This window comes from Micropterus salmoides, unplaced genomic scaffold (genome assembly GCF_014851395.1).
Source record: "Micropterus salmoides isolate LMB-PRFRI ecotype aquatic unplaced genomic scaffold, ASM1485139v1 Ms_hic_scaffold_4, whole genome shotgun sequence".
NCBI classification, from domain to species: Eukaryota; Metazoa; Chordata; class Actinopteri; order Centrarchiformes; family Centrarchidae; genus Micropterus; species Micropterus salmoides.
The window spans coordinates 5689069-5756880 of NW_024043372.1; the positions used below are offsets into that span (position 1 = coordinate 5689069).

Genomic DNA, 67812 nt, shown 5'->3' on the forward strand with positions numbered 1-67812 from the left:
TCTGCTCAGCAGCAAACGGGAGACAGACACAGTTAGAGACTAACTGGTGAACACAGTCGAGCATTTAGCAGCTAAAGAGTCAAATCTTCTCTCAGGAGAGGTTCTAGCCCCAAAACAAAGCTAACAGAGAGAATACTGGACAGATGAATGACCACTCTGCTTTGCGAACAAGTTCATCTTGAAGGTGATAATATGTTAATGATGTTCATAGGTTGCTTCCACTGCCCTCCAACAGGGTCACACACAGGTCCAAAATACAAACGCACAAACAGGACCTCTACATGTCAGAGTGAGGGGGCTGCCACGCAGTCAGGCTCCCTGAGCAGTTAGGGGTTCAGGCTTTGCTCAGGTGAACCTTCAGCAGTGACCAGGAGGTGAAGTGGCACCTCTCCAGCTGCCAGTCTGAACTCCTTTTGACTGATCCGTGCTGGACGTGAACCGGAACCACCATCCGGTTCCCAAGATAAGACCCCACAGACTGAGCTACTGCTGCCCAAAGGTTTAACATCCACAGGTTTTAGGAGAAAAAAATTCTAATAAAATGTCTTTTGTTTGTTCCCTCAGTCACCTGTGCAGATACACAATTTATGATTACAATTATGATAAAACCAGATCATGAATAATGATGAGGATGTACGCATTCACAGTTTGTAGTTTGCATAAGTTATAACTGTTGCACTGTGTCAGGGGACAGTACAAGTTTTCTCTCTCTCTCATTACAGTCATTTCCTATTTACTGTGTAATGAAGTGATGTATAAGGTGGGAGGAGATGTGGCTAAAACTTAAAGAAGAAAGATGAAAGGGGCAGGATAGAAAATTGAGGAGTAGTTTTTAGGTATCATTAGATGTAAGTTCAGGAAATAGAGCTGTGCAGATACAGGAGACCAACCAACAAGGAGGATCTCAGCATCCAACAAAATGAAGATCTTTCTTCTTCTCTTCCTCTCACTGATGACAGGTAAAACATTTGCTGCTATTGGACTACTGATCTTAGAGATTACACTTGTCACAGCCCTGCTTCTGAAATAATTAACAGGTTGGTCTGGTTTGGGTTATTCTCATTTTGTATTAGTTTAATATAATACAGCCCTCAATACAGTGCTCTGAAATCGGTCTCAGCCTCAAAATCCAGTTCTGGTCGAGCTATAAGAGAATTATTTATCGTTTTGTGAACAAATGTTACAGCAGGATTGTAAACAACAGTACAGTTATGGTAAGAGAATAAACAATAACAAGGTGTCTTTGAGGCGGTGTGGCTAAAAGACAAATTCATGTCTGCAAAATGTTCACTGACAACATTTCATGTGGGGTTTTTTAAATAGCCAGCTCCCTTGTGATGTTATCTCGTAGCATCTAAAACACAAGATCAGTATATAAACAATTTCACTAGAAAGGACCATGCCACAACAATGTGTCATTTAAAGGTTTAATGAATCTGAATGAACAGAGGAAATTGTTCTTTAGCTCAAATTAGTTAGTCTTCAGAGAAAAAAACTAAATGAAATACATAAACAAAATCAGCTTTTCAGACAGGATATTTTAGGCTGTTCACGTGTTGCTTTAGATTTAGGTTTAGACTCCACTTTCAGCAATGCACTTACGTGTTTGTATAGCCCCTCCTGTGGGCGCTCAAAAGTGGATTGTAAACAGATGATGAATGACAGAATATTAACAATTGCAATTATATAAAATCTTTCTTTAAATAAGAAAAAATGTAATTGCTGACAGATACTATTAAAATGTCCTCATAGCAGCTTACGACTACATTAAGTGTGTTATAAACCATGTATTCAATATTTGTATACTGCTTATAATTGGTAGAAGGAGCTCAAATTAAAGTGCTTAATTAATTATTAATTAAAATGTGCTTCACAATTATCTAACAGGTGGGTAACTTTAATAACTTGTAATAATATAACATTATGTGTGTAAAAGTAAAGGTCAAAATCATTTAATTAAATGAAACGTGCAACTGAGCATTGAATGTCTGTGATCCACTGATTCAAAGAGCTGTCTGCTGACAGATCCTGCAAATGTATACAAGAAACAGTGTTTGTTGCATTAACAGAAAGCTAATTCAGATGAATAATCTGTCACATCGTTTCAGTGTCTAACATGATGTGAACTTTTGTCTTTGATCTACAGGTTGTGAGGCCTTGTCTGAAGTGAAGGGATGTGCATCAGGATGGGTTGAATTCACCTGCAAATATCCAAAACCAAATGTAAAATATCAAAGTATTGATGTAGTTTCTCCCAAAGAAATCATACGAAGCTCTGAGAAGGATGTGTGGGAAAACAAAGGCAAAGTTTCCCTGTACCATGATCCAAAAAATACAAATCTCAGAGTGGCCATTAAAGAACTTGAACGTGAGGACTTCGGGGACTATCAGTGTAAATTTCACCAACAGTCGGACTCATCCCAGGACACAGAGGAAGTGAAATTGGATGTTGGTAAGAGACACTTTTCATTCAAATACATTCTTTGGAGCTAGCATAGTATTTTAACTCAAATTTCACATTCAGTAGAGTCACTTTTTTAAGTCATCATCTACTTACATAACCAAAATCAAAATCAATTTGCCATAAAGATCATATTCCAATACATACTGTATGAGTGTAGTGATGTGCATTTCCATCATGTGTTAGCACAGTATCTCAGTTTCACATTTGATATTTCTTGTTTATTTGCAGAGACAGACGGCTGCCAGGGACAATTTAATCAAACTGCGCACAGAACAGCTAAAACCACCATCACATGTGATTACACAGGAAACAAATACAAGTTCTTCTGCAAACAGAACGGTTCAATCTGTGAGGATATTTTATCAACAAAATCCTCTCTGAAGTCAAACGGGACATTCACTCTCACAGAAACCAACAGTGGCTTCAGCGTGTCCATCAGTAACGTGTCCTCACATGATGCTGGTGTCTACCGGTGTGGAGTGGAAACACATGAAGGAAGTTACAGAGCTGCTCTCAGAAAGATAAAGCTGAAGGTTGAAGGTGAGCAGCACACATCTGACACTTTGAGCTTTGATCTACTCATACAGAAAATTAAGTGTCTGTCTGTCTCTCAACAGCTAAAATTACTAACTTCACCAAGTTTCTAAATATTGGACAGAATCTCACATTCGGGTGTCGATATCCAAATGATGCCCGGTTAACAAATTCATCTGTAAGGGAGAAGATCCATCTATATGTCAACCTGTAGTCAGCAATTGCATGCATAGTGAATAAATAAAGCCATCATCATTGGATCAGCAATACTATGATTCACCATGGCAAAAGAAGCAGTGACAGAATCTGAGTTGGCGTGAATAAAGAGTCCCTAAGTTACAGTTTAAGTTTTATAATGAACCACAGTTGGTTCGTTTGTTAGTTTCTCTGTGGTAAAGAGCAAAACATTTGGCAGCATCAAACCTTTTTCACAGAAGACATTTTTACATCACAGTAGGAAAAATACAGGTGTAAATAATAAAATGAATGAGGGCTGAATTCCATTTCGCTGCTGCAGTTTCAGGGTCCTGATATTGTTCATGCTGACTCACTGTCATGACTTATTGTTAGACTTGAATACAACAGATCCATTGTTAATGTTATTATTAACACTTTTGCTTTTCCTGCCATCAAACAGATAAGACATATTTCAGTCACTGTCAGCTGAAACAATAATAATGACTTTAGGGTTGCAGTTGAAAAGGCCCCTCAAAAACTGAGATAGTTTTATCTGTTTCATGTATTGATCTTGATTAAACAGACACATTGCATGTGATATACGATTTCAGTCACTGTCAGCTGAAACAGTGAAAAAAACTTTTTGGTTTCAGTTAAAAAGACACAACTGAGTTAATATTTTTTCTTTCTAATCTATTTTCTATTTTTACTTAGCAATCCTGGCAAGAGCATCCTATTACTCAATTATGGCAAAAAATCATACTCACTTATTGACTAATAATATTGAGATTGCGATTAATTAACACGATTAGTCAATGATTTGGGGAGTTTGCATGTTCTCCCCGTGTCCGCGTGGGTTCTGTCCGGGTGCTCCGGCTTCCTCCCACCATCCAAAGAAATGCAGGCTGGGTTAATTGGTGTCTCTGAAATTGTCCTTAGGTGTGGATGTGATTGGTTGTCTGTCTATGTGTGGCCCTGAGATGGACTGGTGACCTGTCCAGGGTGTACCCCGCGTTTCGCCCGATGTAAGCTGGGATTGGCTCCAGCTCCCCGCGACCCTGTTTGCAGGAGAAGCGGTTGGATGGATGGATGACCTTTTTGAAAAGAAAGGATTTTCTCTAACTCATTCAGTATAAAACGTGCTTTGTGACCAGATCTGTCTGATCTGGGCATGTTACCACACAGTTGTTCACTGTCATATGCTTAAGGCTCTTTTCTAACTTATTTGCACCAGTCTTTGGGACTGCCGTAGTGTGTAACAATCGTCAAACAGCTGAATTGGTTTTTCCTTACTTGCTCTTGATCAAAAGCGCTCCACCCTTCATCTTGGCCCGAGCTGAACATATAGGTCACATAACACACTGGATTATAAACACAAGTCAAAGCGAGAGCATCATTGCGAAAAAGAATGTCTCACAAAAATTATTTTACCTAGATTATTTTGTTTTGATAACTTGTGGAAGCCAAAATCATAATTGAAAATTGCAGAAGAAATCAGAACCTTTATAGTGTATGTGAAGAAGCAATTAAGCCGATACTCCTTAAAGCCTTATAATTTGCTTTGTTAAAAAAACATTTGACTTTTTTTTCAAATGGCTGTGAAATCCTGATGCTGCTTAATGCTTGTTTTAAGTTCCTGCACTTCTTCAGAGCTGCGTTCTGCAGTGATGTGACAGCAGAACTTCATCAGCAACAACTAAAACCCAAGTGATCAATTCATAAACATATTCTCTCTTTGCTTTTTATGTATCGAGGCGTAACTGATTTAATTCAGCTTTCATACTGTACATGTAAAGTGTGGTGCCACTACTCTAAATTATTTTGCTTCCACATCCAGTAGAGAAATCAATTTGCCATGAAGATCAGATTCCAAAAAAAGCAGATGTAACACTCTCCCCACTCATCACCAATGTAAGCAACTCCTCATTGTCCATTGGACTCGACCCCGACACCCTGAACAACTGCAGGCCCATCTCCATCATTCTTTCTCTGTCCACAATCCATGAGCGAGTTGTCGATACTCACTCAAACTGCCCTACTTAAAATCACCCAATGACATACTTCACTCTGACTCTGGGTTCCTCACCATCCCCTATCTCCATGCTATCTTTCAAACAGACCCTCAAAACCCACCTTTTCAAGACTGCATTCTCCAGTTCTGTCCTTCCCCTCTCTCCCTCCTTTTCTTTTTTAACCAGTTACTTTTATTTTTCGCCCTGTAAAGCGTATTTGAGTGTTTAGAATATTATCAATATCATTCACACCTTATGAGTGTGGTGACCACGTGTTAGCACAGCATTACTGTATTTTAATTCCGGTTTTACCTTTCTGAGACAGACGGCTGCCAGAATCAATTTATACAAACTGCGTACAGAACAGCTAAAACCAAGTTATTCTGCAAACAGAACGGTTTAATCTGTGAGCTGAAGGTTAACTGTGAGCAGCACACATCTGACTCTTTTAGCTTTGATTTACTCACACAGATAATTAAAGTGTCTCTGAAATATGTTGTTAAATACAGTCACTGATACACAACGATGTCTTTCTGTCTGTGTCTCTACAGCTTCTTATACTAACTTCACCACGTTTCCAGCTGTTGGACAGAATCTCACATACTGGTGTCGATATCCAAATGATTCTTTTATAAACAAATTCATCTGTAAGGGAGAAGATCCATCTATATGTGAGCCTTTATTAAGCACACAGCGCAACAAGACCATTGGGAGGTTTTCTATGAAGGACGACAAAAACAAGAGAAAGATCACCATAACAGTGAGAAATGTAACAACAGACGACACTGGGACATACTGGTGTGGAGCAGAAACCACTGACAAAACACGCAGCAAAAAATTCTTCCAAAAGCTGGTGATGACTGTAGGTGAGTGATGTTATTTAATTGTGTGGATGTAATCTGATCCTGGTTCAGATTGTAGGAGGGTAATAGTTGGATGACAAGCATGAAAATGAAGCTATAGTAATTATTGATTACTGCTGGACTCTTATTTCATCTTATAAAGTTATTTTTTAATAAATATTGGTCTGTAGAGTTTCAGGGTCCTGTTCCAGAAAGCTGGTTTAACCCTAACTGACCATCAGTTGTATCAGCTCTGAGTATGTTAACCTCATATTACATGCATGATGAATAACTAAAGCCATCATCAATTGATCTGCAATCCAATGATTCACCATGGCGACGGGTAAAGCTAAAGAAGTAGTGAGAGAATCAGTTAGTTTCTCTGTGGTAAAGTGCAAAACACTTGGCAACAATTGACCTTTTCACAAAAGACATTTTTACATCACAGAAGGAGAAACACAGGTGTAAACAATAAAATACATGAGGGCTGAATTCCATTTAGCTGCTGCAGTTTCAGGGTCCTGATATTGTTCATGCTGACTCACTGTCATGACTTACTGTTAGACTTGAATATAACAGAGCCATTGTTAATGTTATTATGAACACTTGTGCTTTTCCTGCCATCAAACAGATAAGACATATTTCAGTCACTGTAAGCTGAAACAATAATAATGACTTTAGGGTTGCAGTTGAAAAGGCCCCTCAAAAACTGAGATAGTTTTATCTGTTTCATGTATTGATCTTAATTAAACAGCATCCTATTTCATCCATATTTAAGCATGTAGTAGATTTTGAAATGCTGTTACAAAGGCAGTCAACTGGGATATCCTGTCACTGGCTGACTCAGTCTGCAGAAAGATATCTTGTTGCTATTTGTGCTCTTGTTTTCATTTCCTGCACTTCCATTTTCAGAGCAGCGTACTGCAGTGATGTGACAACAGAACTCTATCAGCAACAACCAAAACCCTTAAAAAGTGATCAACTATTTATACAGATGTAGATACTTAATTTTTTAAGGATAGATGCACAATTTATCAAGTCTTACAAAATAATACTCACATTTCTGTATGTGCATTGAAAGTCTTACTGTTCACTGTTATTGTGACTAATACTAGCTGCAAAGAGATCATTTCCTAAAGGATGTGAGAATACATTTAGAAATTCAGCTGAAGCTATATGAGGTTCTGGGCTGGACTTTTTTACTCTGAGTCAGACAACCAACGACCACCAATGGCCACAGTTGCAATTATATAAAATATATCTTTAAATAGGATATTATAATTGCTGACAGATACTGTCCTCATAGCAGCCTATAACTACATTATAGTGTGTTAAAAGAATGTATTAAATGTTTGTATACTGCTTCCAAGTGGTAAATATTGAGCTCAAAGTAAAGTTGCAATGTTGCATTGATAGAGAGCTAATTCAGATGACAGTCTGTCAAGTGTCATGTTGTGAACTTTTGTCTTTGATCTACAGGTCATGAGGTCTTGTCTAAAGTGAAGGGATGCCCAGTAGGATGGATTCAATTCACCTGCAAATATCCAAAACCAAATGTAACATATGAAAGTATTGATTTAGTTAATCCCAAAGAAACCATACGAAGTGCTCTAAAGAATGTGTGGGAAAACAACGGCAGAGTTTTCCTGTACCATGATCCAAAAAAAAACCATCTCAGGGTGGCCATTAATAAAACTGAACGTGAGAACTTTGGGAAGTACACCTGTAAATTTAACCAACTACCTGACTCATGTGACACAGTGGAACTGGACTTGGACGTTGGTAAGAGGCACTCACTTTTTATTAAAATGAATGTTACAGATGTTGGTTATAAATTTCCAGACTATTTTGACTCTAATTTCACATTCACTAGAGTCAATTTCTATTTCAAGTCATCATCTACTCAGATAAACAAAATGGAGATCAATTTGCAATAAAAGCAGATTTAACATGATTCACACTTTACTGTATGAGTGTGGTGATTTGCATTTCCATCATGTGTTAGCACATTATCACAGTTTCACATTTTACCTTTCTTGTTTATTTGCAGAGACAGACGGCTGCCAGGGAAAATTTATTCAAACTGCGTACAGAACAGCTAAAACCACCATCGCATGTGATTACACAGGAAACAAACACAAGTTCTTCTGCAAACAGAAAGGTTCAATCTGTGAGGATATTTTATCAACAAAATCCTCTCTGAAGTCAAACGGGACATTCACTCTCACAGAAACCAACAGTAGCTTCAGCGTGTCCATCAGTAATGTGTCCTCACGTGATGCTGGTGTCTACTGGTGTGGAGTGGAAACACATGAAGGAAGTTACAGAGCTGCTCTCAGAAAGATAAAGCTGGAGGTTAAAGGTGAGCAGCACACATCTGACACTTTGAGCTTTGATTTACTCACACAGATAATTTTGGTGTCACTGAAAAATGTTGTTAAATACAGTCACTGATACACAACGATGTCTGTCTGTGTCTCTACAGCTTCTATTACTAACTTCACCACGTTTCCAGCTGTTGGACAGAATCTTACATACTGGTGTCGATATCCAAATTATACTCTGATAAACAAATTCATCTGTAAGGGAGAAGATCCATCTATATGTGAGCCTTTATTAAGCACACAGCACAACAAGACCATTGGGAGGTTTTCTATGAAGGAGGACAAAAACAAGAGAAAGATCACCATAACAGTGAGAAATGTAACAACAGACGACACTGGGACATACTGGTGTGGAGCAGAAACCACTGACAAAACACGCAGCAACAAATTCTTCCACAAACTGGTGATGACTGTCGGTGAGTGATATTGTTTTATTGTGTGGATGTAGTTGACTATCAATTTTATCAGCTCTGACTATATTAACCTCCAAGTGCATGCAAGACATAAATAAAGCCATCATCAATGGATCGCCAATACTACGATTCACCCTGGCGACGGGTAAAGCAGAAGAAGCAGTGACAGAATCTGAGTTGGCGTGAATAAAGATAAATAAGTTACAGTTTTATAATGAACCACAGTTAGTTTCTCTGTGGTAAAGTGCAAAACATTTGGCAGCATCAGACCTTTGTCACAGAAGACATTTTTACATCACATTAGGAAAAATACAGGTGTAAATAATAAAATGAATGAGGGCTGAATTCCATTTCGCTGCTGCAGTTTCAAGGTCCTGATATTGTTCATGCTGACTCACTGTCATGACTTACTGTTAGACTTGAATACAACAGATCCATTGCTAATGTTATTATTAACACTTGTGCTTTTCCTGCCATCAAACAGATAAGACATATTTCAGTCACTGTAAGCTGAAACAATAATAATGACTTTAGGGTTGCAGTTGAAAAGGCACCTCAAAAACTGAGATAGTTTTATCTGTTTCATGTATTGATCTTGATTAAACAGACACATTGCATGTGATATACAATTTCAGTCACTGTCAACTGAAACAGTAAAAAAATCTTTTTGGTTTCAGTTAAAAAGACACAACTGAGTTAATATTTTTTCTTTCTAATCTATTTTCTATTTTTACTTAGCAATCCTGGCAAGAGCATCCTATTACTCAATTATGGCAAAAAATCATACTCACTTATTGACTAATAATATTGAGATTGTGATTAATTAACACGATTAGTCAATGATTTGGGGAGTTTGCATGCTCTCCCCGTGTCCGCGTGGGTTCTGTCCGGGTGCTCCGGCTTCCTCCCACCATCCAAAGAAATGCAGGCTGGGTTAATTGGTGTCTCCGAAATTGTCCTTAGGTGTGGATGTGATTGGTTGTCTGTCTATGTGTGGCCCTGAGATGGACTGGTGACCTGTCCAGGGTGTACCCCGCCTTTCGCCCGATGTAAGCTGGGATTGGCTCCAGCTCCCCGCGACCCTGTTTGCAGGAGAAGCGGTTGGATGGATGGATGACCTTTTTGAAAAAAAAGGATCTTCTTGAACTTTGAATTTTCTCTAACTCATTCAGTATAAAACGTGCTTTGTGACCAGATCTGTCTGATCTGGTCATGTTACCACACAGTTGTTTACTGTCATATGCTTAAGGCTCTTTTCTAACTTATTTGCACCAGTCTTTGGGACTGTCACAGTGTGTAACAACCGTCAAACAGCTGAATTGGTTTTTCCTTACTTGTTCTTGATCAAAAGCGCTCCACCCTTCATCTTGGCCCGAGCTGAACATATAGGTCACATAACACACTGGATTATAAACACAAGTCAAAGCGAGAGCATCATTGCGAAAAAGAATGTCTCACAAAAATTATTTTACATAGATTATTTTGTTCTGATAACTTGTGGAAGCCAAAATTATAATTGAAAATTGTAGAAGAAATCAGAACCTTTATAGTGTATGTGAAGAAGCAATTAAGCTGAAACTCATTAAAGCCTTATAATTTGCTTTGTTAAAAAAACATTTTACTTTTTTTTCAAATGGCTGTGAAATCCTGATGCTGCTTAATTCTTGTTTTAAGTTCCTGCACTTCTTCAGAGCAGCGTTCTGCAGTGATGTGACAGCAGAACTTCATCAGCAACAACTAAAACCCAAGTGATCAATTCATAAACAGATTTAGTGTTGAGTGTTTCACTATGCATGTTTTATACTTTTTAAGGATAATTAACATTCTGATCTCTAAGGGTTATTCTGTCTGTTCTCTTGCCAAATTTAAATGGGTTTCTTTTTCAGTATCACCAGCAGTGTCACTAGCAGTATCACCAGCAGTATCACCAGCAGTATCACCAGCAGTATCACCAGCAGTATCACCAGCAGTATCACCAGCAGTATCACCAGCAGTATCACCAGCAGTATCCACATCTCTGTTTTTTTCAACCCAGTCAACTACTGCATCTGCAGAGAGTCCTGGTAAGAGAGCACGTTTGACTTCTTAAATCTTCTGCTGGAGAAGAGCGGGGGGGGTTAAAATGAAATTTCTATAAACGTCCACTTACATTTTCTCAACACAGACAGCTGTGGATGAAAATGACCCATGTTGAAAAAAATAATTGTGGTTTATTTTGCAGGTGGCCCTGACGTCGTCATCACTGTGATCGTCTGTGTAGCTATGCTGCTGCTGCTGTTTGTGCTGATTTTGATCCTAATCTACGCATGTAAGAGTTATTACCAGTTTGCAGAAGAAACACTCACATATTGTAAACAGAAAACCACATTAACAACAGCTCCACCCTGTGTGGAGGTGAGGACTAACAAGGCCAAAGAAGACACTCTATATCGTTTGTAGTGACTAAACATGAATTCTTTTTCATGTCTTGAAGTTAATGGACACAATGTTTTTATACAAAGAAAGGAAAAACTTCACTTATTTGCCAGACTTACAAGAGGAAACAAATAATTATAAATTTGTTGTAAAACAGAATTTCACAAAGTATAAACTTTACATTTTCCCCAACTCACCAGCATGAGTCTGGTGCGAATTAGCCTCCACCTGAAATTACTCATGCGCAGTTTAGGAGAGATCCAATCTCAATGAGGATAACAAGAAAACAAGAAAAAAATACCAGGTGTAAACACAAAGGCAAGATCCGATGGTTAAAGTAACATTATATAAAATTTGTTTTTTGCGAGATTTGGTGTCAGTACTGTTGTGGAAATTTACATCACAGTAGGAATAACATAAGGAATATAGGAGAGGAAAGGTTAAGGATAAACACATATATATCTATAAGACATAGCAATAATATTAATAATAATAATAAAAAAACCAGTCGCATGGACCCGAGGACTATGAATCTGAGATAAATGGATAGCGGTCCTCAGGAATATGTTTTAAGTTGCTACCAGCCATGTTTCAGTGCGTTATGGGAATAATAATGTCGCTTTAAGGCTTAAAGAGGTAGTGTCTCAATTTGATAAAAATTGGTGAAATTAATCCATTTATGTCCTTCTACTTTTTTACTCAGCTATTGTTATCTTACTTTTGCTTCTTCCAGGATTTTCACATTTAAAGAACACAAGAAATGGAGCAGCAGCACAGCACAAAAAGGTTAGTGTATAAATACAACTGTCCTCTACAGAAAAAAAAATAACCGTGTTTAAGCCACACAAAATTACGACTCATGTTTACGTTTATTGATGTAAGCGACCTCTAGTGGCAGTACAATGCAAACGCATTAAGGATCGACTGGTGTATTTTTTTTTTGGGCCGACCGATGACTGATATGTGGAACCGTTATACATTTGCTGTAAAATCTTTAATCTTGGTGTCAAAATTTTGAATAACACAAACTCCAACACAAAACTTTGTTGAAAATAACAAGATTAAAGTTAATTGTCATGTTTAATCTTTAAAATAGTAAATTAAATGAATTAGAGATCCATCCCAGAGATGGACTACTATAATTGAAAAATTATCATGAACTTTTCCTTTACCACCTGCTATTTATATTATAATATGTGTGTGATGTGCTGCAAGTAGGCAAGTTAATTTTACTAAATGTAAAAATGTCACCACAAAGTGTAGGATAGGCTCTGCATGAAGACATTTACATTTATTAATTTAGCTGACGCTTTTATCCAAAGCAGCTTGCAATTGCTCTATATGTCAGAGGTCGCACGCCTCTGGAGCAACTAGGGGTTAAGAGTCTTGCTCAGGGACACAACGGTGTTTCACAGTGGATCTGAACCCAGGTCTCGCACACAAAATGAATGCATCTTATCCACTTCCCCATCACCACCCCAAGGTTAAAGAGCTGAGGTGGCTCGGTATGGTGTTTGTCCCAACCCCCCCAGCACTGTGATAGAAAGGCTGGGTAAGAAGTGACATTGACCAGCGCTGCGTTGCGCTCCAAGCTGAACATTTTTTCACTATTGGTGACCGGAAAGCCCAGCGCTTGCCTCTCAACAAGCAGCTGAGGTTGCAAGGAGCTAGTAAATTTTAAGATACATATCATCTCAGCTAAACAGTGTGGTGGCTCGCTTGTTCTATTGGCTACTTCCGCACAATAGTCAGTGTTGATAGGCTATTACTCGTGACTTGTAACCAATCAGCTAGTACTGTGGGCGGGACATTGCTCCACCACACAGAGTGGTGAGTACAGACTGAAAGAAGCGGCTGCATCAGAGCCAAATGAGCGCATTTTTTAATTAATTGATTATATCGACAATCTGTTTTTGAAATGACCGATGCAGATTATTGGAAAACTGCTGAATATTGCCGCCGATAATCGGCCAGACCAGACGGTCCCTTATTATATATAGCCATAAAGTTGCACTCCTGTGGTGGTGGGTTTGTTGGAGGAAAGCAATTTAGCCGCCTTTCACCTGAGTTCCAATGTGAAACAAGATGATTTTTTTTTTTTAATAAAGTTAATTAGCATTAACTAACTTCGTAGTTTCAGGCTTAGCTAGTTAGCTAACCATATTAGGCTGCGTTCGAAAAGTCAAGAATAATCTTCTTTCCTAACCACCTTTCTTTGACCTCGATGGAAAACGTCATGAGGTCAAAGAAAGATGTGTCCACCATCTAAAGGCGGACATCACGGTGGATGGTACATAGCAAAAAGGCAGATAGGGTAACAGTTACCAAATAATGGACAGGATTGTCAGATTGAAAATGCTTGCTCATACTCACCCTCCTGCCCACCCACATTCATCAAAATAAATCCCAATTGTTGTATGTAAACACAGTGTTTCCCACAGAATGACAGCCTAACTGAGGTGAGAGAGAGAGAGAGAGAGAGAGAGAGAGAGAGAGAGAGAGAGCGACCGTGCAGAAGGGGTGCTGAGCGAATAGCCTAGTATATGCACTGCCCGCAGCTCTGTGATCTAAATCGATTTTACCCATAGCCTAATAAAAAACAACAATAGTCGAAATACTTCCAGGTCACTTGACTCAGTTAGGAACCTTCCTAAGCAAAAAAGACGCAGTTTGGACGCAGCCCTAGTCTTAAAGGCGTTGACAGAACCCCGTAGATCCCAAACCTCATCCTAACCTTCACAGTCAGTGATTGTATGTATGTTGAATGGTAAACCCAACAGCTGTGTAGGTAGGGTTTGCCTCCTTTGTGTCACTCCACGTGTTTATGTCATGTGACTTAGATCACGTGATTTCCAAAACGCTCATTTGAGTCGTATTTGGATATTGGTAAAAACAACCTATGTTGTCGTTTAGGTTTGAGGACTTGTTGGTATATATGAATGTTTGTGTGCGTTGTGGTACTGTATAGGTTGAATAGATATTGCTGGAATAATTGTGCAAAAGCTGGATTACTCAAGTATGAGTGTTAAAAGAATAAGAAAGAACTTCTGGGACTCTCATTTCATAGAAAAAACAATATAAATTAATATTGACCAACAAGGAGGAAGCGTTTTCACTGTTTCAGTGACAGAATCTCCCTTTTTGCTACGTGTGGAGATCCTGTTGTGTTGTCAGTTCTTATTATATGGATTTTATATGATTTTTTCAGACTGTATTTTTCATTCTGGTAGGATCATGTCTATGAGGAGATACAGCAGACGCCAAACTCAGGAAATAAGATGAACTCGATTTATGCCACTGCCAACTTTCCCACAAACCCGTCTGCCTCGCAGCATTACTCCAGCATCAACTTCCAAACAGCTCTGACAGAGTTGGTGGTGAGGCAGTGATCCTCAAACCCAACTCTGCTGCCTACGAATATTCTACTGTGAAGTAAAATCCAGCCTACTGTACAGTCAGCCAGCCGTCCAGCTCTTCAGAGGATCCTCTCTACACAACAGTCAACAAGCCACAGCAGCACTGAGCAAAGATCAGCCCTGTCAATTTATGACATTTACTACATGTATGGTCAAAATTTCAGGTCATTCATTGCTGATGTGGTTGTTTACAATGAATCCAGCTCAGACTTCAGGAACTTCACCAAGATATTCAGATGTTGGACGCTGTCAACTTAAATCCTATCAATCCAGAGACACACGATTCACTTCATCATCCACATTGTTTGAGTCACCAAGGTTTGAACAGGACTTTTGCACCGATCTGTAATTACTAGAGGAGTCTTTCTTGTCTTGCTTCTGAAGCTCAGCTTTATATTACAGCTGATTATTATCTCATTACCTGATTTAACTTATCACAGATACTGTATATTGTTGACCTGGTCTGAATCAGAGTCCCAGAAATAAAAGAAAATCCTTTCCCTACAATACTATGATATTTACATATGAAATTTACATATGAGAGACCTGGGTTCAATCCCCCTCTGTGACCCATCTGCCATTGTGTCCCTGAGCAAGACACCTAGTTGCTCGAGAGGCGTGCAACCTCTGACATAAAAAAGCTTTGGATAAAAGCGACTTAATTTAAAGAAACTGTTTTAAAACTGGTAGTTTGAGTTATTATATTATATATTTCATAGTTTTATGTACAAGAAAACAATCATTAAAATGTTGCTTATTATTTACAACACCAGTGTAACAGCCTCCTCATTTAATCTTATTAATTTCACTGTATGCAGGATTTTATTTTATTTTTTTACTTTAGTGTCATCTAGTGGTAAAATTAAGACTGACATTGTGTCCCAGTTTGCTCCTCAGTCTCTGATTCGCCCTCTGTATTGGTGTTGCTCTTTGTCCCTTTCTCTAACTCCCTAGCGCTGCCATCCTCAAGCTCACTGTGTGAAAGTGCAGTTAATATTGTCAGTTATAATGTAATAATGTCAATATGTTTAGAAATACGGTGGTGAAATTACAGTGTTCTGAAGTTGAGCATGTCAGTCATGTTGATTGTTTATTGTTGTGAACTTTCTCACTTTAAATGTTGCAGCTGCTAGAAATTGTGAGATGGAATGATCTCCTTGAGTTTTGTGAAGCACTGGTTCTCAAACTTTTTCATGTCAAGGACCCCCAAAACTGACTCACATTAGACGACGGACCCCATTTGAGATCCCACCGTGACACACTGTGGGAGACAACACTACATGCCTTTTACCAAGACTACAGATATCATCAAAATAACTTGAAAGATGCAACAATCACATAGAATTTTACAAATAGCAAATTAACTTTAATGTGCTGAATATCTAGATACATTCATTTTGAATTTAAATCACCAAAAAGCACAGTTTCCTGTGGTTACTGATGTCTGCAATGATGTGTTGTAGAAAAATATGAGGGGTGGAGCTTTTTGTAAGTGACCTAAAATAGAATGACACTAAAGCCTGAGATCATAACCTGACTGAGGATGTTCAGTCTGACCGTGATGCTTTTCTAATTCAGTTTTGTTGAATGACTAATTATTATTGAACAAGGAGTGACTATAACAGTGTTAAAACAATGCAGGGGGGCTGTGATGGTGGGGGTGTGCTGTTTAAAATGACGGTGAGAAATCAACGATCCAGCCCAGTTTGACAGTCCATCAGGTTAAAGGATCACAGGATCTGACAAAAGATCTGGAAATGATCACAGCATCAATAGTTTAATATTTGGTTGCACTAATTGTGAGATAAACAGCAGAAATACAGCGATCCAGTTACAAAGGAACGTCTGCTTGCTTGTGTTTCATTTGCCAACTCAGCTTCTTACCCGAAGACTTCCTTTTGCAGTCTGGCAAAAGTTGTTCCAGGTTTATCTTTTTGCCAGAGTACTCTGAAGGTGTTTTTTTTTTTCTGCCAACAAAACACTCAATAAAACAAGGCAAGGCAGATACTGCCACACGTTTTAATCTAATTCAGCCAATTAAACCTGATTAAACATGATAACCTGTTTATAAATTTAATAATATAATTTTATCAGCCATCAGCAGCAGTTTCATGTGGTTTTGTTCTATGGGTGGAGACTTAAGTGAGCCTGTGGTTTGCAACCTGTTGGTTTTAAATAGCTTTTCTGGTTAAGGGTGAGAATGTCTCATAGCCAGAGGGAGATAAAAAATAATAATAGTAAGAGACGTGTCAACATAGACCTCATCCACAGCCATCACTACTGTTGTTCCAACATTTCCATGTGAAGCTTTACAGCTTATTATTACAGCTTCTGTTTAAAAAGAGCTGTATCTCCTACCATTTAAATGCTGAACACTATCTGACAATGAAAAACTAAAAGGCCATTGTTCACTATCTGCTCAGCAGCAAACAGGAGACAGACACAGTTAGAGACTAACTGGTGAACACAGTCGAGCATTTAGCAGCTAAAGAGTCAAATCTTCTCTCAGGAGAGGTTCTAGCCCCAAAACAAAGCTAACAGAGAGAATACTGGACAGATGAATGACCACTCTGCTTTGCGAACAAGTTCATCTTGAAGGTGATAATATGTTAATGATGTTCATAGGTTGCTTCCACTGCCCTCCAACAGGGTCACACACAGGTCCAAAATACAAACGCACAAACAGGACCTCTACATGTCAGAGTGAGGGGGCTGCCACGCAGTCAGGCTCCCTGAGCAGTTAGGGGTTCAGGCTTTGCTCAGGTGAACCTTCAGCAGTGACCAGGAGGTGAAGTGGCACCTCTCCAGCTGCCAGTCTGAACTCCTTTTGACTGATCCGTGCTGGACGTGAACCGGAACCACCATCCGGTTCCCAAGATAAGACCCCACAGACTGAGCTACTGCTGCCCAAAGGTTTAACATCCACAGGTTTTAGGAGAAAAAAATTCTAATAAAATGTCTTTAGTTTGTTCCCTCAGTCACCTGTGCAGATACACAATTTATGATCTATGAAGTACGTAATTTACTTGATTAAAACCAGATCATGAATAATGATGAGGATGTACGCATTCACAGTTGTAGTTTGCATAAGTTATAACTGTTGCACTGTGTCAGGGGACAGTACAAGTTTTCTCTCTCTCTCATTACAGTCATTTCCTATTTACTGTGTAATGAAGTGATGTATAAGGTGGGAGGAGATGTGGCTAAAACTTAAAGAAGAAAGATGAAAGGGGCAGGATAGAAAATTGAGGAGTAGTTTTTAGGTATCATAAGATGTAAGTTCAGGAAATAGAGCTGTGTAGATACAGGAGACCAACCAACAAGGAGGATCTCAGCATCCAACAAGATGAAGATCTTTCTTCTTCTCTTCCTCTCACAGACGACAGGTAAAAACATTTGCTGCTATTGGACTACTGATCTTAGAGATTACACTTGTTACAGCCCTGCTCGTAGAGCACTGACTTCACAGTTAAGATGTCTCACTCAGTAAAGCTTGGTCACAAAAAAACAAATAATTTTTTTTAAAATATTTTACATGATGAAAAATAATCGACATCCAGTTTTTGTAAACACTGAAATTGGTCTCAGCCTCAAAATCCAGTCTGTTCAGGCTATAAGAGAAATATTTTAAGTCTGAAAGGATATTTATAGTTTTATGTACAAATGTTAGAGCAGGATTGTGAGGAACAGTACAGTAATGGTGGAAGAAAAAGCTTTTCAGACATGATATTTTAGGGGGTTCAGGAGTTGATGACTGTAGACGCCACTTTCAGCAATAATGTTATCAATGTGTTTGTATAGCCCCTCCTGTGGGTGTCCATCAGTGGAGGCTGGTAAATAAACAAATGAATGACAGTTTATTAAAACACAGTTGTAAACTATTAAATGTCTTCAAAAAAGTAATAATTGCTGACATAGACCCAAAAAATAAACAGAACATGAGGACTTTGGGAAGTACACCTGTAAATTTGACAATCGACCTTTACAACCCAATGCACATCTAATGAATTAAATGAAATTTCAGAAACATATTCTCTCTTTGCTTTTTATGTATCGAGGCGTAACTGATTTAATTTAGCTTTCATACTGTACATGTAAAGTGTGGTGCCACTACTCTAAATTATTTTGCTTCCACATCCAGTAGAGAAATCAATTTGCCATGAAGATCAGATTCCAAAAAAAGCAGATGTAACACTCTCCCCACTCATCACCAATGTAAGCAACTCCTCATTGTCCATTGGACTCGACCCCGACACCCTGAACAACTGCAGGCCCATCTCCATCATTCTTTCTCTGTCCACAATCCATGAGCGAGTTGTCGATACTCACTCAAACTGCCCTACTTAAAATCACCCAATGACATACTTCACTCTGACTCTGGGTTCCTCACCATCCCCTATCTCCATGCTATCTTTCAAACAGACCCTCAAAACCCACCTATTCAAGACTGCATTCTCCAGTTCTGTCCTTCCCCTCTCTCCCTCCTTTTCTTTTTTGACCAGTTACTTTTATCTTTCGCCCTGTAAAGCGTATTTGAGTGTTTAGAATATTATCAATATCATTCACACCTTATGAGTGTGGTGACCACGTGTTAGCACAGCATTACTGTATTTTAATTCCGGTTTTACCTTTCTGAGACAGACGGCTGTCAGAATCAATTTAAACAAACTGCGTACAGAACAGCTAAAACCACCATCTCATGAGATCACACAGGAAACAAACACAAGTTATTCTGCAAACAGAACGGTTAAATCTGTGAGCTGAAGGTTAACTGTGAGCAGCACACATCTGACTCTTTTAGCTTTGATTTTCTCACGCAGATAATTAAAGTGTCTCTGAAATATGTTGTTAAATACAGTCACTGATACACACCAATGTCTTTCTGTCTGTGTCTCTACAGCTTCTATTACTAACTTCACCACGTTTCCAACTGTTGGATGGAATCTCACATACTGGTGTCGATATCCAAATGATTCTTTTATAAACAAATTCATCTGTAAGGGAGAAGATCCATCTATATGTAAAACTCTATTAAGCACACAGCGCAACAAGCCCATTGGGAGGTTTTCTATGAAGGAGGACAAAAACAAGAGAAAGATCACCATAACAGTGAGAAACGTAACAACAGACGACACTGGGACATACTGGTGTGGAGCAGAAACCACTGACAAAACACACAGCAACAAATTCTTCCAAAAGCTGGTGATGACTGTAGGTGAGTGATGTTGTTTTATTGTGTAGATGTAATCTGATCCTGGTTCAGATTGTAGGAGGGTAATGTTGGATGACAAGCATGAAAAGCAAGCTATAGTAATTATTGATTACTGCTGGACTCTTATTTCATCTTATAAAGTTATTTTAATAAATATTGGTCTGTAGAGTTTCAGGGTCCTGTTCCAGAAAGCTGGTTTAACCCTAACTGACCATCAGTTGTATCAGCTCTGAGTATGTTAACCTCATATTACATGCATGATGAATAACTAAAGCCATCATCAATTGATCTGCAATCCAATGATTCACCATGGCGACGGGTAAAGCAAAAGAAGTAGTGAGAGAATCAGTTATTTTCTCTGTGGTAAAGTGCAAAACACTTGACAATTGACCTTTTCACAAAAGACATTTTTACATCACAGAAGGAGAAACACAGGTGTAAACAATAAAATACATGAGGGCTGAATTCCATTTAGCTGCTGCAGTTTCAGGGTCCTGATATTGTTCATGCTGACTCACTGTCATGACTTACTGTTAGACTTGAATATAACAGAGCCATTGTTAATGTTATTATGAACACTTGTGCTTTTCCTGCCATCAAACAGATAAGACATATTTCAGTCACTGTAAGCTGAAACAATAATAATGACTTTAGGGTTGCAGTTGAAAAGGCCCCTCAAAAACTGAGATAGTTTTATCTGTTTCATGTATTGATCTTGATTAAACAGCATCCTATTTCATCCATGTTTAAGCATGTAGTAGATTTTGAAATGCTGTTACAAAGGCAGTCAACTGGGATATCCTGTCACTGGCTGACTCAGTCTGCAGAAAGATATCTTGTTGCTATTTGTGCTCTTGTTTTCATTTCCTGCACTTCCATTTTCAGAGCAGCGTACTGCAGTGATGTGACAACAGAACTCTATCAGCAACGACTAAAACCCTTAACAAGTGATCAATTTTATTTACACAGATGTAGATACTTCACTTTTTAAGGATAGATGCACATTTTATCAATTCTTACAAATCAATACTCAGATTCCTGTATGTGCATTGAAAGTCTTACTGTTCACTGTTATTGTGACTAATACTAGCTGCAAAGAGATCATTTCCTAAAGGATGTGAGAATACATTTAGAAATTCAGCTGAAGCTATATGAGGTTCTGGGCTGGACAATTGTTTTTTACTCCGAGCCAGACAACCAACAACCACTCCTGGGTTTAGCTGTTCTTTAGCTCAAATTGATTCATTAGAATCTACTTTTCAAACATGATATTTTAGGCTGTTCAAGTGTTCTTTTAGATTTAAATTTAAAAACCACTTCCAGCTAAAAACTTTTAATTAATGTGTTTGTATAGCCCCTCCTGTGGGCACTCAAAAGTAGAGGCTGCTAAACCGATGATGAGTGACTGTATGTTAAAACACAGTTGCAATTATATAAAATATCTCTAAATAAGATATTATAATTGCTGACAGATACTGTCCTCATAGCAGCCTATAACTACATTATAGTGTGTTAAAAGAATGTATTAAATGTTTGTATACTGCTTCCAAGTGGTAAATATTGAGCTCAAAATAAAGTTGCAATGTTGCATTGATAGAGAGCTAATTCAGATGACAGTCTGTCAAGTGTCATGTTGTGAACTTTTGTCTTTCAGGTCATGAGGTCTTGTCTAAAGTGAAGGGATGCCCAGTAGGATGGATTAAATTCACCTGCAAATATCCAAAACCAAATGTAACATATGAAAGTATTGATTTAGTTAATCCCAAAGAAACCATACGAACTGCTCTAAAGAATGTGTGGGAAAACAACGGCAGAGTTTTCCTGTACCATGATCCAAAAAAAAAAATCTCAGGGTGGCCATTAATAAAACTGAACGTGAGAACTTTGGGAAGTACACCTGTAAATTTAACCAACTACCTGACTCATGTGACACAGTGGAATTGGAATTGGACGTTGGTAAGAGGCACTCACTTTTTATTAAAATTAATTTATTGGATACATTGTTAACATCATTTATACACACACACACACACACACACACACACACACACACACACACAGCTGGTTACAGATGTTGGTTATGAATTTCCAGACAATTTTGACTCTAATTCCACATTCAGTAGAGTCACTTTCTACAGTGAGGAAAATAAGTATTTGAACACCCTGCTATTTTGCAAGTTCTCCCACTTAGAAATCATCATCATTTTTTTTAGATTATGTCTCTCAGTGGACATGCACCTACGATGAAAATTTCCGACCCCTCCATGATTTCCAAGTGGGAGAACTTGCAAAATAGCAGGGTGTTCAAATACTTATTTTCCTCACTGTATTTCAAGTTATCATCTACTCAGATAAACAAAATGGAGATCAATTTGCAATAAAAGCAGATTTAACATGATTCACACTTTACTGTATGAGTGTGGTGATTTGCATTTCCATCATGTGTTAGCACATTATCACAGTTTCACATTTTACCTTTCTTGTTTATTTGCAGAGACAGACGGCTGCCAGGGACAATTTATTCAAACTGTGTACAGAACAGCTAAAACCACCATCACATGTGATTACACAGGAAACAAATACAAGTTCTTCTGCAAACAGAACGGTTCAATCTGTGAGGATATTTTATCAACAAAATCCTCTCTGAAGTCAAACGGGACATTCACTCTCACAGAAACCAAGAGTAGCTTCAGCGTGTCCATCAGTAACGTGTCCTCACGTGATGCTGGTGTCTACTGGTGTGGAGTGGAAACACATGAAGGAAGTTACAGAGCTGCTCTCAGAAAGATACAGCTGGAAGTTAAAGGTGAGCAGCACACATCTTTTAGCTTTGATTTTCTCACACAGATAATTAAAGTGTCTCTGAAATATGTTGTTAAATACAGTCACTGATACACAACGATGTCTGTCTGTGTCTCTACAGCTTCTATTACTAACTTCACCACGTTTCCAACTGTTGGACAGAATCTTACATACTGGTGTCAATATCCAAATTATACTCTGATAAACAAATTCATCTGTAAGGGAGAAGATCCATCTATATGTCAACCTCTAGTAAGCACCGCACAGCACAACAAGAACACTGGGAAGTTTTCTATGAAGGAGGAACAAGATAAGAGAAATATCACCATAACAGTGAGAGACGTAACAACAGACGACACTGGGACATACTGGTGTGGAGCAGAAAGCACTGACAAAACACACAGCAACAAATTCTTCCACAAACTGGTGATGACTGTAGGTGAGTCATTTTTATTGTGTGAATGAAATCTGATCCTGGTTCAGATTGTAGGACGGTAACCGATTGTTGGCCAACTTAACATTCTTCCACAGATTGTTGATGACTGTATGTGAGTTGTCAAATGCTGCTTCCTTACACCGATTCCTAACATACAGCGAGGGATCACAGGTTTCTCAATCAGCACCTTTTACCTCTAATTAAATTAACTACATTACAGTTAACAGTAACGTAAAATAGGCACACAAGCTGAAAGCTGACACAACATTGTACTTTAAACCCATGTAAATTATACAAATCCCTCCATCTTTAGATAAATGACATCAGACATAAATTTCCCCTGTTGGTTTTTCTTAAATACCAAATGTATTCTCTCCTTCTTAGTTATGAATTAAACCTGTTAAATATATTGTTGTTTGCGTGCTTAAAAGCTTAACTTAAATGTAATTGACTGTTTGTTTACAGTGTCACCGGCCGTGTCAACAAATCCCCCTGCAACCTCTTCACCATCTGTAACAAAGCCAGCTTCTGTTTCTTATGGTGGTTTTGGTGAGAAAGCATGTTTGTTCATTTAAACCCTAAGGAATAATGCTTGTATACTAGGCTGAGTGTCTTTAATCGGTCATGGTAAAATACTTCTGACTACAAATATTTAATAGTTTTTTGTTGCTAATACTATAAGTATTGATGCTCTTCTTCATTTTGTTAATGTTGGATGTAATTTTGATTTCTTGTTTTCTCGTGTAGATCGGACATCTGTGTTGACGATTGCTGTGGCCCTCTCTTTGGATGTGCTGCTGTTGCTGCTTATGCTCACTACATATTTTGTCTACACACGTAAGAGGTTTTCACTGGTTTTAATATCATCAAACATCTCCAAAAACACATTTGGTGGCTACTTTTTGATCAAAACATTTAGATCACTTTAATGGCAGACATGTAAGTATATTTGTCTGTGGATCAACTAACATCTCAACTGACAAATTTTGGTCGAGACTTTTTATGTAGTTGATCCTTCACAGAATCTGATGGGTCACAAATTTGGCATAGCAATATAGGACAGAGAAAACAGTAGAACACCAGCGGTGAAAACATATGCCTCCTCGCTACTAGAAATGAATGGGGAACATAATTTGGTACAGCTTAAGATTGAATTTAATTAAGTTTTAATTGTTTGTACAAATTTGTTCAAACCTTATTTTTGGCAAACTCACAGCCCTATCATGTGTAGTCGATTTCATGATTCCATCATAGTTTCAGGCAGACAGAGACCAACTGTGCCTGCTTTTAGTCTACTCCAATACAGTTACATTTCTTACACAAACCATACTCCACAACATGATATTTTACTATGCTCCAACTTTTGTTTCTTAAACTAGCACTTCAGGTAATGTGCTATGGAGGATGATTTAACCAAGAAATAAAAGGGGAAAATTGCGACAATTTTTTTTATATTATAGCATTAAAGATAATCAGGCCATACATGTTATTAAAAACTGAAAAATGAACTGGAATATTGAAATGACAAATTGATGTTGTTATTTAAATTGAAAAGTCCTGAAATAGAAAACTGAAATGCTTAAATCTTAATGCTTAAATTAAAACCTTAAAGGCAAACACTTCAATTGAAATGTTAATTGGAAATAAAACAATTTTAAAGTAAATTTCAGGTTTCACCTGTGCTTTTTAGGATACTCAAAGACACTTTACAATAAAACCAGTACATTAAGCACATAAAAAAATAGTTACATAATATACATCAATGCAGGGAAGAGCATAAAACTAACAGCAGGTGAAATTTAACATTGTTAAGAGGCTGAAGGCTAATCTAAAGAGGTAGGTTTTGATAAGTGATCTGAATGTGTCCAGGTCAGTACAGTGGATCTGTATGGGTAGGAAGTTCCAAAGGGAGGGGAGCTGTGGGGTGTGAAAAGCTCCCAGTCACCCCAGGTACGGTGCTTGGTCCTGAGTGGTGAGGAGAGGAGGTTTATGTTAGAGGAGCAGAGGTTTCGGGAGGGATTGTGGTGGTGGAGCAGGTCTGTGAGGTAGGAAGAGGCCTGGTTATGGAGGGTTTTATGGGTGAGGAGGAGGATTTTAAACTGAATGCGCTGGGAAACAGGGAGCCGGTGGGGATTCTGGAGGATGCAGGTGTGAATGAGAAGGCGGGCAGCAGAGTTTTGGATGTATTGAAGTTTATTTAGGGCTTTGGCAGATGAACCATAAAGGATGCTATTGGAGAAGTCCATTCTGGATGTAATGAATGTAGGGATCAGAGTGTCAGCAGCAGAGAAGTTGAGTGATGGGCGGAGACTTTAATAAGTTTAACATTTCCCGTTTTCATTTAAGTACTTGGGGGAAAAAATCCTCTATAATGTGACAACGTTTTAGGAATACTTAAATGAAGACAATTCTGCACATGTATTACTGCTTATTCACTTTACTACTATAACATTTTGTTCTTTCCCTTTCTCTCTTTGTCTGACAGGATTTGCAGGTTTTAAGAATACAAGGACAGAAGCATGAAGAAAATCAAAGAGAAGGAAAAGAAGTGCACTAGTTTACTTATGCTAGATTTCAAAAGAAGCCCTTTGTAATATTCCTGTAATATCCCACATATATTCTGTAATTTAGACCAACTACTAATGTCACCATAACAGTTTAAAATATTAAATTGATATTTCTCTGTCATTAATATTGTTTAACTTATAACTAAATCATTTTATCCACATTTATCATTTAATAGTCTAACGTGAGCGGTGAAACAAGACTGATTTGTTTCTTTTAATACAGTGAATTAACACTACTTTAGGATATGCCTATATGAGTCGTATTTGGAGGTTGGTAAAAACAAACTATGTTGTCCTTTAGGTTGGAGGACTTGACAAAACATTCCCTATAAAGTATTATACTGTTACCACATGAGCTAATGATCAGAAACCCACTGTAGACCACAACGGGAAATGTGTTACTGTATGATATAATGTATATGGGAATGTTTTAAAACTTTAACTATTTATACAATATTGATAATAGCTATTGTTCTTTTAAATTTTTTTTTACATAAAATCCGTTACTCAGACCTGTTTGTATTTTAACTTACAGTGTTGAGCACATTTTGAATGGAGAGTTCTCCAGACTCCCAATTTATGCCACTGCCAACTTTCCCACAAACCCCTCTGCCTCGCTGCATTACTCCAGCATCAACTTCCAAACAGCTCTGACAGAGTTGGTGGTGAGGCAGTGATCCTCAAACCCAGCTCTGCTGCCTGAAAATATTCTACTGTGAAGTAAAATCCAGCCTACTGTAGAGTCAGCCAGCCGTCCAGCTCTTCAGAGGATCCTCTCTACACAACAGTCAACAGCTCAGCAGCACCGAGCAACGATCATCTTATCTCATTACCTGATCTAACTTATCACAGATACTGTATATTGTTGACCTGGTCTGAATGAGAGTCCCAGAAATAAAAGAAAATCCTTTCCCTGCAATTCAGTGATATTTTTATGTGAAAACTTGCACACTGAGAACATATTTTGAGAAAATATTTTTGACGACTACATTGACCATTTGAATTCACATTTAATTTCCAGATAAAGTGGCTATTCCTCTTTTTGTTTTGGTCAGTTATTTACTCATTTAGTGACGTTAAACACACCAACTAGACAACTGCACTGGGATCAAATCATTATTTTACATTGCCTTGATGGCTGAAATGGTGCAGTGGATAAGATACATGCCTTTGGTGTGAGAGACCTGGGTTCAATCCCCCTCTGTGACCCCTCCACTGATGTGTCCCTAAGCAAGACACTTAACTCCTAGTTGTTCCAGAGGCGTGCAACCTCTGACATAAAAAGCTTTGGATAAAAGCGACTTAATTTAAAGAAACTGTCTTAAAACTGGTAGTTTGAGTTATTATATTTCATAGTTTTATGTACAAGAAAACAATCATTAAAATGTTGCTTATTATTTACAACACCAGTGTAACAGCCTCCTCATTTAATCTTATTAATTTCACTGTATGCAGGATTTATTTTTTTTACTTTAGTGTCATCTAGTGGTAAAATTAAGACTGACATTGTGTCCCAGTTTGCTCCTCAGTCTCTGATTCGCCCTCTGTATTGGTGTTGCTCTTTGTCCCTTTCTCTAATTCCCTAGTGCTGCCATCCTCAAGCTCACTGTGTGAAAGTGAATTTAATAATGTCAGTTATAATGTAATAATGTCAATATATTTAGAAATACAGTGGTGAAATTACAGTGTTCTGAAGTTGAGCATTTCAGTCATGTTGATTGTTTATTGTTGTTGTTGGAGCTATATTCTTATTTTTGTTTATTTTGGGCTTAAGTTAATTTATAGCCTAATTTATTTCTTTTCTTGTTAAAGTTAATTTGGTTTATTTTGTATTTATGCTTTACTTGTATTGTCGTTTGTTGGTCACATGGTGTTATGTTCATTTGCATAAGTAGGTCAAGGTGGGAGGTACTTCAGGCACGAGGGCATATGGTTTTTTATCAGCGTGAGAGAGGAAATGTCTGTGAGCTTGCTTATGTGTGTGAATAAACCTCCTCAAACTCAATCTTGTTATGGACATCACTTTGCTTTGGTACCTCTGAACCTGCGTAAAGCCTAACCATGACGTAGCCTCAAGTGGCCATTTGAGAAGTTTGTTATTATTTGTTTAAGTTTATGGACAAATAGCCACTACATTAAGTAAAAAACATATCGTTGGTTTGCGTGGATACTGGACTTGTCGTTTGCTGGATTACCGTTTCGAAAGTGGATTATTCACCTGGATGTGGGAGACAAACAAAGGAAAAAGGGCCTAGGAGTGACAGAGCCAGGGGGCTGGATGCAGTGCAAACATCGAATAATACGACCCACCCGACGATGTAAAATTTCCCTGGACACCGTATTGGATAACGGTGAAGCTACTGGAGCGCTGGAGCTGCACTACGGAGTGGAGGATATTATTTGCTGCAATTTGAATTCGCAAAGGCCCAAAGCCTTCACAGGTGATGCGCACAGCCGCGCGCAACAACAGCTACTGCCTGCATTCAATTCCGTGCACGAAGGCAACCACCCAAACAAAGTTCCACAAGGTATGTGCTTTATTCAATCTTTGCAAGCAACTGTGTGTGTACATGACCGACATCAACAAAGGGTAAAATGTCTGACGTTGCATCTAAAGCCACAAGCGACACGGCGCTTCCTACAAGAAGACGCACAAGTTTTACTGCTAAAGGAATGATGTTTTTTATGCAAACGTGTCAGGAAAAGAGATCGGTGCAATGCAGACGAGCCAAATCGTACATGAATCAGATGGATAAGTTGATGCATTCTGCAGACAATATTGATGCAGTCAAGTCTCTTTTGGATCAATAATAATATGTGTTGATGAGGCAAAACAACATCATTTGTCATTTGTGTCACTGGACATACCTCAGGAGGAGAAGGAGAAACAAGATAAATATTTTGAACAAAAGGAAAAGTGTTTTTCAAGCTTTATTGATGGCGTCAAATTGGTTATCAAACACAGGCCATTCATATGAACTTCCAATTAAACCACCTGATAATCCAACTGATATTGGGCCTGAGGACAGTGTATCCAATAAAGGTTCTGAAACGCGTTCAAAGGCTGGTTCTAAACTGTCAAAGACTTCATCCAGTGCATCTGCAAAAATATTAGTGCAAGCGGGAAGAGCAGCGTTACAGGAACAAATACGGCTTGAACAAGAGGACTTACGGAAGAAACGGGAACATTTAAGGAGAGAAAAGGAACAACTTGCTCTGGAGGCAGAATTAAAGGTGACAAATGCAAAATTGGAGGTTGTGGAAGTAAGCTCAAAGTGTGGCTCTAAAGTGTCAAGATGTGCATCTCAAACATCAGATGGCATGAATTCTTACTTGAAAAGGTCAGAAACTCAAGGACATATGAACTAAATCCGAATGCTGAACGCTATGTGCCCACCAATAAAAGCTCTGAACCTACCTCCAGTCGCTTGTTAAATTCTGTCCCTGTTGGTGTTCAACCCAAACATGTTGTAAAACAACTACCCATACCTAATGTCATTCCTGTGTTTCAAAGGCAAGGTACACAATCACTGGGTTTGCAAGATGTTTGTGACGATAATCCATCCATCAATTCTCCGGACATTTTGAACATCATGCAGCGTCAAAATGAAATAACTGCGCTGTTGGTCCAACAAAACACAGCCTCTGCTCTGCCTATGAGAAATATACCTGTATTTGATGGAGATCCCCTGTATTTCAAATCTTTTCTCAGAGCCTTTGAGGATAAAACTCAAAATTTCAGTGATTGTCTGTACTTCCTAGAACAGTACACTAGAGGGAAACCAAGAGACATTGTGAGAAGTTGTCAGCATATGCCCTCTGAACCAGGTTATCAAAGAGCAAAAACGCTTTTGATTGAACATTTTGGCAGTGAACATAAAATATCTTCGGCTTACATGGACAAAATCAACAATGGCCCTCAATAAAACCTGAGGATGTTAATGCTTTGCAGTCATTTGCTTTGTTCCTTCGAGGTTGCTCCAATATAGTACATCATATAAAGTATATGAAGGAGTTGGACATGCCAGCTAACCTCAGGACGATCCTAATGAAACTCCCATATAAGCTGAGGGAAAAGTGGAGAAATGTGGCATGTGACATATTGGAACAAACTGGAAGCAGAGCAGTGTTTGTTGATTTTGTGAATTTCATTGAAAAACAAGTCAAAATTGTTTCAGATCCTCTGTTTGGAAATATTAATAATGTTTCTCCAGCCAGCTATACAAAGCTATCCATGCAAGTTAAGCAGAAAAGGAAAAGTGGTACATTTGCCACCAGCATTAATGCACCAAAGGATGGACATAAAGAAATGGAAAACTTGACAGCTCACAGTAACCAGCTCAAATGTATATTCTGCTATCTTACCAATCACACTCTGGAAAAATGCTTTCAGTTTAGAAGAAAGACACAACAGGACAAGATTCAGTTTCTAAAGGAGAAGGGCGTTTGTTTTGGGTGCTTGAAACATGGACACACAAGCAAAGACTGCAGGAGTCGTTTGGATTGTGAAGTGTGTCACAGGAAGCACCCATCTGTCCTGCATGTGGAGAAGGAGGATACTACAAGGATAACCTCCAAAGAAACTGTGAGCACTGTATCCGGGAAGCAGCAGACGTGTGGTCATATTGGGGCTGGTGAAGAGGATACTGCTGTTTTTTCCATTGTGGCTGTGCAGGTGAAAAGTCAGAAAAGTAATAAAGTTGTGCACACTTATGCTTTCCTGGATCCTGGGAGCTCTGGTACCTTCTGTACTACAAGTATGGCTGAAAGGCTGGGAGTATCAGGAAAAAACTGTAATGTAGTGTTAAGGACAATGGGGCAGACTAAAACCATCAACACTACTATAGTAACCGGTCTGGAGGTGTCTGGATTTGACACCGATGACTTTATTGAGCTACCGTCTGTTCTGACACAAACAAAAATGCCTGTATCTAAAGTCAATGTGCCATGTCAGGATGATGTTGCCAAATGGGCGTATTTGAGCAGCATCAGGCTACATGAAGTAGATGCAGATGTAGACTTTCTCATTGGAACCGACTCTCCTAAAGTTTTGGAGCCACGGGAACTGATAAACAGTCAATGTGGTGGACCGTATGCAGTAAGGACCAGAGTTGGCTGGGTCATAAATGGGCCTCTTCGTGCTGGAGACTCTGAAGGTACTGGTGTCAAATCAGGATGCATTGTTGTAACTGCTAATCGCATATCTGTGGAACACTTGGAAAGTATGTTGATACAACAGTATAATCATGATTTTTACAAGTGATGAACAACTTGAGATGTCAAGAGAAGACATTAAATTCATGAAAATTGTGGAGAGTACGACAGTGCTTAACAATGAACATTATCACATTGACTTACCTTTCAGAGTTGATGATCCTGTTTTGCCAAATTATCGCTGCATTGCACTACAAAGACTCCAAGGCCTGAAGAGGAGATTTAATAGAGATATTTCATTCAAGGCTCAATACGTTGATTTCCTTAACAAAATGTTTGAGCAAGGATATGCAGAAAAGGTTCCCACAAATGAGCCCACTCTGGAACAAGGAAAGGTGTGGTACATTCCCCACCATGGTGTACGTCATCCAACCAAAGGAAAGTTGCGTGTTGTGTTTGATTGCGGCTGTACTTACAAAGGTATATCATTGAACAGTCAGCTCCTGCAGGGCCCAGACTTCACTAACACTAATTGGTGTCCTCCTTCGGTTTAGAGAAGAGCCCATCGCTGTTATGGCTGATATCAACGCCATGTTCCATCAGGTCCGGGTTCCATATAAGCACGTTAACTTCTTGCGCTTTCTATGGTGGCCCAATGGAGACGCTACAGCGGAGCCAGAGGAATACAGGATGTGCGTGCATTTGTTTGGAGCTGTATCCTCTCCAAGCTGCTCAAACTATGCACTGAGGAGAACTGCTGAGGATAATGCACTGCAATATTCACCCGATGTCCTTCGTACAGTTAAGACAAATTTCTACGTGGATGATTGTCTTAAGTCCACTGTGACAGAGGAAGATGCAGTGAAGCTCATACATGGATTAACATCTCTCTGTAAAAAGGGCGGCTTTCATCTCCAAAAGTGGGTCACAAATAACTCAAATGTGTTTGCACTTATTCCTAGCGAAATCAGAGCAGTGGGTTTGGAGAACATGGATTTGGACAGGGACCAACTCCCTGTGGAAAGAGTGTGTTCAAGGTGATACGTTCAGCTTCAGGACTGCAGTGCAGGAACGTCCACACACTAGGAGGGGCATCCTTTCTGTGGTGAGCTCTCTTTACGACCCGCTGGGTTTTCTGTCTCCTTTCATAATACCTGCCAAGTTACTGTTACAGGAGTTGTGCAGAATGAACTTCAAATGGGATGAGCCAGTTCCCCGTGATGTCTCCGAACATTGGTCTGAGTGGCTCTCTGAACTTCAGCATATGAGTGGATTTAAAGTGGAACGGTGCATTAAACCCAAAAACTTTGAAACACAAGTGAAAGCAGAACTGCATCATTTTTCAGATGCTAGTCAAACAGGATATGGCACTGTTTCATATTTGAGATTGGAGAGCACTGACAACGTGCATGTTTCATTTATCACAGGCAAGGCTCGTGTCGCTCCTCTAAAGCAACTAACCATTCCACGTCTTGAGCTTGCTGCAGCTGTGAAAATGGCTAAAAGGACCGGACTTTTTGCACTTGCCCCCCACCAGGTGGCCGAAACTCGACTTGGACTCCTCTTCCATTCCATCTGATGATGCAGAGGTGAAAAGGGAACTTAAGGTGAATGTTGTTACAATACACAGTGACAATCCTCTCAGTCAGCTCATTCACTATTTTTCATCCTGGAGAAAGCTTAAAACATCAGTGGCCTGGCTGTTGGAGCTGAAAGAAAGACTTTTACTTTTAAGCCGAAAGAGAAAAGAATATGTGGTCAACCAGAATGAGAATGTGGAAAAGGAGATTAAAAAATTCAAAGCCGCACTTGGAAAATCCAGCTTGACACCAGAGCGCTTGGAGGAAGCCGAAAAGGCAATAATTCAGTTTGCACAAAACCAAAGATTCAGTACTGAAATTTCCTCACTAGAACATGACCCAAAGACTGTTTTTAAAGACAGTCCCCTGTATCGCCTCGACCCCTTCATCGAAGATGGCATCCTCAGAGTTGGTGGACGTGTGTTTAAATCTGCACTGCCGTGGGGAGGTAAAGCATCCTGTGATTCTGTCAAAGGATTTGCATGTTTCCCAGCTCATATTGCGTTACATCCATTGCCAACTTGGACATGCTGGACGCAATCACATGCTGCACAGATTGAGACAGAAGTATTGGATCATAAATGCCAACTCTGCGGCCAGGAAGATTCTCTCACAATGTACAGTGTGCAGAAGGTACAGAGGAAAGGTTGGAGAACAGAAGATGTCTGACTTACCAGAGGAACGAGTTGTGCCTGATAACGCACCCTTTACAAATGCGGGAGTGGACTATTTTGGACCATTGGAGGTGCGGAGAGGTAGAACTGTGCTGAAGCGGTATGGAGTGATATTTACCTGTATGAGTAGCCGCGCAGTACACCTTGAGGTGGCGCATTCCCTCGACACGGACTCCTGCATCAATGCTGTGCGAAGATTTATCTGCAGAAGAGGACCTGTGACAAGTGTAAGGTCAGATAACGGCACAGATTTTGTTGGTGCGAAGAAGGAACTGAGGCAAGCATTGGCCGCTTTAAATCACTCTAAAATTGAAAGGACTTTTGTGCAGGAAGGAATGACGTGGAGTTTTAACACCCCAGCTGCATCTCACATCTTGGGAGCGTCTGATTCGCTCTGTGCGCAGTGTACTTACCTCTGTTGTTGGACATCAACTGCTGGACGAGGAAGGTCTGCAAACGCTGTTTTGTGAGGTGGAAGCGATACTCAATGACCGGCCAATAACTAAGGCTTCAGAAGATCCCAATGATTTAGAAGCGCTTACTCCAAATCACATTCTTCTGTTAAAAGGCAAGCCCATTCTGCCATTAGGTCTGTTCGAGAAATCTGATCTGTACATTAAGAGGAGATGGAGGCAAGTGCAGTACGTTGCGGAGCTTTTCTGGAAAAGGTGGACAGCAGAGTATTTGCTTGTAATGCAAAAATGGACGAAGCAAAAGAGAAACTTTATTCCAGGAGATATTGTCGTAATCGCTGATGCCACAGCTCCAAGAGGCTCATGGATGATGGGCAGAGTTCTAAGCACCACAGCTGACTCTAGAGGACTGGTTCGCTCTGTGAAGGTCCAAACGAAGATCAGCATCCTGGACAGACCGATAACCAAGCTCTGTCTTCTCTTGGAGGCTAATAATTGACTATACGACTCATTCTTTCTCCTATCTCTGTCTTCCATCTGTTTGTTTCTTTCAGATATGGAGAATCCGAAGATGTGAAGATTCCAGTTTAATGTTTAAGCTACAATTAGAAAATAGCTCCTTTGTGTTAAAGCTAAGGTTAATTGTGGGTAAAGTACCGTTACAATTAGGGGCTGGGTGGTTGGAGCTATATTCTTATTTTTGTTTAGGTTAATTTATAGCCTAATTTATTTCTTTTCTTGTTAAAGTTAATTTGGATTTTTTTGTATTTATGCTTTACTTGTATTGTCGTTTGTTGGTCACATGGTGTTATGTTCATTTGCATAAGTAGGTCAAGGTGGGAGGTGCTGCAGGCACGAGGGCATATGGTTTTTTATCAGCGTGAGAGAGGCAGCAGAAATGTCTGTGAGCTTGCTTATGTGTGTGAATAAACCTCCTCAAACTCAATCTTGTTATGGACATCACTTTGCTTTGGTACCTCTGAACCTGCGTAAAGCCTAACCATGACGTAGCCTCAAGTGGCCATTTGAGAAGTTTGTTATTATTTGTTTTTGTTTAAGTTTATGGACAAATAGCCACTACAGTTGTGAACTTTCTCACTTTAAATGTTGCAGCTGCTAGAAATTGTGAGATGGAATGATCTCCTTGAGTTTTGTGAAGCACTGGTTCTCAAACTTTTTCATGTCAAGGACCCCCAAAACTGACTCACATTAGACGACGACCCCCATTTGAGATCCCACCGTGACACACTGTGGGAGACAACACTACATGCCTTTTACCAAGACTACAGTTATCATCAACATACTTGAAAGATGCAACAATCACGTAGAATTTTACAAATAGCAAATTAACTTTAATGTGCTGAATATCTAGATACATTCATTTTCAATTTAAATCACCAAATAAGCACAGTTTCCTGTGGTTTACTGATGTCTGCAATGATGTGTGGTAGAAAAATATGACGGGTGGAGCTTTTTGTAAGTGACCTAAAATAGAATGACACTAAAGCCTGAGATCATAACCTGACTGAGGATGTTCAGTCTGACCGTGATGCTTTTCTAATTCAGTTTTGTTGAATGACTAATTATTATTGAACAAGGAGTGACTATAACAGTGTTAAAACAATGCAGGGGGCTGTGATGGTGGGGGTGTGCTGTTTAAAATGACGGTGAGACATCAACGATCCAGCCCAGTTTGACAGTCCATCAGGTTAAAGGATCACAGGATCTGACAAAAGATCTGGAAAATGTTCACAGCATCAATAGTTTAATCTTTGATGGCACTGATTTTGAGATAAAAGCAGAAATACAGCGATCCAGTTACAAAGGAACGTCTGCTTGCTTGTGTTTCATTTGCCACTCAGCTTCTTACCCGAAGACTTCCTTTTGCAGTCTGGCAAAAGCTGTGCCAGGTTATCTTTTTGCCAGAGTACTCTGAAGGTGTTTTTTTTTTTTTCTGCCAACAAAAATCTCAATAAACAAGGCAAGGCAGATACTGCCACACGTTTTAATCTAATTCAGCCATTAAACCTGATTAAACATGATAACCTGTTTATAAATTTTTTATCAGCCATCAGCAGCAGTTTCATGTGGTTTTGTTCTATGGGTGGAGACTTAAGTGAGCCTGTGGTTTGCAACCTGTTGGTTTTAAATAGCTTTTCTGGTTAAGGGTGAGAATGTCTCATAGCCAGAGGGAGATAAAAAATAATAATAGTAAGAGACGTGTCAACATAGACCTCATCCACAGCCATCACTACTGTTTTCCACATTTCCATGTGAAGCTTTACAGCTTATTATTACAGCTTCTGTTTAAAAAGAGCTGTATCTCCTACCATTTAAATGCTGAACACTATCTGACAATGAAAAACTAAAAGGCCATTGTTCACTATCTGCTCAGCAGCAAACAGGAGACAGACACAGTTAGAGACTAACTGGTGAACACAGTCGAGCATTTAGCAGCTAAAGAGTCAAATCTTCTCTCAGGAGAGGTTCTAGCCCCAAAACAAAGCTAACAGAGAGAATACTGGACAGATGAATGACCACTCTGCTTTGCGAACAAGTTCATCTTGAAGGTGATAATATGTAATGATGTTCATAGGTTGCTTCCACTGCCCTCCAACAGGGTCACACACAGGTCCAAAATACAAACGCACAAACAGGACCTCTACATGTCAGAGTGAGGGGGCTGCCACGCAGTCAGGCTCCCTGAGCAGTTAGGGGTTCAGGCTTTGCTCAGGTGAACCTTCAGCAGTGACCAGGAGGTGAAGTGGCACCTCTCCAGCTGCCAGTCTGAACTCCTTTTGACTGATCCGTGCTGGACGTGAACCGGAACCACCATCCGGTTCCCAAGATAAGACCCCACAGACTGAGCTACTGCTGCCCAAAGGTTTAACATCCACAGGTTTTAGGAGAAAAAAATTCTAATAAAATGTCTTTAGTTTGTTCCCTCAGTCACCTGTGCAGATACACAATTTATGATCTATGAAGTACGTAATTTACTTGATTAAAACCAGATCATGAATAATGATGAGGATGTACGCATTCACAGTTTGTAGTTTGCATAAGTTATAACTGTTGCACTGTGTCAGGGGACAGTACAAGTTTTCTCTCTCTCTCATTACAGTCATTTCCTATTTACTGTGTAATGAAGTGATGTATAAGGTGGGAGGAGATGTGGCTAAAACTTAAAGAAGAAAGATGAAAGGGGCAGGATAGAAAATTGAGGAGTAGTTTTTAGGTATCATAAGATGTAAGTTCAGGAAATAGAGCTGTGTAGATACAGGAGACCAACCAACAAGGAGGATCTCAGCATCCAACAAGATGAAGATCTTTCTTCTTCTCTTCCTCTCACAGACGACAGGTAAAAACATTTGCTGCTATTGGACTACTGATCTTAGAGATTACACTTGTTACAGCCCTGCTCGTAGAGCACTGACTTCACAGTTAAGATGTCTCACTCAGTAAAGCTTGGTCACAAAAAACAAATAATTTTTTTAAAATATTTTACATGATGAAAATAATCAACATCCAGTTTTTGTAAACACTGAAATTGGTCTCAGCCTCAAAATCCAGTTCTGTTCAGGCTATAAGAGAAATATTTTAAGTCTGAAAGGATATTTATAGTTTTATGTACAAATGTTAGAGCAGGATTGTGAGGAACAGTACAGTAATGGTGGAAGAAAAAGCTTTTCAGACATGATATTTTAGGGGGTTCAGGAGTTGATGACTGTAGACGCCACTTTCAGCAATAATGTTATCAATGTGTTTGTATAGCCCCTCCTGTGGGTGTCCATCAGTGGAGGCTGGTAAATAAACAAATGAATGACAGTTTATTAAAACACAGTTGTAAACTATTAAATGTCTTCAAAAAAGTAATAATTGCTGACATAGACCCAAAAAATAAACAGAACATGAGGACTTTGGGAAGTACACCTGTAAATTTGACAATCGACCTTTACAACCCAATGCACATCTAATGAATTAAATGAAATTTCAGAAACATATTCTCTCTTTGCTTTTTATGTATCGAGGCGTAACTGATTTAATTTAGCTTTCATACTGTACATGTAAAGTGTGGTGCCACTACTCTAAATTATTTTGCTTCCACATCCAGTAGAGAAATCAATTTGCCATGAAGATCAGATTCCAAAAAAAGCAGATGTAACACTCTCCCCACTCATCACCAATGTAAGCAACTCCTCATTGTCCATTGGACTCGACCCCGACACCCTGAACAACTGCAGGCCCATCTCCATCATTCTTTCTCTGTCCACAATCCATGAGCGAGTTGTCGATACTCACTCAAACTGCCCTACTTAAAATCACCCAATGACATACTTCACTCTGACTCTGGGTTCCTCACCATCCCCTATCTCCATGCTATCTTTCAAACAGACCCTCAAAACCCACCATTCAAGACTGCATTCTCCAGTTCTGTCCTTCCCCTCTCTCCCTCCTTTTCTTTTTTAACCAGTTACTTTTATCTTTCGCCCTGTAAAGCGTATTTGAGTGTTTAGAATATTATCAATATCATTCACACCTTATGAGTGTGGTGACCACGTGTTAGCACAGCATTACTGTATTTTAATTCCGGTTTTACCTTTCTGAGACAGACGGCTGTCAGAATCAATTTAAACAAACTGCGTACAGAACAGCTAAAACCACCATCACATGTGATCACACAGGAAACAAACACAAGTTATTCTGCAAACAGAACGGTTAAATCTGTGAGCTGAAGGTTAACTGTGAGCAGCACACATCTGACTCTTTTAGCTTTGATTTTCTCACGCAGATAATTAAAGTGTCTCTGAAATATGTTGTTAAATACAGTCACTGATACACACCAATGTCTTTCTGTCTGTGTCTCTACAGCTTCTATTACTAACTTCACCACGTTTCCAACTGTTGGATGGAATCTCACATACTGGTGTCAATATCCAAATGATTCTTTTATAAACAAATTCATCTGTAAGGGAGAAGATCCATCTATATGTAAAACTCTATTAAGCACACAGCGCAACAAGCCCATTGGGAGGTTTTCTATGAAGGAGGACAAAAACAAGAGAAAGATCACCATAACAGTGAGAAACGTAACAACAGACGACACTGGGACATACTGGTGTGGAGCAGAAACCACTGACAAAACACACAGCAACAAATTCTTCCAAAAGCTGGTGATGACTGTAGGTGAGTGATGTTGTTTTATTGTGTAGATGTAATCTGATCCTGGTTCAGATTGTAGGAGGGTAATTGTTGGATGACAAGCATGAAAAGCAAGCTATAGTAATTATTGATTACTGCTGGACTCTTATTTCATCTTATAAAGTTATTTTAATAAATATTGGTCTGTAGAGTTTCAGGGTCCTGTTCCAGAAAGCTGGTTTAACCCTAACTGACCATCAGTTGTATCAGCTCTGAGTATGTTAACCTCATATTACATGCATGATGAATAACTAAAGCCATCATCAATTGATCTGCAATCCAATGATTCACCATGGCGACGGGTAAAGCAAAAGAAGTAGTGAGAGAATCAGTTATTTCTCTGTGGTAAAGTGCAAAACACTTGACAATTGACCTTTTCACAAAAGACATTTTTACATCACAGAAGGAGAAACACAGGTGTAAACAATAAAATACATGAGGGCTGAATTCCATTTAGCTGCTGCAGTTTCAGGGTCCTGATATTGTTCATGCTGACTCACTGTCATGACTTACTGTTAGACTTGAATATAACAGAGCCATTGTTAATGTTATTATGAACACTTGTGCTTTTCCTGCCATCAAACAGATAAGACATATTTCAGTCACTGTAAGCTGAAACAATAATAATGACTTTAGGGTTGCAGTTGAAAAGGCACCTCAAAAACTGAGATAGTTTTATCTGTTTCATGTATTGATCTTGATTAAACAGCATCCTATTTCATCCATATTTAAGCATGTAGTAGATTTTGAAATGCTGTTACAAAGGCAGTCAACTGGGATATCCTGTCACTGGCTGACTCAGTCTGCAGAAAGATATCTTGTTGCTATTTGTGCTCTTGTTTTCATTTCCTGCACTTCCATTTTCAGAGCAGCGAACTGCAGTGATGTGACAACAGAACTCTATCAGCAACAACCAAAACCCTTAAAAAGTGATCAGTTTTATTTACACAGATGTAGATACTTAATTTTTTAAGGATAGATGCACAATTTATTAAGTCTTACAAAATAATACTCACATTTCTGTATGTGCATTGAAAGTGTTACTGTTCACTGTTATTGTGACTAATACTAGCTGCAAAGAGATCATTTCCTAAAGGATGTGAGAATACATTTAGAAATTCAGCTGAAGCTATATGAGGTTCTGGGCTGGACAATTGTTTTTTACTCCGAGCCAGAAACCAACGACCACTCCTGGGTTTAGCTGTTCTTTAGCTCAAATTAATTCATTAGAATCTACTTTTCAAACATGATATTTTAGGCTGTTCAAGTGTTCTTTTAGATTTAAATTTAAAAACCACTTCCAGCTAAAAACTTTTAATTAATGTGTTTGTATAGCCCCTCCTGTGGGCACTCAAAAGTAGAGGCTGCTAAACCGATGATGAGTGACTGTATGTTAAAACACAGTTGCAATTATATAAAATATATCTTTAAATAAGATATTATAATTGCTGACAGATACTGTCCTCATAGCAGCCTATAACTACATTATAGTGTGTTAAAAGAATGTATTAAATTTTGTATACTGCTTCCAAGTGGTAAATATTGAGCTCAAAGTAAAGTTGCAATGTTGCATTGATAGAGAGCTAATTCAGATGACAGTCTGTCAAGTGTCATGTTGTGAACTTTTGTCTTTGATCTACAGGTCATGAGGTCTTGTCTAAAGTGAAGGGATGCCCATTAGGATGGATTAAATTCACCTGCAAATATCCAAAACCAAATGTAACATATGAAAGTATTGATTTAGTTAATCCCAAAGAAACCATACGAAGTGCTCTAAAGAATGTGTGGGAAAACAACGGCAGAGTTTTCCTGTACCATGATCCAAAAAAAAAATCTCAGGGTGGCCATTAATAAAACTGAACGTGAGAACTTTGGGAAGTACACCTGTAAATTTAACCAACTACCTGACTCATGTGACACAGTGGAACTGGACTTGGACGTTGGTAAGAGGCACTCACTTTTTATTAAAATGAATGTTACAGATGTTGGTTATAAATTTCCAGACTATTTTGACTCTAATTTCACATTCACTAGAGTCAATTTCTATTTCAAGTCATCATCTACTCAGATAAACAAAATGGAGATCAATTGCAATAAAAGTAGATTTAACATGATTCACACTTTACTGTATGAGTGCGGTGATTTGCATTTACATCATGTGTTAGCACATTATCACAGTTTCACATTTTACCTTTCTTGTTTATTTGCAGAGACAGACGGCTGCCAGAGACAATTTAATCAAACTGCGTACAGAACAGCTAAAACCACCATCGCATGTGATTACACAGGAAACAAATACAAGTTCTTCTGCAAACAGAAAGGTTCAATCTGTGAGGATATTTTATCAACAAAATCCTCTCTGAAGTCAAACGGGACATTCACTCTCACAGAAACCAACAGTAACTTCAGCGTGTCCATCAGTAACGTGTCCTCACATGATGCTGGTGTCTACTGGTGTGGAGTGGAAACACATGAAGGAAGTTACAGAGCTGCTCTCAGAAAGATACAGCTGAAGGTTAACTGTGAGCAGCAAACATCTGACACTTTGAGCTTTGATTTTCTCACACAGATAATTAAAGTGTCTCTGAAAAATGTTGTTAAATACAGTCACTGATACACAACGATGTCTGTCTGTGTCTCTACAGCTTCTATTACTAACTTCACCACGTTTCCAGCTGTTGGACAGAATCTTACATACTGGTGTCGATATCCAAATTATACTCTGATAAACAAATTCATCTGTAAGGGAGAAGATCCATCTATATGTGAGCCTTTATTAAGCACACAGCACAACAAGACCATTGGGAGGTTTTCTATGAAGGAGGACAAAAACAAGAGAAAGATCACCATAACAGTGAGAAATGTAACAACAGACGACACTGGGACATACTGGTGTGGAGCAGAAACCACTGACAAAACACGCAGCAACAAATTCTTCCACAAACTGGTGATGACTGTCGGTGAGTGATATTTTTTATTGTGTGGATGTAGTTGACTATCAATTTTATCAGCTCTGACTATATTAACCTCCAAGTGCATGCAAGACATAAATAAAGCCATCATCAATGGATCGCCAATACTACGATTCACCCTGGCGACGGGTAAAGCAGAAGAAGCAGTGACAGAATCTGAGTTGGCGTGAATAAAGATAAATAAGTTACAGTTTTATAATGAACCACAGTTAGTTTCTCTGTGGTAAAGTGCAAAACACTTGGCAACAATTGACCTTTTCACAAAAGACATTTTTACATCACAGAAGGAGAAACACAGGTGTGAACAATAAATTTAATGATGGCTGAATTCCATTTAGCTGCTGCAGTTTCAAGGTCCTGATATTGTTCATGCTGACTCACTGTCATGACTTACTGTTAGACTTGAATATAACAGAGCCATTGTTAATGTTATTATTAACACCTGTGCTGTTCCTGCCATTAAACAGATAAGACATATTTTGAGTTGATTGCCTTTAATGTTATTGCATGTCATATACTACTTCAGTCACTGTCAGCTGAAACATTAAAAATAACTTTTTGGTTCAGTTAAAAAGACACAACTGAGATAATATTTTTATTTTTGTTTTACTTAGCAATCCTGGTAAGAGCATCCTATTAGACCTGCTCGATTATCGCAAAAATCGTAATCACTTATTGACCAATAGTTTTGAGATCATGATTAATTAAAACAATTATTTATTGACTTTGGAAATATTGACCTTTTGGAGAAAAGAAAATCATCCCATGGATTTTCTCTAACCCATTCAGTATTAAACCTGCTTGGTGACCAGATCTGTCTGATCTGGTCATGTTACCACACAGTTGTTTACTATCATATGCTGATGGCTCTTTTCTAACTGTCTGTACCAGTTTTTGGGACTGTCACAGTGTGTAACAACCGTAAAACAGCTGAACTGGTTTTTCCTTTCTTGTTCTTGATCATTTAACTTTTTTTTCAAATGGCAGTCAGCTGTGATATCCTGACGCTGACTAAGATCACCTGATGTTGTTGCTGTTTGTGCTCATTTTCATTTCCTGCATGTCTCAGAGCAGCATCCTGCAGTGATTTGACAGCAGAACTTTATCAGCAACAACCAAAAACCCTTATCAAGTGTTCAGTTTCATCAACACAGATTTAGTGTTTTATGCATATTTTACCTTTAAGGATAGGCTGAAATTTTGTCTTGAATGTACAATGAAAGTGTTACTGTTCACTGTAAGTATGATCCATACTGGCTGTGAAGAGAACTCTCTTTCAGAAAGCAAATGAGAGCATTTCTCACACTGAGACTATTCCTTTAAAAGGCTCTTACACAATAGACCTTTTGTTCACAGCAGATATATTGACCTGTCACAACAGCAGCTGAATGGATTCAGTCTCATTCATTATCATTTATTCATTATTTAGTTTCCTATTTTTGTGTTTCAGAAACACGGGAGACCAATCAAAAAAATGCATTTGTGCTCTCGGTGAATGTATTAACAAACCCAAGAGAAAAGAGAGTTCTGTGGAATCGGACCTCTAAGGGTTATTCTCTTGCCAAATTAAATTGTCTTTTTTTTCAGTATCACCAGCAGTATCAACAGCAATGTCACCGACATTATCCACATCTCTGGTTTCTTCAACCCAGTCAACTACTGAGTCTGCAGAGAATCGTGGTAAGAGAGCAATTTGGATATATTACACCATCTGCTGGAGAAGAGCAAGAGGAGGGGAAATATTTCAAATTAATCGCCCACTTAAATGTACTCAACACAGACAGCTGTGGATGATAATGAATCTGGTTTATATTGCAGGTGACCGTCAGGTCGTCATTATTGTGATCGTCTGTGTAGCTGTGCTGCTGCTGTTTGTGCTGATTTTGATCTACAAACGTAAGAGTTATTACCATTTTCCAGAAGAAACACACACTCCTTCACAACAGCTCCACCCTGTGTGTAAATGAGGATTAAAAAGGCCAAAGAAGACACTGGATACCGTTTGTAGAGACTGTGCATCACTTCTTTTTCATGTCTTGAAGTTGATGAACACAATGTTTTTATACAAAGAAAGTAATAACTTCACTTATTTATTGTTTCGTTGCAATTTGGTTAGGTTTAGGCACAAAACTACTAAAGATCATGGTTTGGGTTAAAATAACTATGTACGTCACTTAATGCGCAGGTTCACTTACGTCACGAAACTTACATCACGTAACTTACGCAATTTATGTAACTTGCGTAACTTAAATAAAAATATTTAATGTTGACTTTTTGTTTCACACTGGACACGGACCCCAGTCTCCTGGTACAAAGTCCGGGTGCTGGTCCTCCATCCACCCCAACCACCTCCTTACTCAGTCTTTTCTATTAAATATCATATACCTGCCTTTACCATCCAAAACTGACGCAACAGTGCTTCCACCGAAGCGTTGAACTATGATGCTATAGGGATCCCCATTGCGTTACAAACTGATGCTGATGGGTGTTAAGTCAGAACTTATTCAGCAAAAGTGTTTCCATCTCCCATTTGGCACATTAACTATTTCTTGACAAAGACTAAAAAGCACCTCAAGCGAGTGTTAAACCTTTCTGCGAAATTAAGGAAGTTTTTTCAAATTTTGCATATTTTGTATTTCCATCAAACTAATGCGATACTTCTTAATGGATATTTAAAAAATGTAGCTGGAAACAAAGCTAATAACACAGTCTCTGGGCCACAGTAATGACTGAGATCCCATTCTTCCTATTACAAGTCAGTGTACCATGATATGGATTTTGAAACTTTTGAAACTTTTAAGATAAAAGTACTACATAACGTTGCTTTACGGCTTAAAGTTTAAGGCTTAAAGAGACTGTGTCTCAATTTGATGAAAAGCGTGAAATTAATCCATATGTGTCCTTCTGCTTGTTTGCTTAGTTATTGTTCTCTTACATTTTCTTCTGCCAGGATTTTCACATTTAAAGAACACAAGAAATGGAGCAGCAGCACAGCACAAACAGGTCAGTGTATAAATGAGACTGTCCTCCATAGAAAAACGACCATATAGGTTGTTTAATCCACACAAAAGTACAACTGTTTACGTTCATTGTGGCAGCGACCTCTAGTGGCCGTACAACACAAACACATGACAAGGACGGTCACTTGGGGCGGCAGTAGCTCAGTCCATAAGCATTAGGCTGGGAACCGGAGGTTGAATTGATATTGCTGAAAAAATTGCGCAATAGCTGGATTACTCATCTCTGAATGATGCCAGATATTAAATATTTGTGTTAAAAGTATAAGAAAGAACTTCTGGGACTCTCGTTTCATAGAAAAAAAATATATAAATTAACACTGGTATAATATAATAATAATAACACTGCTCTTCAGTCTTTCAGTGACAGAATCTCTTTTTTCTATATGTGGCGAACCTGTTGTGTTTGTTATGAATATTTTACCTACAGTGGTCAGATACAGGAAATATGTTACTGTATGATATAATGTATATGGGAATGTTTTAAAACTTAAATTATTAATACAATATTGTTAATAGCTATTGTTCTTTTAAAGGTTCAGTGTGTAATATTTCTGAGGATCTATTGACAGAAATGCAATATAATAACTGTAACTATGTTTTCAGTGGTGTGTAAAGAACTTACATAATGAACCATTATGTTTTTATTACCTTAGAATGAGCCATTTCTATCTACATAACCACGGGCCCCCCCCACACCGGCCCGTCTGGCACCAATAACCATGCCACGCTCAAAATTGCTTAAATCACCTTTCTTTCCCATTCTGACATTCAGTTTGGAGTTCAGGAGATTGTCTTGACCAGGACCACACCCCTAAGTGCATTGAAGCAACTGCCATGTGATTGGTTGATTACATAATTGCATTAATGAGAAACTGAACAGGTGTTGCTAATAATCCTTTAGGTGAGTGTATAATTTCTTAATATCAAGGCAAGTTTATGTGTATGGCATATTTCAACAACAAGGTAATTCAAAGTGCTTTACATAAAACATAAAAGGAACAGGGAAATATAAAAAGTTTTAAAAGTTAAAACAGGCAGGTCTCCCACCTTTGCTTATTTTACTCCTTTGATTCCCCATCTCCCACTCTATCCCCCCTTTATCCTTATCCAAAGGACTTCTTCAGTTCTGGAGAACTGAAGAACTGAAGAAGTCCTTTGGATAAGGGACGAAACGTCTTCCAGTAGCTTCAACCAAGTCCAGTTGCCCTTCATTTTAACCTTCGTTGGATAACTATGACCTGGATGACTGAGAATCTTCATAGATATCCCCCCTTTAGTTACTTAGGGACTCTAACCTTAAGGGGACTCTAACCCTTCTTTAGATACAGTTGTCACTGTAAATCCGGATTGTCCAGGCCACAAACTCTGGCAAAAGCGGTTGACAGCGGGACCCTGTCAACAAGTTACTTAGGGACTCAGACCCTAACGGGACTCTAACCCTTCTTTAGATACAGTTGTCACTGTAATTCCGGATTGTCCAGGCCACAAACTCTGGTAAAAGCGGTTGACAGCGGGACCCTGTCAACAAGTTACTTAGGGACTCTAACCATTTAACACTTAGGGATTCGCAACCCTAAGGGACCGTGTCGACCAAAGCGTTTTTTTCTGATGCCAGCATCTTTTTCAATTCATTGCAATGGAAGCACCGCATTTTTCCAAGCTGGTACAAACGGCAGGAGCGTGACGAGGTGCTGAGCGTCTTTTCCGGTCGCCAAGTGATGAAAAATGTTCAACTTTGGGAAAAACGCTGCGCTCTCCACTGTCACTTTTTACCCAGCCGTCCAATCACAGTGCAGGAGGGGCGGGACAAACACCGCACCGAGCACATCATATCTTGAACGAAGTGATTTGCCTACTCGCCGAGGTGTTTCCTCGCCCGCAAAATCTCATGATCCCACGTACAGACAGTCTGTGCTCTCATGTTTCAGCCTTCTCTTCATGCAGAGCAAGGGCCAGAGCAAGTAGGCCTATGTACTTTGTGGTGAAATTTTTACATTCACTAAAATTAAGTAGGCTACCCTACTTGCAAAACATTCCACGGAAACTATGTATCATGGCAACCACAATGTCTTGAAAAAAAACAATGCGCCTCCAAAACGCACCCTAGCGCTCCCAGCTAGGCGTTTTCAGAACAGCAAGTGGCGTTTTCAGCTGGCAAAAGACAGTTTGGGTGGACTCAGACCCTAACGGGACTCTAACCCTTCTTTAGATACAGTCATCACTGTAAACCCAGATTTCCACGCTACAAACTATGGTAAAAGCAATTGACAGCGGGCCCAGTCAACAAGTTAACAGCGGAGAAACCAGGGACTCTAACCCTTGTAATTCCACTTGGCCCTGTTAACTGAGAATCAGCTGTGTGAGATGGTAGAATCAAAAGAGCAATCTAATTTGCAACTCTCACCACTAGATGCCACTAAAGCTTAAACACTGAACCTTTAAATTTTATTTTATTTAAAATCCGTTACTCAGACCCTCAGATGGAGAGTTCACAATGGAGAGTTCTTATTTTATGGATTTAATATGATTTTGTCAGACTGTATTTTTTTTATTTTTTCTATCCTGGTAGGATCATTTCTATGAGGAGATACAGCAGCACATCCAGACACCAGACCCAGGAAATAAGATAGACACGATTTATGCCACTGCCACCTTTCCCACAAACCCGTCTGCCTCGCTGCATTACTCTACCATCAACTTCCAAAGCAGCTCTGACAGAGTTGGTGGTGAGGCAGTGATCCTCAAACCCAGCTCTGTTGCCTGCAAATATTCTCTTTTGAAGCAAAATCCAGCCTACTGTACTGTCGACCTGCCGTCCAGCTCTTCAGAGGAACCTCTCTACACAACAGTCAACAAGCCACAGCAGCACTGAGCAAAGATCAGCCCTGTTAGGAATTTATGACATTTACTACATGGCCAAAATTTCAGGTCATTCATTTCTGATGTAGTTGTTTACAATGAACACCAGCTCAGACTTCAGGAACTTCACCAAGATATTCAGATGTTGGACCTTGTTGACTTAAGAAACATCTCATCTCTTTCATTTCTCTGCTGATGATACCTTGCTTTAACTTTAACAGGATACTATCTGTGTATCTGACCACATTCAAACTTGAAAACCAATGTTTCTTTCTTAGTTTTTGCCTTCATTCTGATTTCTCTTGTTGTATTTGCTAGTGTCATGTAACTGTGTTCATTACTGCACCTATTTATTTGTGTTGGGAAATGTTGCCTGGGTTTCAAAGACTGAAGAAGAGATACCGGGATGTACTATATGTCAACCTGGGAAGTTGCTGTATACAGACTGAGGAGTGACGTCTGGCATCAAACAGTAGGTAGGGTTTGCCTCCTTTGTGTCACTCCACGTGTTTATGTCATGTGACTTAGATCACGTGATTTCCAAAACGCTCATTTGAGTCATATTTGGATATTGGTAAAAACAACCTATGTTGTCGTTTAGGTTTGAGGACTTGTTGGTATATATGAATGTTTGTGTGTGTGTGGTACTGTATAGTTGAATAGATATTGCTGGAATAATTGTGCAATAGCTGGATTACTCAAGTATGAGTGTTAAAAGAATAAGAAAGAACTTCTGGGACTCTCACTTCATAGAAAAAACAATATAAATTAATATTGACCAACAAGGATGCAGCGTTTTCACTGTTTCAGTGACAGAATCTCCCTTTTTGCTACGTGTGGAGATCCTGTTGCGTTTGTTATGAATATTTTACCTACAGTGGTCAAATTTAGATGCAGGAGCACTTCCTGTTTCTTCCCTGTTGCCTCTGAACAGAAACCAAGGAGGATAACTTGTAAACTAAACTCTCCCTATAAAGTATTATACTGTTACAACGAGATAATTATCAAAAAACCACTGCAGACTACAATGGGAAATATGTTACTGTATGATATAATGTATATGGGAATGTTTTAAAACTTTAATTATTTAAACAATATTATTAAAAGCTATTGTTCTTTAAAATTGTATTTATTTAATATCAGTTACTCAGACTCAGTTCTTATTATATGGATTTTATATGATTTTTTCAGACTGTATTTTTCATTCTGTTAGGATCATGTCTATGAGGAGATACAGCAGACGCCAAACTCAGGAAATAAGATGAACACAATTTATGCCACTGCCAACTTTCCCACAAACCCCTCTGCCTCGCAGCATTACTCCAGCGTCAACTTCCAAACAGCTCTGACAGAGTTGGTGGTGAGGCAGTGATCCTCAAACCCAGCTCTGCTGCCTACGAATATTCTACTGTGAAGCAAAATCCAGCCTACTGTACAGTCAGCCAGCCGTCCAGCTCTTCAGAGGATCCTCTCTACACAACAGTCAACAAGCCACAGCAGCACTGAGCAAAGATCAGCCCTGTCAATTTATGACTTTTACTACATGTATGGTCAAAATTTCAGGTCATTCATTGCTGATGTGGTTGTTTACAATGAATCCAACTCAGACTTCAGGAACTTCACCAAGATAATCAGATGTTGGACGCTGTCAACTTAAATCCCATCAATCCAGAGACACACGATTCACTTCATCATCCACATTGTTTGAGTCACCAAGGTTTGAGTTATTATATTATATATTTCATAGTTTTATGTACAAGAAAACAATCATTAAAATGTTGCTTATTATTTACAACACCAGTGTAACAGCCTCCTCATTTAATCTTATTAATTTCACTGTATGCAGGATTTTATTTATTTTTTTACTTTAGTGTCATCTAGTGGTAAAATTAAGACTGACATTGTGTCCCAGTTTGCTCCTCAGTCTCTGATTCGCCCTCTGTATTGGTGTTGCTCTTTGTCCCTTTCTCTAACTCCCTAGCGCTGCCATCCTCAAGCTCACTGTGTGAAAGTGAATTTAATAATGTCAGTTATAATGTAATAATGTCAATATATTTAGAAATACAGAGGTGAAATTACAGTGTTCTGAAGTTGAGCATGTCAGTCATGTTGATTGTTTATTGTTGTGAACTTTCTCACTTTAAATGTTGCAGCTGCTAGAAATTGTGAGATGGAATGATCTCCTTGAGTTTTGTGAAGCACTGGTTCTCAAACTTTTTCATGTCAAGGACCCCCAAAACTGACTCACATTAGACGACGGACCCCCATTTGAGATCCCACCGTGACACACTGTGGGAGACAACACTACATGCCTTTTACCAAGACTACAGATATCATCAAAATAACTTGAAAGATGCAACAATCACATAGAATTTTACAAATAGCAAATTAACTTTAATGTGCTGAATATCTAGATACATTCATTTTCAATTTAAATCACCAAATAAGCACAGTTTCCTGTGGTTTACTGATGTCTGCAATGATGTGTGGTAGAAAAATATGAGGGGTGGAGCTTTTTGTAAGTGACCTAAAATAGAATGACACTAAAGCCTGAGATCATAACCTGACTGAGGATGTTCAGTCTGACCGTGATGCTTTTCTATTCAGTTTTGTTGAATGACTAATTATTATTGAACAAGGAGTGACTATAACAGTGTTAAAACAATGCAGGGGGGCTGTGATGGTGGGGGTGTGCTGTTTAAAATGACGGTGAGACATCAACGATCCAGCCCAGTTTGACAGTCCATCAGGTTAAAGGATCACAGGATCTGACAAAAGATCTGGAAAATGATCACAGCATCAATAGTTTAACATTTGGTTGCACTGACTGTGAGGTAAACAGCAGAAATACAGCGATCCAGTTACAAAGGAACGTCTGCTTGCTTGTGTTTCATTTGCCAACTCAGCTTCTTACCCGAAGACTTCCTTTTGCAGTCTGGCAAAAGCTGTGCCAGGTTTATCTTTTTGCCAGAGTACTCTGAAGGTGTTTTTTTTTTCTGCCAACAAAAACTCAATAAAACAAGGCAAGGCAGATACTGCCACACGTTTTAATCTAATTCAGCCAATAAACCTGATTAAACATGATAACCTGTTTATAATATAATAATATTTTATCAGCCATCAGCAGCAGTTTCATGTGGTTTTGTTCTATGGGTGGAGACTTAAGTGAGCCTGTGGTTTGCAACCTGTTGGTTTTAAATAGCTTTTCTGGTTAAGGGTGAGAATGTCTCATAGCCAGAGGGAGATAAAAAAAATAATAGTAAGAGACGTGTCAACATAGACCTCATCCACAGCCATCACTACTGTTGTTCCACATTTCCATGTGAAGCTTTACAGCTTATTATTACAGCTTCTGTTTAAAAAGAGCTGTATCTCCTACCATTTAAATGCTGAACACTATCTGACAATGAAAAACTAAAAGGCCATTGTTCACTATCTGCTCAGCAGCAAACAGGACAGACACAGTTAGAGACTAACTGGTGAACACAGTCGAGCATTTAGCAGCTAAAGAGTCAAATCTTCTCTCAGGAGAGGTTCTAGCCCCAAAACAAAGCTAACAGAGAGAATACTGGACAGATGAATGACCACTCTGCTTTGCGAACAAGTTCATCTTGAAGGTGATAATATGTTAATGATGTTCATAGGTTGCTTCCACTGCCCTCCAACAGGGTCACACACAGGTCCAAAATACAAACGCACAAACAGGACCTCTACATGTCAGAGTGAGGGGGCTGCCACGCAGTCAGGCTCCCTGAGCAGTTAGGGGTTCAGGCTTTGCTCAGGTGAACCTTCAGCAGTGACCAGGAGGTGAAGTGGCACCTCTCCAGCTGCCAGTCTGAACTCCTTTTGACTGATCCGTGCTGGACGTGAACCGGAACCACCATCCGGTTCCCAAGATAAGACCCCACAGACTGAGCTACTGCTGCCCAAAGGTTTAACATCCACAGGTTTTAGGAGAAAAAAATTCTAATAAAATGTCTTTAGTTTGTTCCCTCAGTCACCTGTGCAGATACACAATTTATGATCTATGAAGTACGTAATTTACTTGATTAAAACCAGATCATGAATAATGATGAGGATGTACGCATTCACAGTTTGTAGTTTGCATAAGTTATAACTGTTGCACTGTGTCAGGGGACAGTACAAGTTTTCTCTCTCTCTCATTACAGTCATTTCCTATTTACTGTGTAATGAAGTGATGTATAAGGTGGGAGGAGATGTGGCTAAAACTTAAAGAAGAAAGATGAAAGGGGCAGGATAGAAAATTGAGGAGTAGTTTTTAGGTATCATAAGATGTAAGTTCAGGAAATAGAGCTGTGCAGATACAGGAGACCAACCAACAAGGAGGATCTCAGCATCCAACAAAATGAAGATCTTTCTTCTTCTCTTCCTCTCACTGATGACAGGTAAAACGTTTGCTGCTATTGGACTACTGATCTTAGAGATTACACTTGTTACAGCCTGCTTCTGAAATAATTAACAGGTTGGTCTGGTTTGGGTTATTCTCATTTTGTATTAGTTTAATATAATACAGCCCTCAATACAGTGCTCTGAAATCGGTCTCAGCCTCAAAATCCAGTTCTGGTCGAGCTATAAGAGAATTATTTATCGTTTTGTGAACAAATGTTACAGCAGGATTGTAAACAACAGTACAGTCATGGTAAGAGAATAAACAATAACAAGGTGTCTTTGAGGCGGTGTGGCTAAAAGACAAATTCATGTCTGCAAAATGTTCACTGACAACATTTCATGTGGGGTTTTTTAAATAGCCAGCTCCCTTGTGATGTTATCTCGTAGCATCTAAAACACAAGATCAGTATATAAACAATTTCACTAGAAGGACCATGCCACAACAATGTGTCATTTAAAGGTTTAATGAATCTGAATGAACAGAGGAAATTGTTCTTTAGCTCAAATTAGTTAGTCTACAGAGAAAAAAAAAAAAAAACATAAACAAAATCAGCTTTTCAGACAGGATATTTTAGGCTGTTCACGTGTTGCTTTAGATTTAGGTTTAGACTCCACTTTCAGCAATGCACTTACGTGTTTGTATAGCCCCTCCTGGGCGCTCAAAAGTGGATTGTAAACAGATGATGAATGACAGAATATTAACACAGTTGCAATTATATAAAATTTCTTTAAATAAGAAAAAATGTAATTGCTGACAGATACTATTAAAATGTCCTCATAGCAGCTTACGACTACATTAAGTGTGTTCTAAACCATGTATTCAATATTTGTATACTGCTTATAATTGGTAGAAGGAGTTCAAATTAAAGTGCTTAATTAATTATTAATTAAAATGTGCTTCACAATTATCTAACAGGTGGGTAACTTTAATAACTTGTAATAATATAACATTATGTGTGTAAAAGTAAAGGTCAAAATCATTTAATTAAAAGAAACGTGCAACTGGGCATTGAATGTCTGTGATCCACTGATTCAAAGAGCTGTCTGCTGACAGATCCTGCAAATGTATACAAGAAACAGTGTTTGTTGCATTAATAGAAAGCTAATTCAGATGAATGATGTCACATCGTTTCAGTGTCTAACATGATGTGAACTTTTGTCTTTGATCTACAGGTTGTGAGGCCTTGTCTGAAGTGAAGGGATGTATCAGGATGGGTTGAATTCACCTGCAAATATCCAAAACCAAATGTAAAATATCAAAGTATTGATGTAGTTTCTCCCAAAGAAATCATACGAAGCTCTGAGAAGGATGTGTGGGAAAACAAAGGCAAGTTTCCCTGTACCATGATCCAAAAAATACAAATCTCAGAGTGGCCATTAAACAACTTGAACGTGAGGACTTCGGGGACTATCAGTGTAAATTTCACCAACAGTCGGACTCATCCCAGGACACAGAGGAAGTGAAATTGGATTGGTAAGAGACACTTTTCATTCAAATACATTCTTTGGATCCAGCGCTTAAATATATATACATATTAAAATGATAAGAACTTAATGCAAAGTATTTTGACTCCAATTTCACATTCAGTAGAGTCACTTTTTTAAGTCATCATCTGCTTACATAACCAAAATCAAAATCAATTTGCCATAAAGATCATATTCCAATACATACTGTATGAGTGTGTGATTGCATTTCCATCATGTGTTAGCACAGTATCTCAGTTTCACATTTGATATTTCTTGTTTATTTGCAGAGACAGACGGCTGCCAGAGACAATTTATTCAAACTGCGTACAGAACAGCTAAAACCACCATCACATGTGATTACACAGGAAACAAATACAAGTTCTTCTGCAAACAGAACGGTTCAATCTGTGAGGATATTTTATCAACAAAATCCTCTCTGAAGTCAAACGGGACATTCACTCTCACAGAAACCAACAGTAGCTTCAGCATGTCCATCAGTAACGTGTCCTCACATGATGCTGGTGTCTACCGGTGTGGAGTGGAAACACATGAAGGAAGTTACAGAGCTGCTCTCAGAAAGATACAGCTGAAGGTTGAAGGTGAGCAGCACACATCTGACACTTTGAGCTTTGATCTACTCATACAGAAAATTAAGTGTCTGTCTGTCTCTCACAGCTAAAATTACTAACTTCACCAAGTTTCCAAATATTGGACAGAATCTCACATTCGGGTGTCGATATCGAAATGATGCTCCGATTAACAAATTCATCTGTAAGGGAGAAGATCCATCTATATGTCAACCTGTAGTCAGCAATTGCATGCATAGTGAATAAATAAAGCCATCATCATGGATCAGCAATACTATGATTCACCATGGCAAAAGAAGCAGTGACAGAATCTGAGTTGGCGTGAATAAAGAGTCCCTAAGTTACAGTTGAAGTTTTATAATGAACCACAGTTAGTTAGTTTCCCTTTGGTAAAGAGCAAAACATTTGGCAGCATCAGACCTTTTTCACAGAAGACATTTTTACATCACAGTAGGAAAATACAGATGTAAATAATAAATGAATGAGGGCTGAATTCCATTTAGCTGCTGCAGTTTCAGGGTCCTGATATTGTTCATGCTGACTCACTGTCATGACTTAACAGAGCCATTGTTAATGTTATTATTAACACCTGTGCTGTTCCTGCCATCAAACAGATAAGACCATTTTTGATTTTATTGCCTTTATTGTCATTGCATGTGATATACAATTTCAGTCACTGTCAACTGAAACAGTAAAAAAAACTTTTTGGTTTCAGTTAAAAAGACACAACTGAGTTAATATTTTTTCTTTCTAATCTATTTTCTATTTTTACTTAGCAATCCTGGCAAGAGCATCCTATTACTCAATTATGGCAAAAAATCATAATCACTTATTGACTAATAATATTGAGATTGCGATTAATTAACACGATTAGTCAATGATTTGGGGAGTTTGCATGCTCTCCCCGTGTCCCCGTGGGTTCTCTCCAGGTGCTCCGGCTTCCTCCCACCATCCAAAGAAATGCAGGCTGGGTTAATTGGTGTCTCCGAAATTGTCCTTAGGTGTGGATGTGATTGGTGTTGTCTATGTGTGGCCCTGAGATGGACTGGTGACCTGTCCAGGGTGTACCCCGCGTTTCGCCCGATGTAAGCTGGGATTGGCTCCAGCTGTTTGCAGGAGAAGCGGTTGACGATGGATGGATGACCTTTTTGAAAAAAAGGATCTTCTTGAACTTTGAATTTTCTCTAACTCATTCAGTATAAAACGTGCTTTGTGACCAGATCTGTCTGATCTGGGCATGTTACCACACAGTTGTTTACTGTCATATGCTTAAGGCTCTTTTCTAACTTTTTATTTGCACCAGTCTTTGGGACTGCCACAGTGTGTAACAACCGTCAAACAGCTGAATTGGTTTTTCCTTACTTGTTCTTGATCAAAAGCGCTCCACCCTTCATCTTGGCCCGAGCTGAACATATAGGTCACATAACCACTGGATTATAAAGTCAAAGCAGAGCATCATTGCGAAAAAGAATGTCTCACAAAAATTATTTTACCTAGATTATTTTGTTTTCATAACTTGTGGAAGCCAAAATCATAATTGAAAATTGCAGAAGAAATCAGAACCTTTATAGTGTATGTGAAGAAGCAATTAAGCTGAAACTCATTAAAGCCTTATAATTTGCTTTGTTAAAAAAACATTTGACTTTTTTTTCAAATGGCTGTGAAATCCTGATGCTGCTTAATACTTGTTTTAAGTTCCTGCACTTCTTCAGAGCTGCGTTCTGCAGTGATGTGACAGCAGAACTTCATCAGCAACAACTAAAACCCAAGTGATCAATTCATAAACAGATTTAGTGTTGAGTGTTTCACTATGCATGTTTTATACTTTTTAAGGATAATTAACATTCTGATCTCTAAGGGTTATTCTGTCTGTTCTCTTGCCAAATTTAATTGTTTTCTTTTTCAGTATCACCAGCAGTATCACCAGCAGTATCCACATCTCTGTTTTTTTCAACCCAGTCAACTACTGCATCTGCAGAGAGTCCTGGTAAGAGAGCACGTTTGACTTCTTAAATCTTCTGCTAGAGAAGAGCGGGGGGGGTTAAAATGAAATTTCTATAAACGTCCACTTACATTTTCTCAACACAGACAGCTGTGGATAATGACCCATGTTAAAAAAAATAATTGTGGTTTATTTTGCAGGTGGCCCTCACGTCGTCATCACTGTGATCGTCTGTGTAGCTGTGCTGCTGCTGCCGTTTGTGCTGATTTTGATCTAATCTACGCATGTAAGAGTTATTACCAGTTTGCAGAAGAAACACTCACATTTTGTAAACAGAAAACCACATTAACAACAGCTCCACCCTGTGTGGAGGTGAGGACTAACAAGGCCAAAGAAACACTCTATATCGTTTGTAGTGACTATACATGACTTCTTTTTCATGTCTTGAAGTTAATGGACACAATGTTTTTATACAAAGAAAGGAAAAACTTCACTTATTTGCCAGACTTACAAGAGGAAACAAATAATTATAAATTTGTTGTAAAACAGAATTTCACAAAGTATAAACTTTACATTTTCCCCAACTCACCAGCATGAGTCTGGTGCGAATTAGCCTCCACCTGAAATTACTCATGCGCAGTTTAGGAGAGGTCCAATCTCAATGAGGATAACAAGAAAACAAGAAAAAAATACCAGGTGTAAACACAAAGGCAAGATCCGATGGTTAAAGTAACATTATATAAATTTGTTTTTTGCGAGATTTGGTGTCAGTACTGTTGTGGGAATTTACATCACAGTAGGAATAACATAAGGATATAGGAGAGGAAAGGTTAAGGATAAACACATATATCTATAAGACATAGCAATAATATTAATAATAATAATAAAAAAACCAGTCGCATGGACCCGAGGACCATGAATCTGAGATAAATGGATAGAGGTCCTCAGGAATATGTTTTAAGTTGCTACCAGCCATGTTTCAGTGCGTTATGGGAATAATAATGTCGCTTTAAGGCTTAAAGTTAAAGGCTTAAAGAGGTAGTGTCTCAATTTGATAAAAATTGGTGAAATTAATCCATTTATGTCCTTCTGCTTTTTTACTCAGCTATTGTTATCTTACTTTTGCTTCTTCCAGGATTTTCACCTTTAAAGAACACAAGAAATGGAGCAGCAGCACAGCACAAAAAGGTCAGTGTATAAACAACTGTCCTCTACAGAAAAAAAAATAACCGTATAAATAAGCGACCTCTAGTGGCAGTACAATGCAAACACATTAAGGATCGACTGGTATTTATTTTTTTGGGCCGACCGATGACTGATATGTGGAACCGTTATACATTTGCTGTAAAATTTTTAATCTTGGTGTCAAAATTTTGAATAACACAAACTCCAACACAAAACTTTGTTGAAAATAACAAGATTAAAGTTAATTGTCATGTTTAATCTTTAAAATATAAATTAAATGAATTAGAGATCCATCCCAGAGATGGACTACTATAATTGAAAAATTATCATAACTTTTCCTTTACCACCTGCTATTATATTATAATATGTGTGTGATGTGCTGCAAGTAGGCAAGTTAATTTTACTAAATGTAAAAATGTCACCACAAAGTGTAGGATAGGCTCTGCATGAAGACATTTACATTTATTAATTTAGCTGATGCTTTTATCCAAAGCAGCTTACAATTGCTCTATATGTCAGAGGTCGCACGCCTCTGGAGCAACTAGGGGTTAAGAGTCTTGCTCAGGGACACATTGGTGTTTCACAGTGGATTGAACCCAGGTCTCTCACATGAAAGGAATGCATCTTATCCACTGCCCCATCACCACCCCAAGGTTAAAGAGCTGAGGTGGTTCGGTATGGTGTTTGTCCCAACCCCCCAGCACTGTGATAGAACGGCTGGGTAAGACCATTGACCACGCGCGTTGAGCTCCAAGCTGACATTTTTTCACTCTCGGTGACCGGAAAAAAACACTCAGCGCCCAGCGCTTGCCTCTCAACAAGCGGCTTTGCAAGGAGCTAGTAAATTTTAAGATACGTATCATCTCAGCTAAACAGGCTACAACCAGCTAACTTCGTAGTTTCAGGGTTAGCTAGTTAGCTAACCATATTAGGCTGCGTTCAAAAAGTCAAGAATAATCTTCTTTCCTAACCACCTTTCTTTGACCTCGATGGAAACGTCATGAAGTCAAAGAAAGATGTGTCCGCCATCTAAAGGCGGACATCACGGTGGATGGTACATAGCAAAAGGCAGATAGGGTAACAGTTACCAAATAATGGACAGGGTGTTTCCCACAGAATGACAGCGTAAGGTGAGAGAGAGAGAGAGAGAGAGAGCGACTGTGCAGAAGGGGTGCTGAGCGAATAGCCTAGTATATGCTCTGCCCGCAGAACTGTGATCTAAATCGATTTTACCCATAGCCTAATAAAAAACAACAATAATCGAAATACTTCCAGGTCACTTGACTCAGTTAGGAACCTTCCTAAGCAAAAAAGACGCAGCCCTAGTCTTAAAGGCGTTGACAGAACCCCGTAGATCCCAAACCTCATCCTGACCTTCACAGTCAGTGATTGTATGTATGTTGAATGGTAAACCCAACAGCTGTGTAGGTAGGGTTTGCCTCCTTTGTGTCACTCCACGTGTTTATGTCATGTGACTTAGATCATGTGATTTCCAAAACGCTCATTTGAGTCTTATTTGGATATTGGTAAAAACAACTATGTTGTCGTTTAGGTTTGAGGACTTGTTGGTATATATGAATGTTTGTGTGTGTTGTGGTACTGTATAGGTTGAATAGATATTGCTGGAATAATTGTGCAATAAGCTGGATTACTCAAGTATGAGTGTTAAAAGAATAAGAAAGAACTTCTGGGACTCTCACTTCATAGAAAAAACATATATAAATATTGACCAACAAGGATGCAGCGTTTTCACTGTTTCAGTGACAGAATCTCCCTTTTTGCTACGTGTGGAGATCCTGTTGTGTTTGTTATGAATATTTTACCTACAGTGGTCAAATTTAGATGCAGGAGCACTACCACCTCTGATAACCAACTGGCACACACATTTCTTTGCTGTTTCTTCCCTGTTGCCTCTGAACAGAAACCAAGGAGGATAACTAAACTCCTCTCCTATAAAGTATTATACTGTTACCAACGATAATTATCAAAAACCACTGCAGACTACAATGGGAAATATGTTACTGTATGATATAATGTATGTGGGAATGTTTTAAAACTTTAATTATTTAAACAATATTATTAAAAGCTATTGTTCTCTAAAATTGTATTTATTTATAGTTACTCAGACTCAGTTCTTATTATATGGATTTTATATGATTTTTTCAGACTGTATTTTTCATTCTGGTAGGATCATGTCTATGAGGAGATACAGCAGACGCCAAACTCAGGAAATAAGATGAACACGATTTATGCCACTGCCACTTTCCCACAAACCCCTCTGCCTCGCGCATTACTCCAGCATCAACTTCCAAACAGCTCTGACAGAGTTGGTGGTGAGACAGTGATCCTCAAACCCAGCTCTGCTGCCTACGAATATTCTACTGTGAAGTAAAATCCAGCCTACTGTACAGTCAGCCAGCCGTCCAGCTCTTCAGAGGATCCTCTCTACACAACAGTCAACAAGCCACAGCAGCACCGAGCAAAGATCAGCCCTGTCAATTTATGACATTTACTACATGTATGGTCAAATTTCAGGTCATTCATTCATTGCTGATGTGGTTGTTTACAATGAATCCAGCTCAGACTTCAGGAACTTCACCAAGATATTCAGATGTTGGACGCTGTCAACTTAAATCCCATCAATCCAGAGACACACGATTCACTCATCATCCACATTGTTTGAGTCACCAAGGTGTGAACAGGACTTTTGCACCGATCTGTAATTACTAGAGGAGTCTTTCTTGTCTTGCTTCTGAAGCTCAGCTTTATATTACAGCTGATTATTATCTCATTACCTGATTTAACTTATCACAGATACTGTATATTGTTGACCTGGTCTGAATCAGAGTCCTAGAAATAAAAGAAAATCCTTTCCCTACAATTCATGATATTTTATGAAATTTTGCACACTGAGAACATATTTTGAGAACATATTTTGACGACTACATTGACCATTTGAATTCACATTTAATTTCCAGATAAAGTGGCTATTCCTCTTTTTGTTTTGGTCAGTTATTTACTCATTTAGTGACGTTAACACACCAACTAGACAACTGCACTGGGATCAAATCATTATTTTACATTACCTTGACAGCTGAGGTGGTATGGTGCAGTGGACAAGATAAAGACCTGGGTTCAATCCCCCTCTGTGACCCCTCCACTGATGTGTCCCTGAGCAAGACACTTAACCCTAGTTCCTCCAGAGGCGTGCAACCTCTGACATAAAAAGCTTTGGATAAAAGCGACTTAATTTAAAGAAACTGTTTTAAAACTGGTAGTTTGTTATTATATATATATTTCATAGTTTTATGTACAAGAAAACAATCATTAAAATGTTGCTTATTATTTACAACACCAGTGTAACAGCCTCCTCATTTAATCTTATTAATTTCACTGTATGCAGGATTTTATTTTATTTTTTTACTTTAGTGTCATCTAGTGGTAAAATTAAGACTGACATTGTGTCCCAGTTTGCTCCTCAGTCTCTGATTCGCCCTCTGTATTGGTGTTGCTCTTTGTCCCTTTCTCTAACTCCCTAGCGCTGCCATCCTCAAGCTCACTGTGTGAAAGTGAATTTAATAATGTCAGTTATAATGTAATAATGTCAAATATTTAGAAATACAGTGGTGAAATTACAATGTTCTGAAGTTGAGCATTTCAGTCATGTTGATTGTTTATTGTTGTGAACTTTCTCACTTTAAATGTTGCAGCTGCTAGAAATTGTGAGATGGAATGATCTCCTTGAGTTTTGTGAAGCACTGGTTCTCAAACTTTTTCATGTCAAGGACCCCCAAAACTGACTCACATTAGACGACGGACCCCCATTTGAGATCCCACCGTGACACACTGTGGGAGACAACACTACATGCCTTTTACCAAGACTACAGATATCATCAAAATAACTTGAAAGATGCAACAATCACATAGAATTTTACAAATAGCAAATTAACTTTAATGTGCTGAATATCTAGATACATTCATTTTCAATTTAAATCACCAAATAAGCACAGTTTCCTGTGGTTTACTGATGTCTGCAATGATGTGTGTAGAAAAATATGAGGGGTGGAGCTTTTTGTAAGTGATCTAAAATAGAATGACACTAAAGCCTGAGATCATAACCTGACTGAGGATGTTCAGTCTGACCGTGATGCTTTTCTATTCAGTTTTGTTGAATGACTAATTATTATTGAACAAGGAGTGACTATAACAGTGTTAAAACAATGCAGGGGGCTGTGATGGTGGGGGTGTGCTGTTTAAAATGACGGTGAGACATCAACGATCCAGCCCAGTTTGACAGTCCATCAGGTTAAAGGATCACAGGATCTGACAAAAGATCTGGAAAATGTCACAGCATCAATAGTTTAATCTTTGGTTGCACTGACTGTGAGATAAACAGCAGAAATACAGCGATCCAGTTACAAAGGAACGTCTGCTTGCTTGTGTTTCATTTGCCAACTCAGCTTCTTACCCGAAGACTTCCTTTTGCAGTCTGGCAAAAGCTGTGCCAGGTTTATCTTTTTGCCAGAGTACTCTGAAGGTGTTTTTTTTTTCTGCCAAAAAAACACTCAATAAAACAAGGCAAGGCAGATACTGCCACACGTTTTAATCTAATTCAGCCAATAAACCTGATTAAACATGATAACCTGTTTATAAATATAATAATATAATTTATCAGCCATCAGCAGCAGTTTCATGTGGTTTTGTTCTATGGGTGGAGACTTAAGTGAGCCTGTGGTTTGCAACCTGTTGGTTTTAAATAGCTTTTCTGGTTAAGGGTGAGAATGTCTCATAGCCAGAGGGAGATAAAAAATAATAATAGTAAGAGACGTGTCAACATAGACCTCATCCACAGCCATCACTACTGTTGTTCCACATTTCCATGTGAAGCTTTACAGCTTATTATTACAGCTTCTGTTTAAAAAGAGCTGTATCTCCTACCATTTAAATGCTGAACACTATCTGACAATGAAAAACTAAAGGCCATTGTTCACTATCTGCTCAGCAGCAAACAGGAGACAGACACAGTTAGAGACTAACTGGTGAACACAGTCGAGCATTTAGCAGCTAAAGAGTCAAATCTTCTCTCAGGGAGGTTCTAGCCCCAAAACAAAGCTAACAGAGAGAATACTGGACAGATGAATGACCACTCTGCTTTGCGAACAAGTTCATCTTGAAGGTGATAATATGTTAATGATGTTCATAGGTTGCTTCCACTGCCCTCCAACAGGGTCACACACAGGTCCAAAATACAAACGCACAAACAGGACCTCTACATGTCAGAGTGAGGGGGCTGCCACGCAGTCAGGCTCCCTGAGCAGTTAGGGGTTCAGGCTTTGCTCAGGTGAACCTTCAGCAGTGACCAGGAGGTGAAGTGGCACCTCTCCAGCTGCCAGTCTGAACTCCTTTTGACTGATCCGTGCTGGACGTGAACCGGAACCACCATCCGGTTCCCAAGATAAGACCCCACAGACTGAGCTACTGCTGCCCAAAGGTTTAACATCCACAGGTTTTAGGAGAAAAAAATTCTAATAAAATGTCTTTAGTTTGTTCCCTCAGTCACCTGTGCAGATACACAATTTATGATCTATGAAGTACGTAATTTACTTGATTAAAACCAGATCATGAATAATGATGAGGATGTACGCATTCACAGTTTGTAGTTTGCATAAGTTATAACTGTTGCACTGTGTCAGGGGACAGTACAAGTTTTCTCTCTCTCTCATTACAGTCATTTCCTATTTACTGTGTAATGAAGTGATGTATAAGGTGGGAGGAGATGGCTAAAACTTAAAGAAGAAAGATGAAAGGGGCAGGATAGAAAATTGAGGAGTAGTTTTTAGGTATCATAAGATGTAAGTTCAGGAAATAGAGCTGTGCAGATACAGGAGACCAACCAACAAGGAGGATCTCAGCATCCAACAAGATGAAGATCTTTCTTCTTCTCTTCCTCTCACTGATGACAGGTAAAACGTTTGCTGCTATTGGACTACTGATCTTAGAGATTACACTTGTTACAGCCCTGCTCGTAGAGCACTGACTTCACAGTTAAGATGTCTCACTCAGTAAAGCTTGGTCACAAAAAACAAATAATTTTTTTTTAAATATTTTACATGATGAAAAATAATCGACATCCAGTTTTTGTAAACACTGAAATTGGTCTCAGCCTCAAAATCCAGTTCTGTTCAGGCTATAAGAGAAATATTTTAAGTCTGAAAGGATATTTATAGTTTTATGTACAAATGTTAGAGCAGGATTGTGAGGAACAGTACAGTAATGGTGGAAGAAAAGCTTTTCAGACATGATATTTTAGGGGGTTCAGGAGTTGATGACTGTAGACGCCACTTTCAGCAATAATATTATCAAGTGTTTGTAAGCCCCTCCTGTGGGTGCCATCAGTGGAGGCTGGTAAATAAACAAATGAATGACAGTTTATTTTACATTAAATGTCTTCAAAAAGTAATAATTGCTGACATTAAAATTGCTAAATTAAAATCTCAGGGTGGCCATTAAACTAACAGAACATGAGGACTTTGGGAAGTACACCTGTAAATTTGACAATCGACTTTTACAACCCAATGCACATCTAATGAATTAAATGAAATTTCAGAAACATATTCTCTCTTTGCTTTTTAACTGATTTAATTCAGCTTTCATACTGTACATGTAAAGTGTGGTGCCACTACTCTAAATTATTTTGCTTCCACATCCAGTAGAGAAATCAATTTGCCATGAAGATCAGATTCCAAAAAAAGCAGATGTAACACTCTCCCCACTCATCACCAATGTAAGCAACTCCTCATTGTCCATTGGACTCGACCCCGACACCCTGAACAACTGCAGGCCCATCTCCATCATTCTTTCTCTGTCCACAATCCATGAGCGAGTTGTCGATACTCACTCAAACTGCCCTACTTAAAATCACCCAATGATATACTTCACTCTGACTCTGGGTTCCTCACCATCCCTATCTCCATGCTATCTTTCAAACAGACCCTCAAAACCCACCTTTTCAAGACTGCATTCTCCAGTTCTGTCCTTCCCCTCTCTCCCTCCTTTTCTTTTTTGACCAGTTACTTTTATCTTTCGCCCTGTAAAGCGTATTTGAGTGTTTAGAATATTATCAATATCATTCACACCTTATGAGTGTGGTGACCACGTGTTAGCACAGCATTACTGTATTTTAATTCCGGTTTTACCTTTCTGAGACAGACGGCTGCCAGAATCACTTTAAACAAACCGCGTACAGAACAGCTAAAACCACCATCTCATGTGATCACACAGGAAACAAACACAAGTTATTCTGCAAACAGAACGGTTTAATCTGTGAGCTGAAGGTTAACTGTGAGCAGCACACATCTGACTCTTTTAGCTTTGATTTTCTCACGCAGATAATTAAAGTGTCTCTGAAATATGTTGTTAAATACAGTCACTGATACACAACAATGTTTTTTTTTCTCTCTACAGCTTCTATTACTAACTTCGCCACGTTTCCAGCTGTTGGACAGAATCTCACATACTGGTGTGAATATCCAAATGATTCTTTTATAAACAAATTCATCTGTAAGGGAGAAGATCCATCTATATGTAAACCTCTATTAAGCACACAGCACAAAAGATCATTGGGAGGTTTTCTATGAAGAAGAACAAAAACAAGAGAAATCACCATAACAGTGAGAAACGTAACAACAGACGACACTGGGACATACTGGTGTGGCAAAAAGCACTGACAAACACACAGCAACAAATTCTTCGAAAAGCTGGTGATGACTGTCGGTGAGTGATGTTATTTTATTGTGTGGATGTAATCTGATCCTGGTTCAGATTGTAGGAGGGTAATAGTTGGATGACAAGCATGAAAATGCTATAGTAATTATTGATTACTGCTGGACTCTTCTTTCATCTTATAAAGTTATCTTAATAAATATTGGTCTGCAAAACACTTGGCAACAATTGACCTTTTCACAAAAGACATTTTTACATCACAGAAGGAGAAACACAGGTGTAAACAATAAAATACATGAGGGCTGAATTCCATTTAGCTGCTGCAGTTTCAGGGTCCTGATATTGTTCATGCTGACTCACTGTCATGACTTACTGTTAGACTTGAATATAACAGAGCCATTGTTAATGTTATTATGAACACTTGTGCTTTTCCTGCCATCAAACAGATAAGACATATTTCAGTCACTGTAAGCTGAAACAATAATATGACTTTAGGGTTGCAGTTGAAAGGCCCCTCAAAAACTGAGATAGTTTTATCTGTTTCATGTATTGATCTTAATTAAACAGCATCCTATTTCATCCATATTTAAGCATGTAGTAGATTTTGAAATGCTGTTACAAAGGCAGTCAACTGGGATATCCTGTCACTGGCTGACTCAGTCTGCAGAAAGATATCTTTGTTGCTATTTGTGCTCTTGTTTTCATTTCCTGCACTTCCATTTTCAGAGCAGCGTACTGCAGTGATGTGACAACAGAACTCTATCAGCAACAACCAAAACCCTTAAAAAGTGATCAATTTTATTTACACAGATGTAGATACTTCACTTTTTAAGGATAGATGCACATTTTCTCAAGTCAAAATAATACTCACATTTCTGTATGTGCATTGAAAGTGTTACTGTTCACTGTTATTGTGACTAATACTAGCTGCAAAGAGATCATTTCCTAAAGGATGTGAGAATACATTTAGAAATTCAGCTGAAGCTATATGAGGTTCTGGGCTGGACTTTTTTACTCTGAGTCAGACAACCAACCGCCACCAATGGCCACAGTTGCAATTATATAAAATTATCTTTAAATAAGATATTATAATTGCTGACAGATACTGTCCTCATAGCAGCCTATAACTACATTATAGTGTGTTAAAAGAATGTATTAAATGTTTGTATACTGCTTACAAGTGGTAAATATTGAGCTCAAAGTAAAGTTGCAATGTTGCATTGATAGAGAGCTAATTCAGATGACAGTCTGTCAAGTGTCATGTTGTGAACTTTTGTCTTTGATCTACAGGTCATGAGGTCTTGTCTAAAGTGAAGGGATGCCCAGTAGGATGGATTAAATTCACCTGCAAATATCCAAAACCAAATGTAACATATGAAAGTTTGATTTAGTTAATCCCAAAGAAACCATACGAAGTGCTCTAAAGAATGTGTGGGAAAACAACGGCAGAGTTTCCTGTACCATGATCCAAAAAAAAAACATCTCAGGGTGGCCATTAATAAACTGAACATGAGAACTTTGGGAAGTACACCTGTAAATTTAACCAACTACCTGACTCATGTGACACAGTGGAACTGGACTTGGACGTTGGTAAGAGGCACTCACTTTTTATTAAAATGAATGTTACAGATGTTGGTTATAAATTTCCAGATTATTTGACTCTAATTTCACATTCACTAGAGTCAATTTCTATTTCAAGTCATCATCTACTCAGATAAACAAAATGGAGATCAATTTGCAATAAAAGTAGATTTAACATGATTCACACTTTACTGTATGAGTGTGGTGATTTGCATTTCCATCATGTGTTAGCACATTATCACAGTTTCACATTTTACCTTTCTTGTTTATTTGCAGAGACAGACGGCTGCCAGGGACATTTTAATCAAACTGCGTACAGAACAGCTAAAACCACCATCACATGTGATTACACAGGAAACAAATACAAGTTCTTCTGCAAACAGAAAGGTTCAATCTGTGAGGATATTTCATCAACAAAATCCTCTCTGAAGTCAAACGGGACATTCACTCTCACAGAAACCAACAGTAGCTTCAGCGTGTCCATCAGTAACGTGTCCTCACATGATGCTGGTGTCTACTGGTGTGGAGTGGAAACACATGAAGGAAGTTACAGAGCTGCTCTCAGAAAGATACAGCTGAAGGTTAAAGGTGAGCAGCAAACATCTGACACTTTGAGCTTTGATTTACTCACACAGATAATTTTGGTGTCACTGAAAAATGTTGTTAAATACAGTCACTGATACACAACGATGTCTGTCTGTGTCTCTACAGCTTCTATTACTAACTTCACCAAGTTTCCAGCTGTTGGACAGAATCTTACATACTGGTGTCGATATCCAAATTATACTCTGATAAACAAATTCATCTGTAAGGGAGAAGATCCATCTATATGTGAGCCTCTATTAAGCACACAGCAAAACAAGACCATTGGGAGGTTTTCTATGATGGAGGAACAAGATAAGAGAAATATCACCATAACAGTGAGAAATGTAACAACAGACGACACTGGGACATACTGGTGTGGAGCAGAAAGTACTGACAAAACACACAGCAACAAATTCTTCCACAAACTGGTGATGACTGTCGGTGAGTGATGTTGTTTTATTGTGTGGATGTAGTTGACTATCAGTTGTATCAGCTCTGACTATATTAACCTCCAAGTGCATGCAAGACATAAAATAAAGCCATCATCAATGGATCGCCAATACTACGATTCACCCTGGCGACGGGTAAAGCAGAAGAAGCAGTGACAGAATCTGAGTTGGCGTGAATAAAGATAAATAAGTTACAGTTTTATAATGAACCACAGTTAGTTTCTCTGTGGTAAAGTGCAAAAACACTTGGAAGCAATAGACCTTTTCACAGAAGACATTTTTACATCACAGAAGGAGAAACACAGGTGTGAACAATAAATTTAATGATGGCTGAATTCC

The 67812-nt window shown here is 38.7% G+C and overlaps 4 protein-coding genes and 1 long non-coding RNA gene across 5 annotated transcripts in view; all 5 read left to right on the forward strand.

The window, feature by feature from the left end:
- Positions 1 to 5749: 5749 nt before the first annotated feature.
- Positions 5750 to 8902, forward strand: LOC119886762 (polymeric immunoglobulin receptor-like). Its single transcript, XM_038697707.1, has 4 exons — positions 5750 to 6053; positions 7509 to 7811; positions 8080 to 8391; positions 8515 to 8902. The coding sequence occupies exons 1-4, from the start codon at positions 5909 to 5911 to the stop codon at positions 8835 to 8837; spliced, it is 1083 nt and encodes a 360-aa protein (XP_038553635.1). The 5' UTR covers positions 5750 to 5908; the 3' UTR covers positions 8838 to 8902.
- A 1825-nt stretch (positions 8903 to 10727) lies between these two features.
- Positions 10728 to 15424, forward strand: LOC119886763. Its single transcript, XR_005441548.1, has 4 exons — positions 10728 to 10889; positions 11048 to 11134; positions 11975 to 12027; positions 14472 to 15424. It is a non-coding gene; the product is annotated as an uncharacterized LOC119886763 (long non-coding RNA).
- Positions 15425 to 22263: 6839 nt separating this feature from the next.
- Positions 22264 to 26460, forward strand: LOC119885808 (polymeric immunoglobulin receptor-like). Its single transcript, XM_038696037.1, has 5 exons — positions 22264 to 22675; positions 22793 to 23110; positions 23573 to 23656; positions 23855 to 23944; positions 25593 to 26460. The coding sequence occupies exons 1-5, from the start codon at positions 22264 to 22266 to the stop codon at positions 25628 to 25630; spliced, it is 942 nt and encodes a 313-aa protein (XP_038551965.1). The 3' UTR covers positions 25631 to 26460.
- A 14311-nt stretch (positions 26461 to 40771) lies between these two features.
- LOC119885809 (CMRF35-like molecule 8) lies at positions 40772 to 60703 on the forward strand. The gene is made up of 8 exons (XM_038696038.1): positions 40772 to 40793; positions 40905 to 41216; positions 41340 to 41654; positions 43254 to 43346; positions 43485 to 43562; positions 57087 to 57139; positions 59325 to 59524; positions 60676 to 60703. Exons 1-8 carry the CDS (start codon positions 40772 to 40774, stop codon positions 60701 to 60703), a joined length of 1101 nt encoding a protein of 366 aa, XP_038551966.1.
- Positions 60704 to 67154: 6451 nt separating this feature from the next.
- The window catches only part of LOC119886428 (CMRF35-like molecule 8), a 5791-nt gene continuing 5133 nt past the window's right edge, over positions 67155 to 67812 (forward strand). Inside the window, exon 1 of the mRNA XM_038697144.1 lies at positions 67155 to 67465. Within this exon, the coding sequence (XP_038553072.1) occupies positions 67321 to 67465 (145 nt within the window). The 5' untranslated portion in view covers positions 67155 to 67320. The remainder of the gene's footprint in view (positions 67466 to 67812) is intronic.

Excerpts from the sequence above, each read along its gene's own strand:
- LOC119886762 (XM_038697707.1), top strand. The coding sequence starts at position 5,909 with ATGAAGGACGACAAAAACAAGAGAAAGATCACCATAACAGTGAGAAAT. Across the intron at positions 6,054-7,508 it reads AAAGCTGGTGATGACTGTAG|GTCATGAGGTCTTGTCTAAA; the intron begins GTGAGTGATGTT and ends TTTGATCTACAG. Across the intron at positions 8,392-8,514 it reads GATAAAGCTGGAGGTTAAAG|CTTCTATTACTAACTTCACC; the intron begins GTGAGCAGCACA and ends GTGTCTCTACAG.
- LOC119885809 (XM_038696038.1), top strand. The coding sequence starts at position 40,772 with ATGGAGATCAATTGCAATAAAA. Across the intron at positions 40,794-40,904 it reads GGAGATCAATTGCAATAAAA|AGACAGACGGCTGCCAGAGA; the intron begins GTAGATTTAACA and ends GTTTATTTGCAG. Across the intron at positions 43,347-43,484 it reads TGAGTCTGCAGAGAATCGTG|GTGACCGTCAGGTCGTCATT; the intron begins GTAAGAGAGCAA and ends TTTATATTGCAG.
- LOC119885808 (XM_038696037.1), top strand. The coding sequence starts at position 22,264 with ATGATTCACACTTTACTGTATGAGTGTGGTGATTTGCATTTCCATCAT. Across the intron at positions 22,676-22,792 it reads GATACAGCTGGAAGTTAAAG|CTTCTATTACTAACTTCACC; the intron begins GTGAGCAGCACA and ends GTGTCTCTACAG. Across the intron at positions 23,657-23,854 it reads TGTTTCTTATGGTGGTTTTG|ATCGGACATCTGTGTTGACG; the intron begins GTGAGAAAGCAT and ends TTTCTCGTGTAG.